We start from the raw sequence: 72,089 nt of genomic DNA, 5'->3' as shown, positions 1-72,089 counted from the left end.
TCTATATACATGTATACTGACACTGCACAATACAAAAAAAATGGAACTTAAAATTTACCTGTGACCCCTACACTAGGCTAGGCCTGTATCGTAAACTGACACAATTTTATTACCCGACTACGGCAACGCAAAAGGAGGGTTATGATTTTGACCGGTATGTTTGTGGGTATGTATGTATGTATGTATGTTCATCTGTTCCCTGATAACTTCTAAAGTACTCATTGAAATTTGACAAACGACGTGTCATTCGAATCGTCTTAATCGTCCACTGGTTATAGGCTATATGACGTCACAAAAAAATGAACACGGCGCCCTCTAGGGGTCATAAAGTCACGAACCAAAAAAATAAAAATAAGTAATGATGACGTGTTGTATATCATTTGAAAGAGCTCAATTAGCACATTTCAAATATATACATATTGTTAGCTTTTGCATCCGGCTTTGCTTGCATGCACCCGATAAAACATTAATTTATCTGGTAGGTAATTCGAACTACGAATCTACAATCGCTCTGGATTCTATCTATCCGCGTGTTACGCGACTACGGCGATACAAGAAGGATTTTTCAAAAGAAATTTGTTTGGCCGCTATATACATGGTGTTTTTTAATGACCTGCAATATTTTATAACGTGAATAGGTATAGAAGTCCAGATCAGCAAATTTTTTTACGAGATCGGGTTTGGTCCCATGGTAAAAGTTGCTTAGTAATCTTAGTATAATCACCTCGTTAAAATTCGCAGTGGTCAGGCGAAGCATACTGAAACGTACCTATGTGACGCACCGGACTCGGTCCAAAAGGCGACACTAAGAGTCGGGCGTAGCCCAACGTACGAGGCCTGATGTACGCGTTCCAAAGCCGGGTGCCTTCGGCGCCCTCATACTAAAAGAGTCGGGCGTAGCCCGACGTACGAAGCACGATGTACGCGTTCCAAAGCCGGGGGCCTTCGGCGCCCTCATACTAAAAGAGTCGGGCGTAGCCCGGCGTACGAGGCACGATGTACGCCTTCCAAAGCCGGGCGCCGAGGGCGCCCTCATACTAAAAGAGTCGGGCGTAGCCCGACGTACGAGGCTTGCTGTACGCGTTCCAAAGCCAGGCGCCGAAGGCGCCTTCATGCCAAAGGTTGTCGGGCGTAGCCCGATATATGCGACGCTCTGCGTGCATTTCTGTACTGAGGACGCCCTCGCAAAAGTAATATAAAGTGACTTCAAATATTATTGTAAGTAACGAAATCCTGACCCCAAAATTAATTAAATAAAAAATAAGTTCAAAAACTAAAAGTAAAAGTAAGCCACGATTATAAACTTTAAGGTAAAGTGGCATACGACCACGGCTATTCTCTGAATCTCTGTAAATACATATATAAAAAAATTATAACTCTTATAATTTTCCTATATGATAATTTCAGATAAGAATTCTATCTTGTTTCATACTTTTTAGAGCGCGATTTGCAGTAGTCGGGTTTTAGTTTATGAACTTATTTTTTATTACGAACGCATTCACTCAGGACCAACTTTGATATATATGTCGAATTACGATGGTCCTAAAGGCGGTGGGCGCGTGGGGGTAGTACGATAATGTATTACTTCACAGCTAAACCAGTATGCTACCATTGCTACCAGTGCATGAAATAAACATAAGGACTCGTTAACCATACTAGTGCCTACTATACTTCAGTACTAAATGCTTAAAAGAACTAATTGCTATTTTTAACTCAAGGGAGCAATATGAAAGTAAAAATAAACCATTTAAATCTTTATTCAAGTGAAACTAGGCCGGCTTCAACCCTACATATCTGACCTGAGAAGATTTAGCCCTATATGGGACCGGCAACAAACTCAGAAGGACAAATCTTTTCAAAACAAGTTAAAACAACACATAACACATCATTTCTTTATTTCACAAAAGTAAGCTTCTAATGAAACATAAGAAATCAAAATAACACTTGAAATAAAACTAAATGGTTAAAGAACGCGGGATTCTATAAGCTATCAGAATAATCCTTCAGGTATAAACCTTCAGGAACGTAGCGAGTTAGGCACGAGGTTGGCTAACGAGTACGTCCGATCTCTAGCGCGGTCCGATCAAGAAGAACTACCCCGCCTCAAAGTCAAGTTGGCAAACCTGCTCGACCAGTCTACCAACATACCGACAAAAATGCCAACTCGTGCCTACGCTCACTCGAGAGAAACCTCTCGACGTTCCAAAGCCTTCTACCTGTCATCTCAGTTCAACAACACGCCAATAGATGGCGTTACTCTCTACGCAACTTTATTTCAACAATGCGCCAATAGACGGAGTTACTCTCTACACAACTTTATTTATTTTGTTACAACCAAATAATACGTAGCTCAACATTGCTAATCGATTTTATACAGGCGTCTAAAATAATGAACTATAACGCTGCAATACGTCTTTCTGGTGTCAGGGTCCGACATATATATTTTTTTTCCTAGCCTACTTTGGTGTCCCACTGCTGGGCAAAGGCCTCCCCTCGTTTTTTCCACTCGACCCTGTCATCGGCATTTTCCGACATATATATATCCACTCAAAATTGTCCCTTGCTTCAAGAGGATGCTTTTAACAAAATGAGATGTAGCATTATGTATATTTTTTGTCTCATAATGGTACAAAAAAGTAAGTTTGAAGAATGCAGCTGATTCAATTTCACTTTTTCTTTGCAGCGACTTCGTTAAGGTGATAGGTCTATTTTCAAAGACTTTACTGAGCAGGTCATTAAGGCCCCCTTCGTTTGGCCCAAAGTCAGCAATTTTGCTATTTATATTTTTGAGACATTAGCCTTACTATGATTTTTATCGAACAAGATATCTTATAAAAGCCCTTTTACTCGATTTATTAGTCTTTAACAATGTAAAAAAAAAACAGCAGAATCGGTTAAGTCTCCTGTTTATTTAATTCGTCTCCCCGTTCGTATCTAGCTCGGAGCCGGAATTTTGTTAAATTTTTAATGCAAAAAACGTGACTCCGAACCCACAGTAATGGGTGAGTAAATATCACAGTGCTCCTTATGTATGAATAATATATATCAAGCTAGAATACCGCAAACACAGTGCTGGGAATTTTACTGACTTCTATATTTTCGGTGAATTGAAAATAGTTTAAGAAGTCGGAATCGTATCGCTGTAGTTGCCGTCATATCATCTCACTGCGGTGTTGTTTTTTTTGCATCGGGATTGAACGAGAAAAAATCTGCATCCGGAGCTACATCCTGCATAATTCATGGAAAGCTACTGCAATTTATTTTTAAAAAGAAATCCAATTCGTTTCGTTTTAGTTTCGCTGCGAGTTATATCGAGAATGGAACGTGTTGTTTCAATTTGTAAATATTGACTACACTATTGCTCGATGATTGACTGTATTAAAATATAAAGTACCTAATAACTCTTTCTTTATTCTATATCCATACTATCCATACTAATAATACCTATTAGTATTATAAATGCGAAAGTGTGTCTGTCTGATAAACCGCTGAATCGATTGGACAAAATTTGGTATGGGGATAGCTTGGACCCCGAGAAAGGACATTGGGTTGTTTTTATCAATCATCATCATCACCATTCCGCGCAGACGAAGTCGCGGGAATAAGCTATTATTCATAGTTCCCTCAATACACTTTTTTGTGACAATTTTTTTTTAATATGTAGTCTTTCGTTAGGTTTTATGGTTTGAAGAGCTCCTCATCGTGGACTAGAAATAAATACGTAATCCCAATTTGGAACAATAAAAGTATGGAATTTTCGCAATTGGCGGGTGTTTTCTGGTCCCGTCAGGTGCATAGTTAGATAAAGCGGGCTGTTCGCTGACTCAGCTCACCGCGCAGGTAATTACGCTAGTGCTAATGAATAGCGTTTGTGCCCTGCAATTTGACGCGCTTTGACGCTGTTGTGGGCTGATTAAATAGGATTAGGGAAAATACTTGTATATTACTTATGTTTATCTAGTAGGTAGCATATGTATGGTCACTTAATTATGTAAAAGACCTAACCTAAATTAGGTTATTAAGATAAAGGTATAGTATTTATTTCCAAGAATACAGGTTGCAAAGTGTGTCAGGGGTTTCCGCCTCCGCGAACTTAAGTTTACATGGGTATACCTAGTATTACCCAAGCCTGTTGGGTAGGTATTCGGCGTTTACCCGTATACATCTAGGTTTACCCAAAACCGGGTGGGTAATGTCAGAAGTGATGATGTAACACCTAGCATTACCCAGCCTGTGTTAGGCAGACCCAGATGTGTAGGTACGGGTAAACGCCGAATACAGATTAGTTGTTTAATTTTTCGGACTTTACCCAAAAGACTCGGGTAATACTAGTTATACCTACCAGGGTAAACTTGAGTTTAATTAACCGTCTAACATTACCCGTAACATATATATATATATTGACTAGAGAAGAAGGGGAGAAGAACCGCCAAACGATGTAAAACTTAATTGCTAAAATTACCGAGTACTAACTGTACTGTACTCAGTCAGCAGCAAAAGTTGCTAAGCGGGCCAAGTGTTCAAAATAATCTTGATGCGACTTTATTGTTAAGAGAATAAGAGCGTGATGTAATTTTGAACACCTCGCCCGCTTAGCAACTTTTGGTGCTGACTGTACAATTGAAACAATAACATTTACATGAAGCAACAGTTGATATTCCTGATTGCCAAATATGTATTCAGTCAATGCGAGATCTCTATTTAATGAACATTTGCGAGCAGTTTGTTAATTAATGTGAATAATAATACCCACCTACGGTAATTTACCCAGCATACTTGAAATTAAAGTAATTGCTTGATGATATACCGTAAACTGGGGTTACTTAGGCCAATCAAATTAGATCCAAAAATAGCGTTTTGAGGAATTAATTTACAGCAAGCTGAAAATCGTTTTAATACTTTCATTTGGTCCTCAATGCGTGTAATCCGAGTTTGCGCAATGTGGAGGGACGAAAATGGGGACTACCTACGTTTGTCTAGAGAAGCGGTCGCCCACTTTCATCTTCAAAGGTTAGGTGGAAGATATCTCTATTAGGGATAAGTTCGCCTTTGTACAAGTAATAAAATAAATATGTTCATCTTTAGTTTACTTGTAAGTACGTCTTTTACTCTGTTATGTCTCTTTAACGGCCTTCTAGCCTAGTCGGTAGTGACCCTGACTACGAAGCAAGAGGCCCCGGGTTCGAATCCTGGTAAGGGCATTTATTTGTGTGTTCATCACAAATATTTGTTCCTGCATGAGTTATGGATGTTTTCTATGTTAATAACAAAATTCAGCCTAAATATCAGAGCTGAAAATCAAAAATCTTTTACCATTTCAGTCTAAAAATATGATATAGGAAAAGCGTATACGAAAGGGTAGTGGTACCGTGGACTGTTCCATCAATTAAATATTTCTGAGCCATTACGCAGGTGGCGGGCATCGTAATGGAACCCATTAGAGCTCGATACAATGCTGCAAGCCGTGCAGCATTGTATGTATTTATTGCAAATTAAAAAGCACAATGTTGTTTTCAGTGGTTTTAGAGAAAAAGTCAGCTTCTTCTCAGATTTGAGATTTTTTTTCGGTAAATATCACCGTCGCGCTGACGGGGGTGGCTTTTAAAATTAGTAAGATAAGGACATAGCAGCATAGGCGTTAAATCCTGCGTAAAAATCTCAGAAATCGACATTTTCCTCCTCCAAAACTTAACCAATCATAACGAAATTTTGGAACGGAATGAGAAAGAAATTATATGTGTCTAAGTAGCATTTTAAAAACTTCCCATTGGACGTCCCTTGCCGCGTATCACCCTGACACATATTATTATATTATCAAGTAATAGAATTTAACTATGTTTGAAAGGAAATCCTCATAGAACAGGTACTTATAAAATTGCAGTCTATCGCAAAATCGTCGTTTTTATATCGGAATTTTAACACACAAGCACAATGTTTATGGAAGCTAGACTACCTATATTTGCAAGGGCAGATTCTAACCAAAACCTTAAAGGTTTAAGACGCTTGATCACCGCTTGATAGAAAAAAACCACGAAAGTATTTCTAATATCGATACCATGCATACCACAGCAATATAATAAAATTAGCATAGCCGAGGAATTTGAAAAGCCAAATTTTATACAGAAGTATAACCCGCACGATCGCTCCGTCTCAAATTCGCGCGGCCCGCCGTCCCTTCTGTTCCATTCTAATTTCCTAGCTTCACGCCCCCCTCTTAACTTAAATAACTAAGCTAACATTTCGGCTAGCATACGTACCTTTTAACTCACCCATTGTCCGGCGCACCCAGCATTACAGCACCAATTTGTAAAAGCGTAATATCACTTAGGAACAAAACGTCATAACCACCTACAGTTTTCTACAACTACAATCTCTTTTAGATGGTTAGGGCTAGCGCGGAAACTAGATGATAGACCACGCTTTTGTGCCTTAATGAACGCTGTCAGAGGAACAAACCAGAGATTAATGTGGGCTACCTTTAGTTTTCCATGTTATCTTTATGGTCGCTATTGTTTGAGCTCTGTCATGATTTCACTTAAACATTTAAACCAGTATTTAAGCGAATAGGCTGTCGTGTTATCTTACATTTCTATTTAGTACGTTTGTTTAAGGTTGAGAGAAAAGATGATCTATTAACAACAATGCTTAATCATGGCAATTTGCAGGTAATGGCTATTTCACATAGCAGTCACTAGTAGCATTACCACGACTGTCTTAGCAGTGTCAAACTGACTTCGTTTACGTCTGCGTAATAACTTACTTTCTATACCTACATCCATAGTCTAATAAAACATGGTCTTATCTTCCCAGAGTGACACAAGCCTACGTCACAATAACATTGCCACTTTATATAGCGCTATTACATCATTATTATATAGCGCTGTCGCATGATGACGTAGGCTTGTGTCAGTCACGTGGTTCGCGAGTCTCGGAAGAGAGTACCAGGCGGAGTATATTATTATACCATGACCTACATCTTCTGCGAGCGAGATGCATAGAAATTAAGTAACGCACACGCTAGCAAATATGTAAGTGTCCAACTGCTGGTACCTACTTTAGGTACATTACAAATTACACGAACTTTGAAAATGACCCGAGAAGCCGCTTCAAACTACAATTTCAACATTACTATGCGTTTCTCCAAAACGCGTTTCCTGCCTCTCACAACTAAACTGTAGCAAAAAGAATAGATAGTATAGAGGGGTCCTGTCATTGTAAATTTTGTAGTCACTGTAAATTGACTGCCATCTATCGACACACTACTAAAACTCAAAATGAAATCGTATAAAGTTATCAAAAAATGTATATATATGGATAAATGATTTTATTATTTTTATATCATTTTGATCCCTGTTCATTCACTGATATCTATGTGTTAAAATTGTTAAATATGAAACGGTGTCGTCACGCCATCTAGCCGAGGATAGGCTAAAGGCGTGTGCGCCATCTATTCGAGAATGACTATTGCTTGAATTCCGAGGCCCGTTTTTTCCTTAGACTTTATTCGTCTTATACGAAGTTACATATGTCTTTGACTGTAGAATGAACTGTCGCCCACGGTATTTCCGGACCGATACGACCTTCAAACCTTCACGAAAAGAGCGTACTCCCATCTTAAAGGCCGGCAACTCACGTGCAACCCCTGTGATGTTGTAGGTGTCCATGGGCGACGGTCATTGCTTGTCATCAGACGATACGTCTGTTCGTTTGCCTACCATATCCCGGTCCGGACCGGTCTGGCCTACTGGGTAGTGACCCTGCCTGCGAAGCCGATGGTCCTGGGTTCGAATCCCGGTAAGGGAATTTATTTGTGTGATGAACACAGATATCTGTTCCTGAGTCATGGGTGTTTTCTATGTATATAAGTATGTACTTATCTATATAAGTATGTTTATATCGCTTATGCTTATGCTTAGTTTGGGGCTAGGTCGATCTGTGTAGGATGTTCCCAATATTTATTAATTTATTTATATCATAAAAATAAATGTAAAGTCTATCTCATTTTGACATCATCATTCAGCCGTGCAGGTCGCTCATATCGTATTTATAAATTGTTTAATATTAGAGCGAGGGAGTGTTCGTGATGCGCTACGATAACGCCATATTTATATTAAAATTAATAATAAAATAAAAAATCAGTAATAAAAAATAAGGCAAACTATGCAATAAAATAGAAAGATTCAACGTAAGTACAAATAGGTATTTATTTATTAAGGTGCAGTGGGTTCAGAAAACGAAGTTTTTAAAAAGCCGTAGCTCTTTTTTGGTTCACAATACGGCTGCCATACATTCAATTAGCAATCTTGAGGGCTTTTTCTAGTGACTTCCGCGATTCGAATCCTAAGTTTTTGACTTTTGCTCGATAGAAAACGATCACGAACATAGGTCTAAAACGGACTTCAAACATTCGTAACAATTTGTGCACAAAAGATAAAAATATGAAAACTGCTTCTAATAACGCGCAATTTTATGCTTGAGCGAATTCCGCGATTACTTTTTTTTTTATTTTAACATTAAATAAATAAGTTCAAAAACATGATATCAGCGGTCCCGTGCACGCAACTTCTTTGATCAGATGCCCGCTGGGCTTGAACGAAGGCGGTCCTATCGCGGGGTGCACTAAACTGACAGTTGTGTTTTGCAATTATTTTGACATTAAATCATATACGTATACGAAAAAGTATACCAGTAGACAAATTGTATTTACAAAAATAGGGTAAATTAATTATCATCACATAGAGCTCGGGTCTCATCTTAAATTTGATTTGTTGTTGTTTACGGGGGATAATTATTGAAAAACGCAGTAAACTATCTTAAAACAATACGGTTCTAAAATCATTTAAGTAATTTGCTCCTTGAAACCCCGCTTAAAATGAAAAAAGTTTGAAGACTCATACTTACTGATTGGAGTTAATTTTCATTATGCTGGTATTACCTAATATTGCGTAATTTTAAAAACGTACCCATGTGACTTCTGTACGTCAACGTCAATGAACTGATTGTGATGACAATTTTGTGATCTTGTATTTATGTTAGAGAACTTTTGATCTTCAAATATTACCTATTAATACGGAACGATATGTAAATATTTCGTGTACTACTTGAAAATCTTGAAGCGGTACACCTATTTTGTTGCTGTGAGGTCCGCCCAGATATATAATGCGGTTACGTGCTGTTCTGCAAACCTTCATGAAATCAAGAATAAATAAACGACTATGGTCTAGCCTCAGTCCTAGTGAGTTTTTGCGGCTCGTGAGGCCGAGATATACTTGCCTACGAGGCTTACAGGCTGCGGACTGGTTTACTGGGATTGTCTATGTATCGATTGTTATCCAAATTTACTATAAAATAAAACAAAGTTTTTAGTTCAATTATATTCTGTGCATACTTATATAATTTTATTTTTTATACCTCGTCGATGACAAACAAGCATACGACCCGTCTGATGGTAAGCAGTCTCCGTAGCCTATTGATATAGCCTGCAACTCCAGAGGTGTTAGGTACATGCGCGTTGCCGTGCCTAACCCTCCGCACCCTCGTTGATAACTGGCAAGCATACTCACCGGCAGGAACAATACTATGAGTAGGATCTAGTGTTATTTGGCTGCAGATTTCTGTAAGGTTGAGCTCTGCTCTAGATCTGGAATTACATCTGCTGTGCTGTGTCCTACCACACAAAGCGAGATGTAATTCACAGTGGCCATACCTCTCTTTTGGACGTAGTTCAAGGACCAGAGGAATGTCCATATATCTTAAGTATTTTCGTACTATATAACTACACAGATTCAGATTCTGAATATATAACCGTAAGTTTACCAAAAATTTGGCGTAGCTGTACAGTCAGATGCAGAGAAAAACAATCCGCCTAAATTAAATTTCCACCCTGCCAGGACTTTATTTATTGATAAAGATAACGATATGTTTATTTGCAAAAATGTAGTGATGAACATAGGTGGACAGTAATTTTGGATGCGTAGGGGAGAGCGGGGAGAAACGCAACACTTTGTACTTTGACCTTAGTTTCTGGCTAACCGTTATTATTTTGATGAAATTAATGTAGTCATATATAACTTCATTGCATGTTCTGTAAATTAACATCTTGATTAACCTTATAATTGTGTATTTTGTATGTAAGTACTAGAGTGACTAAAAAATCGTCTGTTGTTACTTATGACCCCGTTGGCATGCAGAAAGTAACACATGTGAGTCAAAAGTAACAAGACACAGTGGGCTGTAATTAATATAATATGACATATCAAATCAAAAAAGTACTATATAAGTATGTAAATTATTATTGATCACACACTTTAATATTTGCATTTTAACTACATAAACATTAGCATTTTAAGAAAACAAATCAATATTAAGTCCTCGTTAGAAATTGTTTTTATTTCAAGTGATGAGATCAATTATTCTGTTATAAACATGTTTCATACTCAGATTCAGGTTCAGAGTTTCTTCACTCATAAATATGGCATACATCGTTTAAATCATCATTGACGCATTAAGCATGTGACCCCATATTAGATTCAATAGGTATATATTGTATGGGATGTAAATGTTACTTTTGTACCTATACGGCTTTGTTACTTTTGTACCCGACCGCATTTTTCTGAAAACATGAAAGATATCTTTGAAACGGAACGTGTTCGAGAAAATAAATTGCAATCAATCGAATCAATAATCAATATCCCTTCGGGTGGGGTGGAGTGGTGTGATGACCTCCCCGAGCGGGAGACAGGGGGAAGTTTGGGTGGGCTCCGGCCTGCCCAAAGGTCCGTCTGTCACCCCCGGTCCATCCTGGGCAACGTCACTAGCGACTGGCATTCGTGCCTCTTTCTAGTGGCGGCTAACATCCACACTGGTGTTGTCAGTAGGTGTAGGTTACTACTGACGACCTATACATAACCTACCTGTGCTAGGACCTGCACAGTAGAGCGCCGTACGCAAGGATGACGGGATCCTGGGGATTGAGCCATTGCCAACCCGCGTGGTAACACGTCTGCTTCGGCCCTAATTTCGGGCAAAACGGTAGCCCGGGCTACTAGCCACAGTCCGGGAAATGGTCAAGTGAGGAACCGTAGGTGGGCTCACGGCGAGAAGTGAGAGGGCCGCAGAGGCAGTTTCGGCTGCTGATGCGGTGGTGAAAGGCCATGCTGAGGAAGTGCGTTTAGGTGAATCGGGCGGAGGGCGTCTGACCTGGACGACCCTACGTCCCACCTTCACACATTTCCGATGTCGCGCAACTAGCCAACTTCTCACTTCTATACCCGAGTCGGTGTCCTAACGACTGAAAGCACCTTTTATATGTGTGTGTAAGCGTTCCCAAGGTGTGGGCCCTTGTAGGGTGGGAGCCGATGAGGATGAAGTTAATCGTTACGAACTATGGATACCAGGTCTAACGAAAAACCCCAAGCTGATCCAGCAGCGTCCATCGCTAATGGTGAAGCCACACAGGCGAGACAAGCTGTTCCAGTGACAGTGCGTCAGACCGAAACCCCGGCCCGTCCGCAACCCAGTTCATCTGGGGAGCAGACCGGCCCAAACCCCTTCCAGGACTGGCAGGTAGTGGACCGAAGGTCCAAGAAGCGACCCCCTGCTGGGAAGCCTCACCCTGCCAGACCTGTGAATTCTTCTTCCTCTAACCCACCCCCCCCTGTTAAATGTCAAGGTGGGGTGGCTAAGAAGAAGAAGAAAAACAAGAACCAGAGGCGTGCAGCTCGTCTAGCGCGAGAGCAGCAACTGGACAACACACCAACACCGACACACTCTGCAACCGGTGTGGGTGTGCAGGCTTCCCAGAAGCCGGCACCCAAACCGGCGCCGAACAAGCAGGTTGCTGCTGCCAGGCCTCCGCCGAAGGGAAAAGGTTCCACCCTACCCCCTAAGGCTGGAACGTCGGGCGACAGCCCTACGGGTTCGGCCGCAGATCCCTCCAAACGACGACCTGGTAAGCTCGCACGAGCCGCTGCTAAAAGGATGCGAGATGAGTCCTTCTCCCCGCAAGGAGACAACAAAAAGCAGCGACTAGTGAGCCCAAGCCAACCGTTGTCGTACGCACAAGCAGCGGCATCTGACCTGACGATCGTCATTACTGACGCGAAGTCGGGGAAGATCACCGCTGACCACTCCAACGCCATCCTCCGCGGGTTGCACCAAGCAATCGTGGAGGAGGCGAGGAGAAACCTCGTAGGAGCCAGGCCACCCAAATTCAAGGGCAAGCCCATCTTCGCTGAGGGGCAGCTGAGGGTCTTCGCAGAAGACGAATACTCGGCCGCCTGGTCTCAGCGATGTGTCCAGGCCCTAACCCTGCCAGACATCTCCCTTAAGGCGGTTCGCCAGTCGGAGATGGCAAGGAGAATTAAGTGCGGGCTCCTAATACCCAACATTAATAACTCGTCCTGGGAAGACGTCCGTCAGGCAGCTGACGGACTAAGGTATCAGAACGAATGGGCCAAGGTCGGGTCTTGGTCCATTATACAAATACTACGGCAAGACCAGGGGTGGTTTGTCGAGTTCACAATCCCCGAAGACCTCGTCCCCGCCTTCATGGAGAGGGGGAGATCCCTGAACTGTGGGGTGGGCAATGTCTACCTCAGGTTCAGGGGTCCCGGAGGCAAATACCTGGACCAGCCTCCCACCCTGCAAGGTTCCACCCTAAGGGTAACGGGAGTACAGGTCCCCAACGAACAGGCCGCGGGCACCTCCGAGCAGAGCAAGTCTGTCTCCGGGGAGAAAGTTGCCCCCCTGCCTCTACCCAAGCCGACGATACCCGAACTCTCGGAGGATGAGCTCCTTGGCACTGGTGAGGGACCAGCCGGGTCATCATCCGAGGGTGAGGACTTGTCGGCTTGGATAGTGTCGGGGTTGGCCGACATGTTCAAGGAGGGAGGGGAGATGCAAGATGCCGCCCCCACCACCGACAACATGGACACCAACTAGTGTCATCCAAGCAAACCTCCAGCACAGCGTGGCCGCTACGGCCCAACTCAGACGCTGCCTGGTAGGTTTGCCAACAGCCGTTGCCCTCCTACAAGAACCATGGGCGGGCAATGGATACATACGCGGGCTGTCCGACACGAAAGGTAAGCTCTACTACTCCACGGTACATGCCGTCCCTAGGGCATGTATCCTAACTACTAACAATATTATTGCACAACCGCTCACTGAATTCTGTTCCAGAGACCTGTGTGCGATTAAACTACAAGTTCCACTGCCAACAGGCTGTCGCGACCTAGTCCTCGCCTCGGCGTACATGCCCGGAGAGGACGAGCCACCGCCTGCCGAACTACAACGACTGGTCAGCCACTGCGAGAGATCAGGCCTCGCAATAATCATCGGGGCCGACTCCAACGCACACCACCCACTGTGGGGAATGGAGACCAGCAACAACAGAGGTAAGACACTTGTTGAATATCTTGTGACTACTAATCTAAACATTCTAAATATAGGCGCTGAACCAACATTTGTAAACAAACGATGCAGGACGATTATCGACCTGACTCTGGCTTCGGAGGAGGTCAGTGAACTAATTATGGAATGGCAAGTCTCCCAGGAGGCCTCCTGCTCAGACCATAGATGGATTCGCTTCAATCTACTAGCATCTAGAGACACACCAACCGCCCGGAGGAATCCCAGGAAAACGGACCGAGCCACTTTTAGGAAGGTCCTAGGGGAAAGCCTTGACCGGCTTCCACCGAGGGATGACCTTCGGGAACCGGCTCAGATAGAACAGCAGGTAAATATCTTAACTGATACCCTCGTAGACAGCTACCACAAGGCGTGCCCCTTAAAACCACCGGCAAAGACTGCCATAAAGGGTCACCAGTGGTGGGGCCCAGAACTGGAGAGACTCCGGGGGAAAACCAGAAGACTCTCAGAGGGCCATGAACACAACGGCTGAGGTGGACTGGGATAACTACTACGAAGCCAAGGCCAGGTACAAAAAGAGATTGCGGTACTGGAGATCCCTGTCATGGAGGAACTTCTGCAGCAGCATTGAAACACTTGACCACGCCAACCGGGTAAGGAAAACCTTAGCGCACAAGCCCACATCACAATTGGGCTCACTGCGTAAACCCGATGGCACATACACATCTAGCCCTGCAGAGACCCAACGCCTTCTCCTGGTAACTCACTTTCCAGGATGCGTAAGTCTCGCCGATGCAGATCAGCAGGACGAGGAATACAGTACAACGGACAACAACTGGCAAATGGCGCACAGAGTCGTCACCGCTGAGAAACTCAGGTGGGCCATAGACAGCTTCCATCCCTTCAAGGCGGCTGGTCCGGATGGGATCTTCCCCGCTCTCCTACAGTGGGGTCTAGGACTCATCCAGGAAACCCTGACCGACATCATGGCAGCCTGCCTAGCCTGGGGGTACGTGCCCAGGAGATGGAGAGATGTAAATGTGGTATTCATACCTAAACCAGGTAAGAACGACTACACAGCTGCCAAATCCTTTAGGCCCATCAGTCTCACATCATTCCTGCTGAAGACCTTGGAAAAACTGTGCGACAGGGACCTGAGGGACCGAGCGCTAAAGAACATACCGATGCACAACAACCAGCACGCGTACAGCTCAGGTAAATCTACGGAGTCGGCTCTACACATGGTTGTAAGCCGCATTGAGAGGGCCATCCACGGCAAAGAAATGTGCCTCGGCACTTTCATTGACATAGAGGGCGCTTTTGACAAGACTCACTTTTCCAGTATAGGGAACGCCTTGGAAAGCCACGGCGCTGAACCCGGACTAGTAAAGTGGATCATGAACATGCTAAATCAAAGGACAATAAGGTATGTAGGTGAACCGCAGGCCGTAGCGGCGGTGCGAGGATGCCCTCAAGGGGGAGTTCTGTCACCTCTGTTGTGGAACCTAGTAGTCAACAACCTCATAACCAAACTGAACGAGGAACACTTCTACACAATAGGCTACGCTGATGATCTGGCAATATTAATATCGGGTAAATTTGCCAGTACAGTATGCGACCTCACCCAGGCAGCTCTTCGGATCGTAGAACGCTGGTGTAGAGATTTTGACCTATCAGTTAACCCCACCAAAACAGAAATGGTAATGTTCACCAATAAAAGGGCACTTGGCAACTTTACCAGACCAACACTTTTCCAGACTGAGCTACAGCTGACCGATGAAGTTAAGTACTTAGGGCTAACGCTCGACAGTAAACTCAACTGGAACAATCACATCAACAAACGCATAGACAAGGCGGGAGTAGTCTTCTGGCAGTGCAGAAGGATGATTGGTAGGAGGTGGGGACTCAACCCGAAAATTACCCTTTGGCTCTATAAGACTATAATCCGCCCCCTACTCTGTTACGGTGCTCTGGTTTGGTGGCCAAGAACAAACCTAGGCAACGTACGAGACAAGCTACAAAGACTCCAGAGGCTCGCATGCTCGGCCACCACTAGCTGCACGAGGTCCACTCCGACTGCAGCCATGGAGGTCATGCTAAACCTTTCACCGCTGCACCTACACATACAACAAGAGGCCAGTCTCTCAGCGGTAAGGTTACGAACCCTCAATATATGGTCTAACACCACAGGAGCTCTTCACACAGCATGCCTGGAAAAAGTATACAGCGAATTTCCAGTGCTCATGGCGGGCACGGATCGAATTCACAAACAAGCCATCTTTGACAAAAGGTACAAAATACAATTATTTGAGGACGACAACTACGAAGGACTCAATCCCCGGGAGCTGAGAATCTTCACTGATGGGTCCAAAACAGACAGCGGATCAGGCTCTGGAACCTTTTCAGAAGACCTGAACATGTCAATTACCACTCCGCTAGGAGCCCATAACTCGGTATTCCAGGCTGAGTGCATGGGCATCATTAACGCGGCGGCTGCCATCACTGCAAGGAAGGTAGTAGGATCCTCCATCCGCATACTCTCCGACAGTAGAGCAGTCTTAATGGCCCTAAAAAGCCATATAGTCACATCCAAACTTATACACGAATGCCACGAACGACTAATGGAGGTATGTCAGAACAATAAGATCACCTTACAATGGATCAAAGGACACAGTGGATCCCGAGGTAACGACGCCGCGGACGAGCTCGCCAGACAAGGATCGGGTGCGGGGGCGATTGGCCCGGAACCGATCCTCCCGATACCGTTTAGTAAGGTACGCTCAATGCTGCTGGCACGTACAGGGAAACTACACACAGAACACTGGCTAAACCAAACTGGATGCAGACAGGCCAAGCAAGCCATGCCGAGCATGAACGGTAAGCTCACAAGGGCGCTCCTTCAACTAGGAAAGGTTCGACTGAGTATGGTAACCAGTGTCATAACAGGTCATGGACTTTTTAACAAACATCTTTTTATAACAGGTGTCACAGACAGTCCCCTATGCCGTGGATGCATGGAGGAAGAAGAAACAGCCTCTCACGTGGTGTTGGAATGCAGCGGATTGGCCCCATACAGGGCAAAACATCTCGGATCCCCGAGTGACCTCCCCGAGGTCCTACTCAACATCAAAGGTCTGATAGGATTCCTCGAGGAGCTGGGCTGGCAAGACTAGTCCACCCCCTATCACGCAAAATAGGCGCAAGACGTCGAGTTGCTGGTATTACGGTTTTATCTGCAACTACGATATCCTTAACTCGAGGATCGTTTGACACATTTGTCAACCATTCTTTATTCGGACTCATATTAGAACTCGCTCCCGAATCCACGTAGAAATCAGACGCGCTGAATTGCGCACTCAAAAATACTGCACTAAATGCGTTTGATTGCTTCCGTTTTTCAGTTTTATTGATCATTTTACATTGATTTCTGTAATGACCCGCCTGGTGACATAAATGACAAATAATGTTTTTCTTGTTCGACGACTTGACATTGACATTTCGTGCCATAGACTCATTTTTATTAGTGTTGCCAGGTTTCTTCTGAAAACCTTTTACTGCAAACGCTCCGCTTGACTGCGGTTCACTCGATTCCATATCGAGCAGTTTCGACTTAATGACATCTGCGTCGATAGAAATACCTGAGTGTTCGATCGCCATTATCATTGGCGAAAACTTGTCCGGCAATCCTGCCAACAGTAACGATCCAATCCATTGTTCGTTTATGTCAAATCCCGTACCTTTTAACCGCTGTGATGTTTCAACAACTTGAGTTACGTATGACGTCATTGAATCACAATTCTCCAGCCTAATTGATATTAAATTACGAAGAAGGGTAATTTTTCTGGAAAAACCTCGATCATCAAACATCGATTTTAACTTGTCCCATAATTCCTTCGTGGTCTTCGTACTTTTAATATGGACGTATAAGGTCGGGTCGATTGTTAAAACTAGCTTCGCTCTGGCTTTTGCATCCAACGTCTCAGCTGCTGCAGTCGCTGCCGCCGTAGTTGGTTTACTTTCGTCGATTAAGACTTTTGTTTGCTCTTGCTGTAAAACTTGATTTAGATGTAAGTCATTTGGATGTAACTACTGCTTTTTTAAATGGTTTTTTGGATGAGACAGTGTATATGAATCAGCCTGTTACCCCTGACTGCAGTGATGATAATAATAATAAAGTTTTAAAATTGAAAAGGGCTATCTATGGGCTCAAGCAGTCGTCTAGGGCTTGGTATCAAAGAGTAGAGGAGTACTTGCATAGTCTTGGCTATAAGAAATCTAAATTTGAGCCATGTTTGTTTACTAAGTTTGAAGGTGATACTAAAATTATCATAGCTCTGTTTGTTGATGACTTTTTTGTTTTCTCCAACAGTAAACCAGCTACTAATCAATTAGTACAGGAGCTAAGTGTTAATTTTAAGATCAAAAACTTAGGCCAGTTAAAACAATGTTTAGGCATGAGGGTCAAGGTCAAAAATGGTATGATAACAGTAGATCAGGAACAGTATGTAACTGAATTGCTTCATAGATTTAATATGACTGACAGTAAGTTAGCGGAAACTCCTATGGAAGTTAATCTACAGTGTGAAAAATCAGAAAATGTATGTAAAGATAAGAAATATCCTTACCAGCAATTGTTAGGTAGTTTAATGTACCTATCAGTTTTGACCCGACCTGATATTTCATATAGTGTAAGTTATTTAAGCCAATTTAATAATTGTCACAATGAAAATCATTGGAAACATGCTAAAAGAATTTTGAAGTACTTACATAAAACAAAAAATTATGGTCTTGTGTATAAAAAGGACAATTCATCTCTGGAATGTTTTGTAGATGCTGACTGGGGGTCAGATGTCAATGACCGAAGGTCATATTCTGGGTTTTGTTTTACATTGTCAAATAGTGTAATATCCTATGAATGTAGAAAACAAAGAACTGTGTCACTTTCTAGTACTGAATCAGAATTTGTAGCCATGTCAGAAGCGTGTAAGGAAGCTATCTATTTAAAAAATCTCATTACAGAAATTTTAGGTAGCTGTGATACCATTGTTTTGTATAACGATAACCAGAGTGCACAAAAACTGGCTGCAAATCCTATTTTACACAGGAGGTCAAAACATATCGACATACGTTGTCATTTTGTCCGAGAGGCTGCGGCAAATAATATTGTTAAAATTAAATATATGCCCACAGCTGAAATGCCAGCAGATGTTTTAACAAAAAGTTTGACTTCTGTTAAACATCATAAATTTGTTAAATTATTAGGCATTACGGCTGTATAATAAATATAAGTTTATTTTTTGATTTTGTTAGGTGGTGGTGTTAAAATTGTAACAAAATCATCATGTATTATATACTAGTGCTGCCATCTGTTAGTGGCTAAGCAAAACCTTGTACCTCGGTTAACGGTATATTTAAAAATAAAATTAGTCTGTTTGCAACTGTCAACACGAGTTTTATTATCAACTATGAGGAAAAAAAGTCTTAGTGTTGACACAATCTGATGCTTAAACAGATTATTTAAGCTAAAAAAATAATGTGCAAGAAAGTTTAAAAATAGTGTGCTAGAACAGAAAATTGTTACTTTGATCCCTCCTAGCAGGGAAGAAAAGTGCCACTTTGAACCCTCCTAGCAGGTAAGAAAAGGCCCTTTTTCGAATTGCTGATGTGAAAATGTAATTGTGATTTGTGTCTACGCCTATAATAAAAATAATATGTATAATAATTCAGACTATTATACACGTCCCACTGCTGGGCACAGGCTTCCTCTCATGCGCGAGAGGGCTTGGGCTAGTGTCTATACCTAGTTGTGGTAAACTCCGCTGAAGAGTGTTCTGTCTCCAGCCTGAAGGACGAACAGCAAGGGATGGTCGGCACGGATCTCGTATATTTTCGGGTTGACCACGAGACTTGTTGCAAGAGCTACGAACGCTGGAATAAAATTAGGTATTATTTTTTTTATTTTTTTAAGCGGGAGTACCTATTTCCCGTCAGACTCAAATTTTATGTAGCTACTTAAAGGGGCCCACTGATTAACAGTCCGCCGGACGGTATCGGCCTGTCATTTAGAACAAAATTTTGACAGTTCCGAACAACTGACAGGCCGCTACCGTCCGGCGGACTGTTAATCAGTGGGCCCCTTAAAGTATGACTCACGCTAAATCGGGCCGGGGCCGGGCCGGAGCTTCCGGCGCTTCGTTTTCAATGGAAAGCACTACGTGATCACCGATCAGCCATCATAGAAAATGATATGTCGGACACCTCGGCCTGGGTCCAGCCCGGTCTAGCGTGCGCCACCCTTAAATTAGATATTAGGTCATTACCTATGAAATTGGCGTTTTGTTCGGAGAATTTCAACGAAACACGAATTTCCATACAATTAATTTTGCGGATATTTTTTTGATGGCTAATTCAAACCAAACAAAATTTTTCCAGTAATTTTTGACACCTTTAAGGTATGTTTTCAATATCTCCATTTCTTGAAAATTGGTACCATTAGAAAAATATAAGTAATTTATTACTCGAACCGACAGCACATGAAAAGACCTATTTTCAAGGCTTAATTCTGAACACTTAACAATAAAAAATAACAATTAATTGCTGTCAAGCAGTTTGGCGAAATCATATTGTAGTTTTATTGTAATTGTGTATGTACTTTTGTAAAAAAAAAAAAAACTAGGATCAGACTTATATCTATGAACAAAAACGCCAATTTCATAGATAACTTTACCTAATATAAAGTTTAACGGGTCACTCTGTAAATTTAAGTAGAATTTCGCTCGAAATATTTCGAGGATACACGTAAACGGATCGAGCGAAATTCTATTTAAATTACGGGCTTGAACCCCACTAGAGCTTTATAATTAAAATCTATTATTGTTTATGTTTACTTAGATGTAAAGTCGAATAGCGCTCGGCATATATTTTTCACATCACCTAATCAGAAAATGGATTTTTCTTCCCTGCTAGGAGGGAACAAAGTGGCACTTTTCTGTTCAACGACATTTCATTGCCAGTACAAGATATTAATATAATTAACTATGAACATCGTATGTACAGCCTGGCAAAAAAGAGTAGAAATTAAAAAGTGGCAACACTGTAGTGTCAACACTAATTTTTTTTTTTTTTCCTCATAGTTGATGTGAACAGGAGTATGTGTCAGACGGTACCTATCAAAATTATTTCGTCTTGGGCGTTAACACTTGAATCCCTCATTACGCTCAGGATTCTACTTTAGGATCCCTCACTACGATCGGGATTCTATTGTAGAATCCATCGCTTCATTCAGGATTCAATGTCCGCCCTTGACGGAAATATATCATTTTGACCCCTTGTAACACAAACTAAAGTACTATTGATCTGATTCGAGGATCTGCCCACTTCGCCCGAAACAAATCAATTTTGGCTTTCTATCAGAGAAATGTCCTTATGCACATGAAGCATAAGGGCCCTTTTCTAATAGAAAGCCACAATTTTGTCGAGCTATATTTCACTTTATTACGCGAAGGACTCGTTTATAAATTTAATATGAACCTTTTGAAAACTAAAAACGCAAAGGCGTCGTGCTATCAAGTAATTTTGTATTGGCTTACTTCTGGCATCAGTAGATGTGTGTGTCTGTGTGTGCATATGATGTTTAATGGATTTAAACGTTGGTAACTAGGTATAGATAACGATTTAGTGTAGTAACAAAAGTAGCAGACTAATTTTATTAACATTTTAACGGGAAGTGGTTAAAATATAAAATACCAATTAATAGTTCAAGATGGTATCCTAAATTAAATTTTATTGCATGTGTTAATTCAAACTAACTGTACTTGCGGCTTCCTTTTTGATTATTTCAAATAGATGACAATTTTTAGTCATCACTAATTCAGAACCTACCTTTTTGTACCTATGTCAAAATCTTGGGATTTTCTCGGGTTTTCGAGGGGTCTAAGGGTAAGTGTGCACCCAAATATTCTCAACGATGAAGGAACTTTTTTCGTAGAGTATTCATATGAAAATACTTATAATAGAGATATCCAGCTGTTTTTAACCATCTTTTCATTTGGGCGCCCGGCGTATTTAAGATTACTTCAGATGTGACCGTGCGTAGGTGCTTTTGAGTGGCGCGCAGTTAAAAATGGTTTATTCAACCAAAATTGTAATTTATTGCCGTTCCCTGTCTTTTAGAGGGTTAGCCAGAGTATGAACGGTATCGACATTACCTTAGTTTTCTAAAAAAACTTTAAGATTGTTCGTTATAATAATAATGAAACTTAAAAACATACGGTAATAAAACACGATATGAATAATTACGGATTCAGATTTATTTATTTTGTTCAGACGTAATCTACGATTAGTTTCTTGTGCGGCGCTAGATGCTCTTAAATACTATTGTAGGCACTATGTACTGCTCATATTTCTTCGCCAGGACTCTGAAATGGAACATGTCATAATTAGTGCATCTATTTGATCTATTGTTATACATATATTAACAAACCAAACATTGCAGTGGTGGAGTAAAAAGTTCTTAGTGGAAATAAAATTCTTTTAACGCATCTCTACATTAATTAAAACCAAAATATTACTTTGCTAATCCGCGAAAAGATGACGTGACGTGCTAGTCAATCAGTGCTAACCCGTTATACTTACTTGCGTATTTTGTACATGCAATTAATGTTACTACCCTCCCACCGCAAAAATAAACATCTCTACAGCCAAATTAGTACCAACACACAACAAAACAAAAACGAAGTCTTGAACCAGCAATAATAAAAAAAATTTTTTTTTGAACTAGGCATAGGCGACTGCGAGGCGTTTGAGTGTTAAAATTTTGCCCGAAGTGGTGAATTTATAATTTTTGTCTTAAATTTTCTGTATAGTATTAAATTGACAAATATTTATCAACTTCTTACTTTTAGCATCTGCACAATTCCGTTACGGTCCAATTTTCGTTACGTCTAAATGGAAGTGTATTACATATAGGGTCCACACAGCCATATTTATATGCCACAACATAAATGTATATATGCTGATTAATTTTCGGGCTACTATTATTTTCGTAATTTGAAAAGAAAACTCAAGGAAATCACTAGAATTAAGTTTTATGGGTAAAAGGTAATGTTAATGGTAATGGGGTTACGTGCCTAGTTGACGAACACTCCAGTGAAAAGTGGGGTGCTCCCTGTCTTCAAGAGGAACAGGTAGGGATGGTCGGCCTTAAACTCATTCTCCGGTGGAGGAGGGTATGCGGCAGCAGTTAGTCCAACAAACGCTGAAAATAACATTTATTAATAATGCAAAATGTATAAATACTTACACAAACAAATCTGTATATGTTTTAGGTACGGTCAAAGAATTTAATTCCCTACCCATTTTGTACTTTGTCATGGTGACAGTAGTATGAGGTCTCTAGCGACTTTCATATTGATTGTCACTTTGACAAAGTACGAAAAGAGTCGGAAATTAAATTCTTTGACTTGAACAAATCTGTGTTTAGATATATAATTTAGAGATTCTGACAGATAAAAATAAAAGATTGAATGTGTACACAAAATTATGGAATATTATGAAGATTGTAACAAATATAAATCAAGAAAGCAGCAATTTAGCTACAGAATCGATAGGCAAAAAAATTATAAATACGTACACAAAAGGAAGATAAAGAACATCCACAGGATAAATTATTCGAATACATAACTTTTAGAAATCTCCATATCAATAAAATGTGTTTTATGTTTATTTGAGGAAAAAGCGTGTGTAATAAATAGTCCCTAATTCATAACCGATATCAGGTTACTTTTAGAATTTAGAAATATGAAAATAGAACTTAACTACTTAATTTGGTATGTTTTATAGTTAGTTTTAGTGGGTTTACCACTGCATGTTTGTAATGAAAAAAACAGTTGCGCAACAGTTAATTTATTTATCAAATTAGTTAGGTTGTTCAACATTTCTATGGTCCGCAACTATCCACCGCAGTCCGCAGTGAATGCATTCGTCGGTGGTTGGGCCCTAAAAAATAAAAACACTATTAGTGCGTTTATAAAATAGGGTAGGTATGGTTTTATTGAAATATTTAATAGTACATACCTATATTAATACGTATTAATTTTCTTTGCAAAACGGAAAGTGAGTCAGTGGTCCTGATTGCTAAGGAACCTTATTTTTTAATTATCTAAAAACTCATGAGAAGAAAGGACTTTTTATAGGACTGCTTCTTCTTAAAAAAAATGCCTTAAGTTATAGATGTTGCAAATTATAAAAGAGAAGCAATGATGCAACATTAATTATATCGAATGTGGGCTGTAACACGAGCAAATAATTAAAACATTGATTGTGTACTCCTCAAACGGTGACACTTTGGTTCAAAAACTTTTAAAAGTTATGAAGTCTTTCTTTAGACTTCCTATTTTTCATACAAATTTAATATTATCTTCAATGTACGCCATTATCATTGTGATTGACGTTGCTTTTGACGCCTTAATCATAACAAAGTTAACAATACATTGCATCTTAGAATAAACTTTAAAGTGTACTAAAAATCAAAACTCAAGTTATGTATTAAAATTCGCACATATAGTAGTATACCCTATAATGGACACGGAACCAGTAATGGGACAAAAAACACAATTCCTCTAAAATAAGTATATAAAAGTAGTTTATAAACACTGGATATATTTTTATCATAAATAAGAGTCCTAGAGCTGATTATGTTTGAATTTTTATTAAATTCGGTTATTTTTTAAGAAATGTGCGTCAACCCAAAAGTTGTCGTGCCACTGAAAAAAAATATCACTAAAAATTCTTAACAACTTCGCTAAGAGAGGTGAGTTAATTTATAAAATTTTAATTAATTAATAATTGATGAAAACTAGAATAATAAATATTAAGTAATAAATAAATATTAAGGACATTAAATTTTTACACAAATTGACTAAGCCCCACGGTAAGCTCAAGAAAGCTTGTGTTGTGGGTACTCAGACAACGATATATATAATATATAAATACTTAAATACATAGAAAACAACCATGACTCAGGAACAAATATCTGTATCATCATACAAATAAATGCCCTTACCAGGATTCGAACCCGGGACCATCGGCTTCATAGGCAGGGTCACTACCCACTAGGCCAGACCGGTCGTCGAATGTGTTATGTTAATTGCATTTACCATGAGATAAGGTATACAACACACTATGTTGTGACTCCACAGATGTAAAAAATAGTGGTATTTGGCCCAATCCCATTATAGGAGCTGTAAAACTGCATACCTCCTATGATGGGACAATAGACATAATGATGCTTGCCATGCCATAATTTCATGTTTTAAACAATACAGAAGTAAAATGTAGTTACGAAATATGTCAACCAGGAGGTATTCTCGGACTTAGGATAAATTAATATCGTTTTTCCAAACTGTTATTTAACTTGCCTTGTTAGTTAGTGTGGGTCAAATCTTGGTAGCTGAATTTGACCCACTTTTCGATTTCCGATTCAGTTGAAATTTTGTGTAAGTACGTAATTAAGTATGCAAATCGGATGATAATGCAATATTATGATAACATGGACTTGATCTGATGATGGAGACAGGAGGTGGCCATGGGAACTTTATCGCAATAAACCCTAACTAATTGTGTTTGGGTATATTAGAATTGTCTCGATGAATCTAATACAATAATAATTGGCTGTGGAAAGAAAAATACATTCAGCGATAAAAGCTTATACCAAAAATTGATTTTTTTGCCATAACTTATTCCCCATTTCAATATTTTATACTGATAGAGCAATGTCCATTATAGGGGGCCCATTACTGGATCCACGTCCATTACCGGGGGCCCATTACTGGAGCTTTGGTGTCCATGACTGGAGAAAAAAAGCATAGTTTTAATTTGTTAATTATGTGGAAAGTCATTGCAGTATCTTTGATACAACACGCCTAAAACAAGAAAGGCGGATAGGACTTTCATCTTTTAACACGCTAAGCGGAAGACCATTTACATGTACAAGGGAAATATCATAAATACTCCAAATTTCCTCTTAAATGTCCCATGACTGGTGCTGTTACTATACAGATTATTTTTTTGCTCGTATTACAGGCCGTACCCGACATAGCCTAACACTTACCTAGTTGGCAAAAACTCCACCAAAGAGTACGCTATCTCCTGCCTTCAGGTTGAAGAAGAAAGGATGGTCAGCAATAAATTCCGGCACTGTCGGTGGAGGCCAACTTGCTGCCATGGGAACGAGGAACGCTGAAATCTAAAGCACTTGTTAATAATTTGCTAGAACATAGCCATATAAAATGAAGAATTAGGGAAGCAATACGTAGTGAAAAAACTACCACCACAAAACGAAAGGAATTAGAAATAGAATACCAGAAACTTTAAAAGGCGATTCACACACTGATAATAAATAATTTAAGGCATGAGATATATCGTCCCATTTTTACGACGTCAATATGTGTATGGCTTTGAAAGTTCTAAGACTAAAATCATAGTGAATTAAGCTGAGGAAAACTCATCCATGTAAAAACAGCAATCAAATACTCACATCGTTATTAAAATATATCTACTAAGGTATTAGTATTAAAATATTAATACTAATTACAAATGGCATATTAAGCAATTAATTAACATTGTTACTAATTACAAATTGCATAATCTATAACAATAACATGACATAAACTATAACATGACATAATTTTGTTAAGTGACCTCAATTTATGCTTAGTAATAAGAAATGGTCTTTACATTGATTGTTTTTTTTTATTTGTATTCTCGGAAAACAAATTAATTTAATTTATAAAGTCCTATGATTGAGTTAGACAAAGCGCCTCCCATATAACCATTCCAGTCGCAGAATCACAAAGTGGTAACTAAATGTCAGATGTGTCGTAACAGAGTCCACACAATGTGTCTAGAATTGTTTCGAAACAAAGTGTCGTCGCCGTGTCTACACTTTTCCGTAACAAGGTGTCGACACATTTGTGTGCACTTTGCGTGCGGTTTGCGACTAAATCTGACAGCAAATTTGTGACAGCAAATGTCAATATAAAATACCTCTTGAAAACCAAGGTTTGTCAAACTACTATTAGTGTCTCGTGTGCTCGTAATTCTAGTAAGTCATCATGGGCAATGCAAATGATAATAATCGACCGAAACCATATAAACACCCAACACCCGTCAACCTTTTACAGAAAAGTTTTTAAAGAAATTCAATAAGCTACTTAGGTCAGGCAACGAATGCTCCAAAAGTTGTAGAGGGAAATGCTCGGAACACAATTTTTGACTCCGTAACTCGGTTTGACAAGTTAGGAGGTGAACATATCAAAAGTCCCCGGCCGTAGCCCTTGAGCGGGGGGGAGAGAGGGGGCTTTGAAGGTCCCATTTTCCCGTTTTTCGATTATATCTCGGAAACTATTCATCTCAGCGACATGGCCACTTGTACAAAATGAAAGTTAATTTAATTTGTTACAAGTTTATTCAGTCAATTTTTTCGATATGTTGAATAGTTTTTGAGATATCCGCTCTTGAAAGTTTATTTAGGGCTCTCAATTTTATCTTGATATATCTATATCAGTGAAGGTGCTAGGCCGTGTTTGGTATCGTTTTCGTATAAATCTGGGGTGCTGAATCCATTTAAGATATCACATTGACACCATTCCACAAAATAAAAATAAATCTTTTTAGGGTTCCGTACCTCAAAAGGAAAAAACGGAACCCTTATAGGATCACTCGTGCGTCTGTATGTATGTCCGTCTGAATACACAAAATAGTTCTTTACCTATAGATGACAGGAAAACCTATTAGAAATGTGCAGTCAAGCGCGAGTCGGACTTAATGTACGGAACCCTTAATACGCGAGTCCGACTCGCACTTGGCCGGTTTTTTTGAAACTCCTCTTGACGCTTAACCGCTGAACCGATTTCGTTGAAATTTGGTATAGAAATAGTTTGCGTCCCGGAACAGGACGTAAGATAGATCTTATAACCAAAATCATCTTTTGAAGGTGTGAAATGTGGCGTGGAAATTTGTACGGGAAATCAATAACCGCTGAACCGATTTATATGAAATTTGGGATGGTCTACATCTTTGATTTAGTTAAAAATGATGAAAAAACATGACTTCAAACCTAAACTTAAACAGTATTAACTTCAAGAAGTCAATTCTGAATTCCCCCCTACACCTCATTTCACACCTTTAAAGGATGATTTTTGAGATAACTTATTATATTCTGTCTCGGGACTCAAAATATATGTGTACCAAATTTAAATTAAAACTGTTCAGCAGTTTAAGCGTGAAGAGGCGTTTAAAAGAAAGTATTTTAATAAGTTTGTATGTTTTTACTTCGGAATGGTGTCAATGTGATACCTTAACTAAATTTGGTACTGCGAATTTATACGAAAACGATACCAAACATGGCCTTGTAGCTTTACTGTTGTAGAAGTCAAAATAAAATTGAGAGCCCTAAATTCTTATTACTTGGCCAAACTTGTGTAGAAGGAAAAGGTAAAATAAAAGTCTTCGGCAGGAATATAAGACATAAATATATTTTTTTTGCGTTACTATTTCATTCATCAAATATAAACATACCTTGATTATACTATTCTAGTGAGATCCTCATAGATAAACAAAAACATTTACTTAAAAAATTACAAGGTCGAAATGTCACGGAACTTGAGAGAGTAATATGTGAAAAATATAAACTTTTATGACAAAAAAATCTGGACATAATTTAAGAATCACCCAATTGCGTCGAGGAATCATCTGTATTTTTGCTTGTTTCATTACCTCCTCGCTTCTTTTTTGTCCTTTGTATTCTGTAGCAATTTGTTAGATCTGAAAATAAAGATAACTTGCGTCGTCACGGATGTCGATTTATAGGTTTTAGGGAGTGCAGAATTCGAAAACGATGATCATTTTATAATCCAAGATGGCGGCTACGTATTTTATCATAAAAGTGGAATCCAAAATAGTCATCATTTTCGAAATCTGCGCCCCCTAAAACCTATAAAACGACATCCATGACGACTTTTATGACATAGTGCATGGCCGCCATCTTGGAATCCAAAATAGTCATCATTTTCGAAATCTGCGCCCCCTAAAACCTATAAAACGATATCCATGACGACTTTTATGACATAGTGCATTGCCGCCATTTTTAAATTGAAAATGATATCATTTTCGAAATCTGCGCCCCTCAAAACCTATAAAACGACACCCATGACGACTTTTATGACATAGGGCATGGCCGCCATTTTGGATTCCAAAATGGTCATCATTTTCGAAAGCGGGGCCCCCTAAAACCTATAAAACGACATACATGACGACTTTTATGACATAGTGCATGGCCGCCATCTTGGAATCCAAAATGGTCATCATTTTCGAAATCTGCGCCCCCTAAAACCTATAAAACGACACCCATGACGACTTTTATGACATAGTGCATGGCCGCCATTTTGGAATCGAAAATGGTTATCATTTTCTAAATCTGCGCCCCCCAAAACCTATAAAACGACACCCATGACGACTTTTATGACATAGTGCATGGCCGCCATTTTGGATTTCAAAATGGTCATCATTTTCTAAATCGGGGCCCCCTAAAACCTATAAAACGACATCCATGACGACTTTTATGACATAGTGCATGGCCGCCATCTTGGAATCCAAAATGGTTATCATTTTCGAAATCTGCGCCCCCTAAAACCTATAAAACGACACCCATGACGACTTTTATGGCATAGTGCATGGCCGCCATTTTGGATTCCAAAATGGTCATCATTTTCAAAATTGGGGCCCCCTAAAACGTATAAAACGACATCCATGACGACTTTTATGACACAGTGCATGGCCGCCATTTCGGTTTCCAAAATGGTCATTATTTTCGAAATCGGCACTCCCTAAAACCTATATATCGACACCCATCTCGACTTTTATGACAAAGTGTTTTGCTACCATCTGCATGCAAGACATTTCTATTATTTTTACGTACAAAAATGGCCCCCTGTCAACTTTCAATCGAGATTTAATCGATAATTTATTCGATTAATATTCAGATTAATTCAATTTCAATCTATGTTAGGTCGACTAAACTAATCGCAATTAAAATTTGAGAATTAACTTTTTTTATTCCATTAATTAGTCGAATAAACAGTTAATCGATTAATGCCCATCTCTGACCACGGCATTTTTACACTTTGAGAATATCTGAAAACAAATCAACACAAGGAGCCATTTTGCAAATCCAGTAACATACCAGTAACTTTGTTATTACTTTTGACAGCGCGTGTCATGTGTCAACACAGAGTCGACACAAAGTTGAAACATTGCAACTACTTTGTGACTGCAATATTTCTCAGCCTTAAACCATATTTATACATCATAATTAACAAGTTTCGTAGTATGTAAAGCGTTATTTCTGTTATTTAAGTATAGTATACGCATCGAAGTACTAAAAATGCTTCAAATAATATAGTTATGAACACAGGCACTGAGAAGTAAACAATTTCATTTCCGGCTAAACTAAAACAATGTGGTGGCGCGTTGATTATATTACACTTAGTTTATCAAATCACTCGAGCAGTTTAATTCCCCATAATAATTTAAGTCATATTGTAATATAAATGCAAACAATATATAATTACGTCTTGTAATCCGTTTTAGAGATGGCGTATTAATGTCACTTATTTTTATTTAAGTATTTTTCCATCTGACAGTTTCCATTTGACAGGAACAAAATGAACGAATGAACGAATGATTTTGGCATAAAGTAGTCGCAAACCCGAAACAATGTGTGCACACGGCGACCACACTTTATGTCACTTTGTGTCATGTGTCGACCCTTCCCCATTTCTGGTAACTGTGTCGACACGGCGACGACTCTGCGACTGGAATTGTGACCGAAACAGACGGTGTCGACACAAGATGTGTCAACACCGCGTCGTAACGGCGACTGGAAATGGTTGTATGGGCTGAAACGATCACACAAGCAAACTTTGTACAAATAGCAATATTAGCACTCACACACACACACATAACAGAACAATTAAGTTGAAGAAATAGTTGAAGTTAAAAAAAAGTTTAAGTATCTTATGAAAACAACAAACCTGTAGACACACCACTGCAACGTAATAGCTTTGACGTGTTTAAACTTATTTAAAACTAAAACAGATTAAAAATAAAGTGCATGGCATTTTCTACCATTCTAGTTACTGCAAGTTAAATAATCATAGTAGGTACATACCTACATCCTAGGGCTCACTTTGTTATTTCAGAGGTTTTTTTTCGTAAGCACCTATCTTCTAAAAAGTCCTAGGTTGTGGAACATTCGAATTCGATGAAAGTGCTACCTAATACTCATGGATAGGTTAGCGGAGATGAAGAAAGTATGTAGGTACTTAGGTTTTAATTCACATGCATCAAAATGCACGTTGACAAGTTTTTTTATTTAGCCTATTAGTGTGTCCACTGCTGGGCAAAGGCCTCCCCTCTTTCCCGCCACTTGGTTCTGTCTAATGCACACTCCCGCCACTCCACACATAAAACGTATCGATGTCGTCCCGCCATCTCCGTTTGGGTCTTCCTCTACCCCGATATCAAGTGGCTAATTTGGCCCAGCGTTCTGGGTGCATGCGGCAGATGTGCCTGCCCAGTCCCATTTCAGCTTAACGGAGTCCCCACGGTGCTTATGCCCACATCCACAATGCCAATTTTGGAACGCAGTTGACAACGTTATCGTTACTGGATATGAGCACATATTTTAGTGTTGTGATATAAGAATATGTACCAACAGGCAACAGATAAGATTAAACACTTCGCCCTTTGAACCAGCTGCTTATCATTTTTGGGAAATACATTGATATGCGTATTTTGATTTTAATAACAGGTTGGTTTAATAATATGGATCTGATTTATCAGATCTCTGAAACTGATAGATCAGATCCATAAACTAATCCAGATCTAATCCATAACTTGTTCTTAAAATCAGAATACGTGCCTGAAATTTAACCCCTCGTATGCTTAAACACACGGATCCGTGCGTGGGAATTATAATCTATTGTTTTCAATGATCAAAATTGACATGTAGCATACGAGGGGTTAAGTGTCCAACTATTACGCTTAGTTTCGAGACTTTTGCGTCTAGACTCAGTACTCTTGGCAATGCTAATGTAAGGCCGTGTCTTACTTCACATAAATCTTAGCGGGCAACTTGGCGTGGCTGGAAATTGTAAATATTGGTTCCGTTTCAGTCTATAAATTATGGCATATAAGATAAGAGCAACATACTGAGAAGAAAGTATTTTATGTTTACTCAATAGAAAAGTATTCAAAAGTAATGAAATGGGTCTATGTTGACTCTGTTTATGCAAGTTTCTACATAATGTTATCCGTTTTGCGTTTAAATGAGGTAAACGTACTAGTGCTCGACATGCTAATGCCCAATTGATTACACCTTGTTGTCACCTCTATTGACAATGACTTAAGTTTCAAGATGACATGTACTGGGACCGCGTCGAGCACCAGTACGTTTACCTTATTGTTTCTTCTTTCATTGGCAGTTGGCTGTATAAAGGTGACATTCGAATGGCAGCAGCTGTATAGTAGTAGCAGCTGCATCAGTAGATGACGCTGTCACTGTGTAATTAATTTCATTGGTAATATGATTGACGGATTGGACGTTCTATTCGCGGTAGTAATGCGACAGCGACAAAGCGTCGTTGCCGCAGCAGTAATGCAGCAGTATTTGCCATTCGAATGTCACCTTAACCATTGATGTGACTGAAATAAAATGACAAGAGAAATTTTGAAATTTTATTTATTATTTTATAAATACATTTGTTCTGTATTTGTATGACCATGCGGCCGCATCTGCTCACCGATGTCCCTGAAATTATAAACATTTTTTTACTCAAATTTGTAGAAGATAAGAAGGTACAAGCACTTAACTATTTTAACAAGGTATAAAAGTCAAGTGGGCATAACACATTTTTAACCGAGCATGCAAATAGTTAATGCAATATAATACCAACTAACAAACAATATGTAGGTATACGGTATATTAGTAAATAGTACCTAAATCAAACAACAATTTACTACTAAACACAATGCCCATCTCTATTGTACCTATATTATATAGTACATGGAAAAGGGGGTATGTAAATACCCTTTCGGTTTTGTAAATAGAACTTGAAAATAGACACTTTTCCATTTCCATTTTGTATTCAAACTAGTTGGTTTACTCTTCCGTGTTTCGAACTCATCTTTGAAAGCAAAGCTATCCGGAGTGAGCAAATATGTAGTTTAACCACTAGTTTAATTGAAATGTGCAAGTGCATTCCCTATGTGTGGAGCGCGTTGAATGTGAATAAAGCAATTAATGATGTGGTTATTACCCTTAACAGAAATATAATCATGAAAGCGTTCAGAAACCGATTTGATTTAGTTTAAAAATCGATGATCAATGTTTTCCCGTGATTCAAAGTAACCCCCGTTTACAGTACAGTTATTCTAGATCATACTTGTTATACACATTTCAAAGTTGGTTAATATTAAAGTATATTTAATTTATAATGAGAAAGCGCTTACCTACTCACCAATATAAATTCACACTTAGCCTTTCAGCCTTTGTACAAATATTAGCGTTTTGCGTCTACATGTAATAAGCGCCCGTTTTCGTAGTGTTTTAAAAAATTCAGGTCAAATAGGGTAAAAAGTTTGTTCTTAAATTTAAAAGCAAATAGAACTATTGACGTTATGATAATGACCGAATTCTTAAATTTTTTGCTAATAATGGCAAATGACATTCAAATTTGAGAGTCCGAAGGGTAAGATATTTTATTTTATTTTGCAGCAATCAAAATACTTGAGCAAAGTTATCTTTGTGATGACTGTATCGTTTTCGTTTTCAACTCGGAAAAAAGATTTTGGATGCTTTTTCAGTTTTACCCCAAATGACCTTAAATTTAACCCAATCCCCAACTACAATATAACTTAGGCAAAATTAAAAGTACCTAATTATGGTAAACGCCACTGAACAAGGCGCTTTCTCCCGACTTAAGAGTGAAGATGAATGGATGGTCAGCCTTGAAGTAGATATCAGGCGTTACGTATGCGCTCAGGTACGTTACACCGAAATCTGAAAAAGGCAAATGCGTCCATCACGATAAGGCAGGTGTCCGACTGCTGGCGATCTGTCAGCAAAATGGGGCAGTCCAGAAAATTATCGAGTACGTGACGATATTTTTTTGACACTTCTGAGCCTCTACCATCAGTTTTAACATTGACATAACGCTCACGTCTACGTAATTTACTTTCTGTACATCTCGCTTGCACTATTGCTCGCATATGCGAGTACGAGCGAGATGCATAGAAAGTAAGTTACGTAAACGTGAGCGTTATGTCAATGTCAAAACTGGTGGTAGCCGTACTGTTGTAGCTAATACGCCAAAATTTGGCACGAAAACGTATGATAACTAAGCTTTATTTTCAATGGTAAGTAGCTGCCATAATCGTCGCGTCCCTGACAAAGTGGACCTCTGTGGAATGCTGCAAATAGCGAGTAGCGTCGGGAGACTGCATCCTGATTGCGTGTCTCCTCTTAAAAATCTTACAGTGATTGTTTAGCGTAGTACAGCGATTAGATACCTAATGTTACACTGTATATTTTTATTCTTCTCGCGCGGACGGTCGCTACTCGCATTATCGCTGCTAGTCGGACAACTGCCTTAAGTTAAAAGATAAAAGTTAAACGAATAACTACATACATTGAATAAATGCGTAGTTTTATGCCAAGTTTCTAGATACCCCTCTTGTTGCACATATATTATTTAAGGGGTAAGGAAATAATGATAAAAACATTTTTTTTATATTAAATTCAACTTTATTTCTTGTTCATCAGTGAGAATCTTAAAAATAGTTCGCAAGGTAGAAGTGGTTAGCAAAACAAAAATACTTAGTAACTAACAAACTATTTAGGGTAGGTAGTTATAGTTAAGACACTGAAAAATATAATATCCTACTTACCCCTCTAAAAAGCAATCAAAGAGTCTAAGTACTTAAAACATAGAACAAAACTATTTTTATTGTAGAATATTTTAATCACTATTATCTATCATTTTTTTATAAACACTGGTATGACATTAAATTCAGAAAGTAACGACTCCGTTAAAAAGTGTGCGGGCTCCTTGCCTAAGATGGAAAATAAATGGACGGTCGGCGTCAAAGTACAGCTCTTGGACTTGGACTAGGGCAAACGACTCCGCCACGAGAAACGCTGAAATAGAAAAGTTTTTGCCTGACTTTTGATATTTCCAAACACTAACACTAACTATACCGTCACCAGTACCTTGAGTTTTAAGCGGCCTTAAGCGCTAGCGACTGCGTCAACTCAAACGCAGTGCATCTCGCTTGCACCAATGTCAGTACGAGAGAGATGCATTGTGATGTGAGTTAGTTTACGCAGTCGCTAACAAATTTAACAGTGACACACTCATGATAAGGATACTGGTCAAAACCTCAAAACAAATGTGTGAATTTGTCAATAACTTGTAGTAGCCATGAATTGAGTGAGCGTATAATGGTTAGCTAATTATTTCTTAATGCTAAAAGTAAGGTCATTATTTGCTAATCCAGTTTGAAAAGAAACGGCAAATAAATGCAAACAATTTATTTATCAATTATGCTCGATCAAATCTTATCTTATCTTTATCAATACACAACACATTTTTAAATGTTATTAAACTTCTGAATACCGTTGAATAAAATGTTATTAGCTTTCAATTCAAAATAAAATGGTCTGTCTACAATAAAATACTGTTCCAGCGGCGGAACAGCAGCCATTGGGGGTCGAATGATAAATTCTGAAAATAGGGAAAAACATGTTTAAGTAAGAAATAATATTTAGAATCTACTTAGGATGCAACAACTGTATAGAGTTTTTTGATAATAGGAATCATTTTTTGACAAAGATTATAAAAAAGCTTTATAATTCTGATATCATAATATTAAATTTATTAAAACCTAATAAGTACAGATTAAAACCTAATAAGTACAGACGTGGGCGGATGTCGGATGATGTAATTATTTTAAATTCACTAGCATAAATCCCTTACATTGATAACAGCGCCACCTATGGGCTGCATTGAGAACTACGTACTTTATTGGATGCGTATTGATTATCGATCTTTTATCGACAAGCCATCTAGGTTTCGAGTAAGTACATTGGAAATCATATAGATGGCGCTGTTAACTCGGATCACGAGTTAACAGAATTAAACGACAAATAAATGCAAGCAATGTTTATTTATCAATAATGCTCGAACAACAATGTTTTTCAAACGTTATCAAACTTCTGAATGCCGTTGAATAACGTATAAGTAGCTTTTAATTCAAAATAAAATGGTCTGTCTACAACAAAATACTGTTCCAGCGGTGGTACAGCAGGCACTGGGGGTCGAATATAAAATTCTGAAAATAGAGAAAACATAATTAAGAAAAAATATATGAAAAATAACAAATCTACTTAGGGGCTGTCCATAAATTACGTCATAGATTTTTGACGATTTAGGACCCCCCCTCCCTAAAATCATCCAGAATCATGCTCCAAATGACCCCGTTTCCTCCTACGTCATGCTACCATCATCCGATTTCCAGACCCCCGCCCCCTAATTTGAAATGACGTAATTTATGAATAGCCCTTTAGCATGCAACCACGTAGAGTTTATTGATAATTTGAAATTATTTTTGACAAAGATTATAAAGAAGCATCATCATCATCATCAGCTAGATATCATAATATCATTGAAAAATTAAATATATGGCCACAACCAAGCATAAAATGTTTGTTACATAATTATACATCGGTAATTGGCAGACTTTATTTAAAATGTATCCATTTCCATAAAAATATTAAAGTTAGCCCATCTCTTACCCCAGTAAGAGAAACACTTGTAGGGAACCCTCATACTGTTTTTCTTACCCCCCTTAAGTCACACCAAACATGCAAAACGTGCAGAAAACAAAAGATCAAACCTGTTTGGAATATGTTCACGAAAAAACTTATTCCATCATTATGCGGCACTGTAAAATTGTTTCTCATATTATATCATAACAGTTATTTCATAGCGGTATGACAGTCTCAAACTGATCATCTATCTAGATCAGGGCTCTCCAAACCCCGGCCCGCGGGCCAAATCCGGCCCGCGAAGCGTTTCAATCCGGCCTGCCGACAGCGTTCCAATCCGGCCCGCGGGAGCCAGGCTCCAGGGGTTCAAGCCCTAACAGCAGCAACCAGACCCCTTCCCCCCCCCTCGGCGGGTGGTCCGCGCGAAAGTACTGAGGCGCAATATGGCCCTCAGGTAAAAAAGTTTGGAGACCCCTGATCTAGAAGATAAGATAATCTTTATTGGTACAATACAGGATCTAGATTGATATAGTCGCAATGAAAGTGGTGTTATATTTACATCGACATCAATGTGCGTAATGGCCTTGTACTTTAATGACTTCTGCCTGTCGTTTTAGAACAACCGCAAGCGATTGTGAAAGTAACATCATTCATTTAATTTTGATATAATTATTACAACCAGCAGCACACGCGTCATACTGCCCGATTCGAACTTTAATATACGTAAAATATTACGACTACATACGATATGGATTAGATATGTCAGTGTCAAAAGTGACGTATCTTCAAACAAAAACGCCAGTTTTGACACTGATATATCTAATCTATATCGTATCTTGTCGTAATATTTGACGTATCTTAAAGTTAGAATCGGGCCGTTAGTCTCTGCCCTAAATTGAGCTTATTATTATTTATTTAACGTTCTATAAGATTAAATAGGTAAATATTCTTATCGAAATAGGTATTTCAATACTAATAAATACATGCTAATAATGCTTGCGAGTGTACAAATGATTGCTAGTGTAGTTTTTTAATCTATCTCAGTTTCACATTGTGTACTTGTATTAATCTTGATTGTAGGTACGAGTTTATCCTACTAAGTTTTATTTTTAATAACTTCTACCTCATTCTGGGGCCATAATACCGCCACCTGTCTACTACTTGCCTTGTAGGTAGGTACGGAAGGATATACTAAATTAAAATAAAAACATTAAACAACGAAATTTTTATTCCTCTGTAATCCAGAGACAAAATAATAATCTATACAGGGAATTTATTATATTATTTAAATGTCTGAATACCATTGAATAAAGTGTACGTAGATTTTAATGCAAAATAAAATGGTCTGTCTACTGCAAAATTCTTAACCGGCGGCGGTAGGAGAGCTGAACCATACCCTACAAATTCTGAAAATAGAGAAAATAATACGTTAACAATTTATTAATTAAGGATACATATAATTATCATATCGGTACATTTACAATATTCACTGTAATCAATTTCTGTCCAGTGTCCGTTTGTATGTAAGTATTGTCAGATATTACGAAAATAATTATTTTGTGGAAATATTTATACCTTACTAGAGGAAAAGCAGAGAGAAATATTACTAGACATATAATATTATTGAAAATAAGAAGATTAATTGAAGTAAAGTCAAAATAGTAGTTACAAAAGTGGCACGAAACGCAATCAAACTTCATATCACCATTATTTACTTTGTATTAGAATAAATCAGTCAGTAAATCTATGAGTAGGTAGTTACAGCTGGGTTTCCATTTTTGGCCACTTTTATAGAACACCATTACACCATCTCTTCCCCACCACGTATATAGTCACCAATGATGACATTCGACAGTTACTCAACCTATTACCGAATTTTCAACTAAAAAAATACCAAGTTCAAACTGGTTTTTTTAAATATTGCGTCTCTCACGGTTATTATACATGGTGTGGCAGTTTTCATTAAGCAAAGCAAATTCTCTCTCTAAGCTCCCTGGCCACTATTTTTGATATATCCCAAACAAAAAGTCCGTGCAGCATGCAAACGTGCAAATTTAGAATCAATAATGTGAAAAGCTAACCTGTTTGTATTGCGATAACCTGAAGGCGATCAGTCTAGTGTACGATACTTTGCGTAACTCATAAATTAAATTGTATTGCAGTCGTCAAATCAATAGAAACACGCAAAATCAAAAATGTTATCCCTTTTTGATGTTTCATAAAGAGATTTGATTTCCGATTTCTGGAGTTGTTATACGAATTTAATTTATATAAAAGCAAATATATCAATTTCTTGACCAATCTCTAAATATGTATTGAGATACAATAAATAAATAAATAATAATAAATAAATATTATAGGACATTTTACACAGATTGCTCATTTGCTAAGTCCCACAGTAAGCTCAAGAACGCTTGTGTTGTGGGTACTCAGACAACGATATATATAATATAGAAATACTTAAATACATAGAAAACAACCATGACTCAGGAACAAATATCCGTGTCATCACACGAATAAATGCCCTTACTGGGATTCGAACCCAGGACCATTGGCTTCACAGGCAGGGTCACTACCCACTAGGCCAAACCGGTCATCGAAGATATCATTGTTACTAATGATATTCAAAGTTCGCAGTGTTTGCACTAGGCTTTTGTGCTGCTTTCTAAAATAACATGCAGTAGGGAGCACATCAAAAAACTTTAGCTAATAAGTTGGGTAATAAGTATTCATACTTGGTACAGTTACGCATAATACCCTTCACTGTAATTTCACCTTCAGGTCCCACTTGTCAATTTTCGTAGAAACATTTCTATTATTATTCACTCAAAATAATAGAGATGCCACGCCGAACCGTTGCTCGTTGATTCACTTAACCACTGTTACCCGTTTAAGCAATTACATATAAACGCAATTTGACGTTTATTTGAATTGTAGGGCCACTCCACACTACTAGCGTCTTTTGAGCGTCGGCGTCTAGTCAGCTATGGAAAATAGCGTCGCTGCGCAGTTCCGCAAACGATGCGTCAAGCAGCCATAGAATTGACTAGACGACAACGCTCGGGAGACGCTAGTGTGGGCCTTATTAAGCATACGAAAGCACACCATTTATGAATCGATTTCTTTTTTAATTCTAAGTAGATATAAAATATTTCAATAATGTGTTGTGATATCAGTACGGCTACCATCAGTTTGGCATTGACATAAACGCTATCGTGAACGTAATTTACTTTCTATATATCTCTTTCGCGCTAATATGCCAGTACGAGCGAGATGCATCGAAAGTAAATTACGTTCACGATAGCGTTTATGTCAATGCCAAACTGATGGTAGCCGTACAGATGTATTGGATAGCTTCGTGAACGGGGTAAGTTTGAAAATAACAAATATCTAATAAACTAGAAGCATTTATGCTATAGCAACAGTAAGCAAGATGCCTTGATCAGCGTTGCAGTAGCGTGCCGCCAAAGTCATAGTCTAATAAAACATGGTCTTCCATTCCCAGAGTGACACGGGCCTACGTCACAACAACATGGCCGCTATATATAGCGCTATCGCATATTATCATATAGCGCTGTCGCATGATGACGTAGGTCCGTGTCAGTTAGGTGACCTAGAAAAGACGGGAATGGAGTACCAGGCGGAGTATATTATTATACCATGGCCAAAGTATGAAGTGCTTACTAGTTTAAATAGTAGATATTAGTGATTTTCAAAACTGATTGGAAAACCAACGTAATAAGATATGATAAAACATTTTTTTGTATAAATATCAAATTGAACTACGAGATTAAAAGTAACTAACATGAACAACCTACTATGTCTAGTAGTGATGTAAAACTACTTAATGTTTTAATTTAGCTAGTTTTAATAAATACGTATAAAATGGCGATGGCGGGATAACTTGAACTCCTTTTGAGAGGCTGAAGTTGGCTTCAAAGAAGTGTAAGAATGAAGCTTGTCCCGGCAGTCAATAACAGTGAAAATGGGCTAATGTTCATATTGAAAAGATAATGCACGTGCAAGATACAATAATGTATAAGACCCTAATTTTGAATTTTGTACTTAGGATTGGAAGGAGCCGTTGAACAAAGCAGTGGAGCCGGCGTTAAGGAAGAACAAAAACGGTCGGTCTGCCTTAAACCATTTTTCTGGTTTTAGCATCATTACATATATTCCGAACTCTGTAATACAAAAGTTAAATGTATCAGTTAGTAATAATAATTTTAAGTTGTTTGCACTAAAGATCAATGCTTTTAACAAAGATCATAAATTAATAAAAATCATCATCATCATCATCATCCCGTATCAGTCCACTGCTGGACATAGGCCTAGTAAAAATCATAAATTAGAAAAAAAAATAAGAATTCCAAAATTCGTAGTTGTCTAGTTCCGTTTGCGATTTGCACTGTACTAGTCTACTACAGACTAGTACAGTTAGTAGTGTTGTACAGGTCAAAACGAGGATCTAGCAGACCGCCGATTCTATCACTAAAATAAAATGGATAACTGTGTGTTTCCAGTTATTCTTATGACTTCGACTATTATGTATGTATGTATAAAATAAAATAAATAAAATAAAATAAATAAAATAAAATAATATAAAGTGTATTATATTCGCATAGACAAATTCCTTAAGTTATACATTTTTCGCGTAAGGAACTCTTGTGCATTAGCCAATTAAGTGATATTCAACTCCTTATAGGTTAATATTATTTATTTATATATCTTAGCTACCCGAAATAACACTAGTGATGATACAGATACTACAACTACTATCTAATTCTACAGCTATAGTCTTTTACAGTATTGAGGTTTGTACCGAAGCTCGAAAGGCGCCGGTAAAAATACCCAGCGCTCTGATTCTTATGAAGTAAATGAAAGGCGAGTCCGCCACAAAATATTGTTCAGAACCTGCACTCAGCATTACTAGACCATATTCTGTAATACAAAATGATTTCGCTTAAGGTTTTTACCTCAAAAGGAAAAAACGGAACCCTTATAGGATCACACGTGCGTTTTGCTGTCTGTCCGTCTGTCACAGCCTATTTTCTCGGAAAATACTGGACTAACTAAGTTTAATTTTGGCATACATATTATATAAATTAGTGACCCAAGGACGGATATATAACGTAAACAAATGAATTTTAAACATGCACACACACACACACCTTTGGGGGGTAAATGAGAAAGTTAAAAATAAAGTTTTTCAAACTAAATCGTGTTTTATATCATATGAAAAAGCTCATTTTGAGAATTTCAAATTCAATATATTTTTTTTATAATTTTAAAATAAATTGGTTAGAAGTTATTTAATAAAATTGACAATATATGACCTCCTCCTCCCTCCTCCCTTTATCTCCGAAGCTACTGGGTCTAAAATTTTGAATAAAATACACAAAATAGTTTTTTACCTATAGATGACAGGAAAACCTGTTAGAAATGTGCAGTCAATCGTGAGTCGGATTTAATGTACGGAACCTTGAAACGCGAGTCCGACTCGCACTTGGCCGGTTTTTGATACAAACTTTTATCGCTGACTGTACTTTTCTTTCAACATGCAACTTATACTCATCGAATTCTAACAAACCCAAACACAATTAGGTTGCGTTGTTTTACCACAGAGTTCCTATGGCCACCTCTTGTGTCTATCAACAGATCAGCTCGATAGTAACATAATATTGCATGGGAGCAAACATTTCTCTGCTGCGTTACCGTATAAAATTTAACTTTTATCTGATCAAGTTGTTAATTTTAATGCCCGTGTAAACAAAAAAATTAAAAAATCAACATGGTTTTCGAATAGTCGGTTCTTCTTTGCCAGGGAGTCTAGGGACACGAAATCAGTGTTCTAAAAGTTGATTCACCCAATTGTATAAGTAATATTACGAAAATCGGCAGTATTTATGAAACCAAGGTAGAACCAATAAATTATTAGTTCTTTTTCATGTTATGTTTATGTCCCAATGGCATGATACTCGTAAGCCAGCGCCAGCTATCCGCGCATGCATTAAAATTACGCCAGTAATGTAATTGTGTACTTAGGACTGGAAGGAGCCGTTTAATAACATGCTGGAGCCGACGTTAAGGAAGAACAAGAACGGTCGGTCTGCCATAAACAAGTATGTTGTCCGTATCATCATTGTTCTATTTACGGTGAATTCTGTAATACAATAAATACATACTTACATATAATTATAATATATTATTCCCGATATTTAAACAAACCATTGATCGTTAAACCTAAAATATTGATTTCGTACTAGTTTTTGTAACAATACCATAGGTAAGTACTTTCATGAGTAAGATCCTGTGAAACTTACATTAATGTTGTTGTTGTTATGTTTATAGCGTGTCAGGCAGCGTCAAAGACACTGATTATAGTGTACATTGACAATAATATTTAATTTGTATGAAAAAGACACCACGCTGCGCTTTAAAACCCGCATTGCTGACGTTGGCGAGAAAACCGCTAGGCTCAAATGGGACTGGGCCGGTCACGTCTACCGCATGCATCCGGAGAGGTGGGCTAGCTTAGCCACCAAGTGGATGCCGATGATGTAGATGCCGATAGAGGGACGTGGCCGCGGTAGGCCCAAATGGAGATGGCGAGATGACCTGGACAGCTTCCTGAACAACTGACCGGAGGAAGCACCAAATCGGGAGTCGTGGAAATTAAGGGGAGAGGCCTTTGCCCAGCAGTGGCACAACACTTTGCACACAGTGACAATGACACTCAAATAGGCTAGGGAAAAAAATGAAAAGGAGAAAATCTACAGATTTCATAATTTTTGAAAGTTGTTAATCAAAAGTTATATCGTTTGAGGAATAGGTACAATATAATGTTTTAGTTATTGGCTCGTGTTACAGGAAACAATGCTTATAACAATGATTCAGGGTCATAAATTAGAAAAAAAATCCCTAATTCCTAGTTTTCTAGTTCCGTTTGCGATTTCCACTACTATGTGTTTTCAGTTATTCTTCTGACTACGATTATTATGTATCAAGTGTATTGTATTCGCAATGACAAGGAACTTGTCAGTCCTTAAGTTATAATTTCGCGCAAGGAACTCATGTGCATTAGCCAATTAAGTGATATTCAACTACTTATAGGTTAATATTATTTATTCATATATCTTAGCTACCCGAAATAATACTAGTGATGATACAGATACTACAACTACTATCTAATTCTACAGCTATAGTCTTTTACAGTATAGAGGTTTGTACCGAAGCTCGAAAGGCGCCGGTAAAAATATCCAGCGCTCTGATTCTTATGAAGTAAATGAAAGGCGAGTCCGCCACAAAATATTGTTCAGAACGTGCACTCAGCATTACTACACCGTATTCTGTAATACAAAATGATTTCGCTTAATGTTTTAAAAAATAAAGGCAATTTTTTTTTATTTTAGGTTGAAATTTTCATATGCCATAAAATATATTTATGGGAGTACCTATATTTTAACATTATTGGGACTTGGTACCTTGGTTGGTAAGTACTATTGGTACCTTGGTTGGTAAGTACTATTGGTACCTTGGTTGGTAAGTACTATTTCTTCAGTTATTAGTATGTTTATTGCTTTCATAGGTAAGACAGATTTATGTTTTTACAAGAGATGATAAAGAGAAACAGTTTTCATAGTAAATGTATATAATATTGTAATATTGTGAAAATCGGAAGTATTTATGAAACCAAGGTAGATTTATTTATCGATTTACGAACTTTAAGGAAGAAAGAACGTGTCATAAACGTCAACGTCAATAAAATTTATTTTCATTATTTTACTTCATTATATACGTATTTCCTTTGATATATATTTATAAATTTGCTAAAATACTATTCGATAATGGTTCTGTGTAGTAAATGTAGCACGGTGACCCACAGAAATTTTCTGGATTGTTGTTCCTGCCACTCCAGGTACTGCCTAGACTGTCTAGAAGAAATGGGCGTAAGTTTTAAACGGTTTACCCTTATGACCATAGAAAATAAAAGTAACTGGAAATGCCGTCACTGTAACCAAAATTATGGAAAGACGAATATCGTTACTAAAACCAAGAAGTCAATTACTCCTATACCGAATCCCAGTACTTCCAACGCTCCTTCTGTTCCTATCTACGAAGCAGATAACTCCATGTTTGGAAACATCACAACACGGCGAGAGCGGTCTCCAAATGTACTAAATACTAGTGTGCAGTATTGCAATGAGACTTTCCGCGACGACATTCTTTACTTTGAAAGTATTCGATCTATTGTACGCCAGGAAATTGAAGAATCATTTAATGAACGTCTAATAGATAAAATTTGCAAGAGGGTGTCAGATGAATTAATCCCGACACTTATTAATAAGATTACTGCCGTACTACACAACAATGTTACAGGACTAAGTGAGCACAATGCTCCCATTGCAACTGCCGGTCCCGTCGCTACATCTGCCCCTACCTACACCTCCACCCCTGCTGCTCCCGTCGCTACATCTGCCCCTACCTACACCTCCACCCCTGCTGCTCCCGTCGCTACATCTGCACCTGCCTACACCTCCACCCCTGCTGCTCCCGTCGCTACATCTGCACCTGCCTACACCTCCACCCCTGCTGCTCCCGTCGCCGCTTCTGCTACCACCACCGCAACTACCAATACTTATCCATCCTACGCCGCTGCCGCCGCCGCTGTAACCACCACCACAGCACCAGCTTCTCCTATCCTACTACCAGTCCAGCCCGTTATTCGCTCCAGTCCCAAGGCAAGAACAAACAACGATTCCAAACCTAACAAAAACAAAGACAATCAAGTGTCTACTACTCCTGCCGCACCGCTTAAGGTACCACCATCAACATCTCGCGAAACAAATCCAACCCAAAATGGCCTATCAGAAATTAACGACCATAGAAAGTCACTAAAGGGAATCACACGGGGCTGTGCTACCACTTGCATTTCTCAACTCCAAGCGTCTGAATGGATGAGACAAATTCACCTATATTATGTGAAGTTGGGAACCCCCGATGATGTAGTTAAAAATCATTTAAAAGTTATTACAGGTTATGATTGTGACACATTTAAAGTTGAATGTCTTAAATCCCGCGGTCAATATGCTTCATTTAAGCTTACTGTGCCATCGAGTCTGTTAGATAGAATTATGATCCCTGATAACTGGCCAAAAGACGTATGTGTCAAACCTTGGAATCAGCCCTTTCGACAAAATTACGCAGACAAAAACAATACATAACAAAAACCGCTTTACTAGAATACAAATAATATACCAAAATGTTAGGGGACTACGTAGCCGAACCTCGCTCTTTTATAGAAATGCCCTCGCAAGTGCCTGTGACATATTTGCGCTCACTGAAACATTTCTAACTAGCTCGATACAAGATGCTGAGCTCTTCCCGTCGAACTACACCGTGTTCCGTAAGGATAGAGCAGGCGACGCGGGATGGGGAGGAGTTCTACTAGCAGTGAAAGATATTTACAAACCTCAGTTAGTAATGCAAATTGATGGCTTGACACCAGACATGGAGATATTATTTGTTATACTTCATATTAAAAATAATAAAATTCTTATATGTGTAGCATACCTACCGCCAAATTATAATAGAGATCAGTATCTTCGCGTACTAACGTGTATTGAGAATGCAATTTGTACATTTTCTACCATAAAATCAATTATTATTGGCGATTTCAACCTCTCCTCATGCACAAAAACTGTAGTTGACCAATTTAACTGTTTCACCGAATTTTGCAAACTTAGGCAATTAAACAAAATTTGTAACGAATATGGAGGCATTTTGGATTTAGTTTTAACTAGTCTCAGTGACGTGTGCGTGGGTAGCGATGTCGAGCCGTTGATACCAATAGATCCATATCACCCACCTTTAGGAGTGACTGTCACCCTGCCAAGAGGACAGACAAGACGGACCACATTATCTTCACCGTCACGTAGTGTTGAACATAGTGATGCTCCGACCGGATGGAATTTTTTTAAAGCTGATTTCCCTGCCTTGTATACAGAACTAGAGTCTATTGACTGGTCTGATGTTCTTAATTCAAATAACATTGATTCTGCGGTAGACGTTTTTTACAAAAAACTCTACGGCGTTTTCAATGTTACTGTGCCCAAACGTTTACCCAAAACTAAAGTATATACATATCCATCGTGGTACACACCGGAAATCAAAAAATATATCGAACTAAAATACTATCACTTAAAGAAATTTAAATCATTAGGCCTACAATTTAACCTCGAAATGTTTAAATACTACAGGTCTCTCGTAAAGGAGTTAATTAACAAATCTTATAAAAAATATCTTCATGATATTGAATGTAATATAAGTAAAAACCCTCAAGAATTTTGGAAATATGTAAAAAGTAAACAACAGAATAGAAACATAATATCTGAATACATATATAAAGGTAAAACAGTCGTTGATCAAGAAGCAGTCGATGCTTTTGCGTCCTTCTTCAGCTCCGTATTCCAGCCTGAAGCTCCGCAACTAGATCCCAAAAAAGCGGAACTGGAGGCTGGTAACAACAATGAATCTATGATTGCTATCCCAACTATCAGTATTTCAGAAATCAGAGCCGCTATTCGGAAACTCAAACCTAAGTCGTCAGCTGGGCCTGATGGTATACCCCCGTTTCTAGTCAAGGACTGTGTATGCTTGTTAGAACACTCGTTACTTCACATATACAATCTATCACTCAAGCTGGGCGTATATCCATCCCAATGGAAGGTCTCAAGAGTGACCCCAATTCCTAAGATAAGTAAGTCCTCCGATATCACAAACTTCAGGCCCATTGCTGTATTGTCCGTGTTTGGAAAAGTGTTTGAGACCATTCTAAACCACTGCTTACTTAATCAGATAAATCGTAAATTAGTAGATTGTCAACATGGATTCCGCGCTTCTCGATCCACTACTACCAACCACATTTGCTTCTTTGATAGCGTTTTGCGCCAAATGGATACTGCACGACAAGTTGATGTTGTTTATTTCGACTTCAAGAAAGCTTTCGACTTAGTTGACAACGATACTCTCCTATGCAAACTGTCAGCCTTAGGTTTCACCCCTCAACTTCTTGTTTTCTTCTCTGACTACCTCAGGAATCGCACACAATATGTCCAATTAAATTCTTACCAATCTGAAAGGTATTACACTCGTTCCGGGGTTAGTCAAGGTAGCACTCTGGGGCCTACTCTTTTCTTAATCATGGTCAATGATCTGCCAAGTAATATATCAGGCGTGGAATCACTATTTTATGCGGATGATCTTAAAATAATTCAACCGGTCGTAAATCCATCCGACTGTACGGTACTCCAACAAACAATCAACATGGTTGACAGCTGGAGTAAAACAAACCGCTTGTACCTAAATGAATCTAAGTGCAAAGTAATAAGTTTTAGCCGGTCTGTAGATTATATCCTCCAGACATATACTCTTACTAACATTCCCATTGACCGAGTAACAGAAATAAAGGATCTAGGGTTAACACTCGACACTAAGCTAAACATGCACTCACACATTATAAATATTTGCAAAAGTGCCTACAAAATTTTAGGGTTCATTATTAGAACGACTTCTGAATTTCGTGACCCTAAAATCGCAATAATTATTTATAATGCCTATGTTCGCAGCAAGCTTGAGTACAATTCTATCGCATGGGACCCTCGGGAAGCAAAATATACCATAATGGTCGAGCGCGTCCAACGTAAATTTGCTAGACATCTTTACAAAAGGTATTACGGATACTACCCATACTTATTTCCGTCATCCTTTGTATTGGGAATGGTAGGGTTAGAGTCTCTCGAGCTAAGGCGTAAGCAAACGCTTGCCTTACACTATTGTCTGCTTTTAAGAAATCGTATTGACAACCCATCCGTTCTGGAGCGTATGCGTATTTTTACCCCAGACAACTACATAGCTGCAGTAGGGCGTAGCGCACGTAGAGCCAGAAACCTTTTTGCATATCCAAATGTTCGCACCTATCACGGTTCAAACGCACCCACGTACCGAGCAATAGAATTACTAAATAACTTCATAGCTACAGTCCAAAACGCAGACATATTCGCAGACAAGTGGCCGTCCCTACAACGTAGTATCAGGATTTTTTTAAACTCTACCTATGTTATTTAATATCAGATTCTTTTTTTTATCTCTATGTAACTTAGTAATACATAATATGTATGTTCAATTATAAAGATAAGTGTGTAATACAATAAGTGTACCTACTAATTTTATGATACTGACTGATACTGACAACATATATGTACCTAATTAACAGTATAAGTGCCTTGGCTTGAGCTGTAAACTTATACATAGTGTTTGAATAAAGAATAAAGAATAAAGAATAAAGAATAAAGAACCAATAAATTATTAGTTTTTTTTCATGTTGTGATTCTGTCCCAATGGCATGATACTCGTAAGCACTTGCAGATCACGTGCCTACGGATGTGCAAAGTTGCGGAAGGTTTCCAAAAAGTTCAAAAAATTCTCGGAAATTACAGGAAACATAGGGATCTCTCATTTTGGAAATGGAAAATTTCAGTTCCCACACAAAAATATCAGAACCAGAAATTTTACCATGTGGAAATGTCGCAATTTTGGAAAGATTCCGACGACACATTAGGTAGTGATGACAGGGCTATAACCGCAAAAACCGAAGTTCCCGAATTGCGGGTATCTTTGTCACTCTGCCTCAATGGGGGTAAAACAGAAAGATGCCCGCAATTTGCGAACTTCGGTTTTCGCGGTAGGCCCCTAGGACTCCGATGCCAGCGGGCATGCATTAATTTTTTTCCAGTATGTAATTGTGTACTTAGGACTGGAAGGAGCCGTTGAATAACGTGCTGGAGCCGGCGTTAAGGAAGAACAAGAACGGTCGGTCTGCCATAAACAAGTATGTTTCCGGTATCATCATTATTCTATCTACGGTGAACACTGTAATAAATTTATATAAAAGCCTTCAACATCTCAAACAAATTTCCATAAGGTCTCATTTAGACGATGCGAGTTTCACTACAATGCGGGTTTTGATCGGTCGGTTGAATTTGACGTAACCGACAATCCGCAATGTAACTAAAATCGCATGCGAGTTCGCGCGCCGTCTAAATCAGCCTTAATTTTCAAATAAGAACAAAGTTGCATTTGTTTTGTTTTGTTAGATTTTAAAACTATACGGATTCATTAATGATAGAAGGGTTTTTCATTGTTTTTCTGATCCTAAATGACCAATTTTACGTGTATTCTGATCCACTAGAATTCACTAGATGAAATTACACAAATAAATTTATTCTCATAGTATGCTCAATCAGGTTGTTGTAGGTAGTAGATGATGATATACACACACACACACACACAGAGAGAGAGAGAGACAAATATACATTACATCCCAATGACATGATACGCGTACTTTTATACCAATGATATTTTAGGGTCATTCTCTGAGAATATGTCTACGGCTGTGTGACTTGTGTGTACTCTTTTCATGCAATATTTTGTATGGGTCGCGGCCATTAGACCTCATACATATTTTTTGAGAATGACCTTTTAAAGGGCCCACAGATTACCAGTTCGCCGGACGATATTAGCCTGTCAGTTGTCCGGAGTTGTCAAATTTTGCGTTACTGACAGGCTGATATCGTCCGGCGAACTGGTAATCAGTGGGCCCCCTTAGATACTTTCGTGCCCTTCATTCGTGCATGCATTCTGTGTCAGTAAATTTGTACTTAGGACTGGAAGAGGCCGCTGAATAAAGTGCTGGAACCGACGTTAAGAACGAATACGAACGGCCGGTCTGCCGTAAAAAAGAATTCCTGTACCGCCATCGCGTAACTTATTCCGAATTCTGTAATACAAGATACATATATTTTCTTTATTTTAGTTAAGTCAAGTCACGGTTGTTTAGTATTTATTTGCAGTTTTCATATAATAAATTGTTTAAAATCTATTTGACTTGATTTTGGCAAATAAAGTTTTAAAAAGTACTATTTCGTACCTATTACTGCTAAATTAATTTAAGAGGGCACCTAAAATATTTCACAATTTTTTTATTTCATATTTATTATTGTCTATTGCCTCAATCAATTTGTTTTGTGTAAAAGCGTTTTTACTGTTCATTTTCATTTTTTAATGCCAGTTATAGAAAAGTGTGCTAAACCATACATCATTGTTATTATAACATTAAAAATCTTCTATAATTAAATTAGTTTTTAGTTAGAGGATCAAAAATGAAAGAAAATCTCAATATAGTTCACAAAACATTGTAATAAAATTATAAAATTAGGCCAGTACAATCATAACGAATTACTTATAATTGAGGTAGTATAAAATTATCATGCATTATACTTATATCAATGCTAACTAAATAAGTTAATTCAATTAATATAAACTCCGTTGAAAAGCTCGTTAGAAAGACTGTATAAAGAGAAGAAGAAAGGATGGTCTGCGTTAAACTCTTTTGGTTCAACGTAGTAGAATTTGCCTGATCGGGTTACTTCTTGGAATGCTGAAAGGAGAAAAAGTTTTTTTTACCAATATGGATATTATTATCACACTTGGTTAATTTTGGTAAAAAATAAATTACGGGAGGTATAAAAAGAAAATAATATGGAAGTAGAAAAAAAATCCTTTCACCAAAAAAATATATATATATTATGAGATGACGAACAACCACAAAAAAGTATAACTGTAGAAGGAAAGCCAATAGAATATGTGGACAACTATGTATACTTAGGAAAAATTATTTCGTTTGACCCCAATAGCAACATAAACGAGGTGGACAGGAGGATAAACATAGCCTGGAGAAAATAATGGTCACATAAAGACATCCTAAAAGGAAATTATAGCCTCAATATATAAAAAATATAGTTATGGATTCCTGCATCCACCTCAGTTTAACCTACGGATGCCAGACATGGGTCTTCACCGAAATAAAAATTATTAAAATTTAAGAAAAAAAATTATCCTGCCAACATTCAATGGAAAGAGAGGCTGATGCTGGCGGCTACCTCGCTCAACGTATCAGCATTGCGATACAGCGAGGAAATGCCGCCAGCATCCCTGGCACAATGCCTCAAGGGCTTATTTTAGATTTAAGCTAGTTATTTATTTCTTTTACTAATACCACTGTATATATCTTATTTGTAAATAAATGTATTTTCCTATTGAAAGAAGCCTATTGAAACTAAGAAGAATAAACAAAGTAAGAAAGTTTAGTTTAAGACAAAAATTGAGGTGGGCTGGACATTTGGCTAGATACAAAGTGGTGGACTATTCAAGGAAAGGCCCACTGGAAAGACCAAATGGAAAGGCCCACTAGGCAAACGAAACTCAGGAAAACAAAGAAAAATATGGGATGACAACATCATAGCAGTCGCAGGAAAGACTTGGGAGAATAATGCTACAGACAAAGAGAAATGGAAAAAGATGGAGGAGGCTTTTACCCTTAAGGGTTAAGGGATCACACATCGTGAAAATATAACAAAAAAATAGTCAATTTTAGAACGGATGTTCGAGAAATAAAGCTTATATAATAATAATAATGTGATATTTCATTGAAATAGAGTCATTTTTTGAGAATATGTCAACGGTTGTGTGTACTCTTTTCATACAATATTTTGAATTGGTCGTGGCAATTAGATCTCATACATATTTTTTTAATATGACCTTTAAGATACATTCGTGCCCGTCATTCGTGCATGCATTCTGTGTCAATATATAATTTGTACTTAGGACTGGAAGAGGCCGCTGAATAAAGTGCTGGAACCGACGTTAAGGACGAATACGAACGACCGGTCTGCCGTAAAAAAGTATTCCTGTACCGCCATCGCGTAAAATATTCCGAATTCTGTAATACAAGATACATAGGAAAACAACTTTTTGGTGACAACATATTTTCTTTATTTTAGTCAAGTCAAGTCAAGTCACGGTTGTTTATTATTTATTTGCAGTTTTCATTATAATTTCTACCAGCCCATAAATTGTTTATAAATTATTTGAGTTGATTTTGACAAATAAAGTTTTAAAATGTACTATTTCGTGCCTATATTTTACTTATTACTGCTAAATTAATTTAAGAGGGCACAAAAAAGTATTTGACCATTTTTTTATTTCTATAAATAATATTTATTATTGTCTATTGCATTAAATTTGTTTCCTGTAAAAGCGTTACTTTATTTTTTCATGCCAGATGCCAGATACTGGTAAAATGTGCTCAACCATACAACATTTTTTTTATAGCATAAGAAATTTTCAATAATTAATTTAGTTTTTAGTTAGAGGATCAAAAATGAAAGAAAATCTCAATATGTTTCATAAAACATTGTAATAAAATTATAAAATTAGGCAGGTACAGTCATAACGAATTACTTATAACTTATAATTGAGGTAGTATAAAATTATCATGTATACTTATATTAACGCTAAAAATATATAAGCTAATTCAATTAATATAAGCTCCGTTGAAAAGCTCGTTAGAGTTACTGTTTAAAAAGAAGAGGAAAGGATGGTCTGCGTTAAACTCTTTTGGTTCAACGTAGTAGAATTTGCCTGATCGGCTTACGACTTGGAATGCTGAAAGGAGAAAAAGAAAATGTTTTTATCAAAATGCATATATAGTGGGTCAAGCAAATCTTGTCAGTAGCAATGTAAAGCATACTAAAGCGGGGCAACACTCAAAGAGCAGTATTGCGCTAAGAAAAGCAGCAATGTACATTGAACCAAAACATTTTGTTTCTGCGCGCCCTACGTACTGCAATTCAAATTGTCACTCGCGGTTTATTGAAATTTTTTGATCTTAATCAAAATGATTAACAAATTTGAAGATCTCAAAATAAAATTAGAAGTGGACTATCCCGTTAAACAAGAATGTGTGAATAAAATCACTGTTTTCGCAGGTAGATGTCCTACTGGATTTTAATATTTTATTAGATTTCTCAGTTGGCACTGTATAAGGCATTGTAGGCACCTTAGCTTTGCTTAAGGTCATGCACAATCTTATTTAATATATTGGTATTTAATGTTGACAGCAGAAATATTTCTAGAAATAGAAACGATTCAGAATGTAAACAAACAAGATTATGACTGTCATTGACGATCCACATTCCACAGATAAAACACAGATGACACGCGATTTTCGAATTATTCGAACACAGTGTTGGTAACCCGAGATTTTTCAAATTTGCCGCCGTTTGCTACTGACAAGATTTGCTTGACCCACTATAATAATCACACTTGGTTAATTTTGAAAAAAAAAAAAAGATATTTAGGGAGGTTTGAAAAATAATAATATTGAAGTATAGAAAAAACACGTTCTTACGGCAAAAAAAGAAAAATATTTTTTACGAATATAATTTAAGTACCTATTAGTAATCTGATTTACGATGCGACTGATGCGACTCCTATTTCAAGTATAATAAGATGATACATAATTTAAGTAAAATGTTTAATGAACTGCATTACTTTAAAATCAATGTTATTAAAATTAATAAAACAAATTAAGGTTTGTTTAATTTTTACCAAGAGAAAATTTGTAGGACACTAGTAGTCATAACTATGTATGCAAGCTAATTATTATATTTAATTATGCAAATACAATTTTACATTGTTATCGGTGTAATAAAGAAATGATTAGCTATTTTGCATGATTTGTTGGCTTTAAAAAAGTATTAGTTACCTATTTATTTATCTGTTAATAATTACTTTATTTTATTACATTTTTTTTTATTGTATTTTGAATTAAATGAATAACTACGTGTTAATCGTTATTATTAACGCGTTTGGTAGTTTATTTTTATTAAACAAAATTAATTATCAGTTTTATGGGATTGATATAATAAATGATGGAAAAATATGTAAGGAAATTATCAAAATCAAAATAGAGTTAGAATAGTGTTATTTTAAGCGTCAAACTTCAAAATTATGACGAATAAATAACACTTGCACTGCGTGTGCTATCAAAATCGTTGTAGATTTATTTTGATCTAACTCTATTGTAATATTTCACTGAAACATAAAACTATTATATTTATAGCTTTGAATCGGACTAGTTTTGTAAGAACAAAGTTGTATAAGTTGAATTATCGAGAAGATGGATTTGCATTTGTAGTGGTTGTATGCTGATAGTACAAGAAAATAGAAAATTCAAATATAGAATGCCTGTAAACAAACAATACTACTACATATGCAATTCCACGCTCTCGATGATTCAACTATATAGGTAGTTATTTAATTAGTTACATGACATCGCCCGTTATTTTGGTTTAAAAACCAGTTTAGGTATGAATATTGATATAATCGCTCACACACTGATTGATGCGCACGAAATGCACAGCGAGTCATGTCAAGGTCGTATCATAACAATAACAAAACTTTAACAAATTGTAAAGTCGTACAGTTATACTTAGAAACTCTAGCAATATACTTGCACTGGCACAGTGTAAACCCTTCTCATAATCTTGATCTCGCTTAGGTAATATTAGTTGTATAATCTTTACAAAACAAACACAAAAATGTAGGAATTGTCGATACGTTAATAACAAAAAAATCTAGACACACACACACATACACATACACCCGACACTCGTCGACGTATTAAAAACTTAAAAACTATGTAGTTTTCAAGCAGGGTGCAAATTCTGTATAAAACACATCTAATTGAGGTAAAATTCTTGACTTGATGTATAAAGATCGACAAGAATTTTGTCTTAATTTTATGGTGCTTTAAAACGTAACGAGATTAAGTCTACTAAACGACGAGTCGTTGATATGTAAGGATAAATAGAAGAAATACTCCGTTGTCAAAGAGAAGTCCCAACACAACTGGCTGCGAATCTCAGTAGGTACCTATAACCAGTTTCTTTTTTCATACAAGGAAATATCGCAATGACCAGTCGTGCTCTGACAAAAAACTAAATAACATCTAAGATTTCCCTGTGCTAGAATCCAAATACGAAGAAATCCCGTAATAAAAAAAAATATCCACCAAATCCACAAAACAACACACACGCACACACTACGAGTATAAAATATCGCTATAAATATATATAGTAATTTGCCTGAAAAACGGACAAATAGTTTGTTTCACTAAAAAAAGCAAAAACAGAACGCGTGTGATTCACCAAGACTTTTACAATGTATGTACATATTAGATAACGAGTATCAGATGTCATAAATTAGAAAACTTACCATTAGCTGCAGCTGCCTCGGCGCCCTCCTCGTTGACTTCGATGAAAGCCTTCTGGATGGCATCACTGACGTACAGACCGCTCTCGTTCTTCAAGAGATTGTCCAGCTTGGCTTTTGAGGGGTCGAAAAGGCTGGTAATGCCAATCTGAAATAATAAGATAAAAATAAATAAACATATATACCTATAGAATAATTAACAATCCTATCAAAATCAAAACCAAAAATGTTAAATCTAGACATTTTTATACCTTCATAACGAAAGAAAAGTGGTCTCATACCATTGTCAAAAATAAAAGGTGATCAAAATGTAGATCACTTCACAAGAATTGGCGTTACATTCGTATTTGATACAAAGCGTGGAGCATGAATGATTGAAAGATAATTACCTTTGACAGAACTTTTTTCAGGTCGATAGTAGTTTCAATCTTGAACTTAGGGAGGTACACGTTGACTTCTACTTCGCGCATCTCAGCCACAGCCTTGTCCAAGGCAGTCGGGTCCTTCAGTTTCTCCTGCAAAGCTGCCAGACCGTCGATTTCGTTAGGGAGGACGATAAGGAAAGATGCCTCCTTTCCTTCATATGGCAGTTCCAAGAGCTAAAAGCAAAATAAAGGGGTTTAAAACGCAGCAAAATTCAATTAAGGTCTGGTCCATTAAAATTTAATGTTATCGCTAAATCACGGCCAGTTACACCTCTTATATGGGAGCTATGTAAAGGAACTATATAAAAAAAATGTTCTTCAAGGTCATGATTAGCTGGCCTAACTCGAGCCCAAATCGTCTCCAACTGCTGCGTATAAAAATAGGAGTTTATAACAGGGGGAAGCATTTAGGATGCAGCGTATAAAATAAATAAAATGAAAGATATATTTAAAGATATCAGTTACCTTAGCATCGAGCTCTTTACTCTCGGCATATTTGAAGTCGTCTTTCTTGTACATCGTCGGCACTTTCACTGTCTTGTCTTTAGTTACATGGAAATCACGATCAGTAGTGATTTTACTATCGAATTTCTTTTCCCATGAACCCTGTAAGATTAATAAAATATATAAAGTAATTTTAAAGTTTTTTAGTGGTGTGCCTAGAAGTCGCCAGACATCAAGTTAGCCATCATAAACAAAATTATCGGATATAGTCTGCTAATTCAGTCACCAAGACTAAACAAGTGAGACAAAAAAATTAGCGTGGAACGTTGACTTTCCTTATTTTTTAATATTGTGGATTTTATAGTGACGATTACAAGAATGCAGTATTACTATTATTGAAAAACGTGTTATTTACCTTGAAGTACAAAGCGTTGACGAGGACGGCACGAGTGTCCGCTCCCAGGGAGTTCGGGTCGACCAAGTCCTTGATTTTGTGGTTCGTTTGATCCTCCACCTGAACAAAGACAAATCTAATTGAAAAAGTAAAAAAGAGACGATTGACGAAAATAACCCAGTTGGAACTAATATTTTACATTAAACGTCTTTATGTAAATGTACGCTTTCAGAGCAATCCCTGATCATCACATTGGATTTTTTATGATTGTTCAAAAGTAATTTATCATATCACTGAGCGATAGTGTCCAAGTGGTAAGGCGTGTAGCTTCCAATCTGGATGTCGTGGGTTCGAACCCCAACTCAAACGAATGTGTTTCTTAGAACATAACGTATTTACTTATTTAATTTGATATATAATTACCAGGTCATCAATTATAGAAAACATCATTAAGAAACCAGACTAATTTCAATCAGCCCTTCTTCGACCTGATCGAAAGGTAGCTCCTATCGTAGGAACCAGCACGTGGGCTAAATTCTAACGATTTGACCCTGGGCTCCTGTAAGATGCAACTGGGATAGCTTAATGGTGAAGAAAAAGATTACATCGCCCATTCTTACCCATGAGTTGATTTCCTGAGCAGCAGGCACATTTTTCGTAAAGTCAATATTCTTGAATTCCGAACCGAAGACGCTCTTTGAGAGGGCTGCAAAGTCTTCCTTCACTTCAGCATTTGGGGGAATGTATATTTTGTTGGCTTGCTTCAGTGTTACTCCTTTTACTGCTCGGAGTTGAGCGGTCACCTTGGGGAACACTTCTTTGGTCTGAAAATAAAATAAATGTGTAGTAGCATCCTTGGAATTTAAAGAGGTCGAAGTGAACTATGTAATATTATGATGCTCATATTTTATGACAAGCGTTAACTCGCATTTGATCGAGCGTAATATATGAATGGCCTTGATCGGACGCTCATCGGCCCGCTGCCCGCTTGCGTCGAGTCAGCGGTATAAGAAAGGAATGAATTTCCAAATGAATATTCGATGCGTAGCAAGCGCAAAGAATTATAAAATAATTCACAGTGCCATAGTGCAAACCAAGAGCAAATGGAATCCTCATATATTCCTCGGTAAGTCGGTTGTAAAGTAAAATATGAGAGTAGTTACCACATTGTCGTTGGGAAGGCCGATGGCCTTGAGGAGCTGGTCATGGGACTCGCCGACGGAGGCCATGGCGAGTTGAGCCAGCGGCTGCATGACAGAGAACGCGGACATCACCACGCTCTTGCCAGCCTGCTCTTTTACCACCTCCTGCAGAAAGAACGGTTGCTTATATTAGGTCCTTACCTATGAAATTGGCGTTTTTGTTCATAGATATAAGTCTGATCCTAGTTTTTTTTTTTTTTACAAAAGTACATACACAATTACAATAAAACTACAGTGCACTCAATAAACAACGATTTTACATACAATTAATTGTTATTTTTTATTGTTAAGTGTTCAGAATTAAGCCATGAAAATAGGTCTTTTCATGTGCTGTCGGTTCGAGTATTAAAATTACTTATATTTTTCTAATGGTACCAATTTTCAAGAAATGGAGATATTGAAAACATACCTTAAAGGTGTCAAAAATTACTGGAAAAATTTTGTTTGGTTTGAATTAGCCATCAAAAAAATATCCGCTAAATTAATTGTATGGAAATTCGTGTTTCGTTGAAATTCTCCGAACAAAACGCCAATTTCATAGGTAATGACCTAATATTTAGAGAAGGCGTAAAGCCAGGAAATTAGAAGGGAACACAAGATATGGCCATCGTACGGGTTTTAAGGTTTTTCCTCAATAACTGAAGGTATACTTCTGTTTCATATTTGCTCCTCACGTCCCTCGGCTATATTATAGGCATTTTATACTTGAATTATACTGCTCTGTTATTCAGGGTAACGATATACAAATTAAATTGTCTGGAAGAGATCGCTTTTTAGCGATAAGACCGCATGTTGTTTACCTCTGCTTGTATTTCTGTTTTCTTTTGTATTGTCTTCTTTTATTGAGGTGTGCAATAAAGAGTATTTGTATTGTATTTTATTGTAAAATTAAATGAAAATTAGATAGGTTTTGTGTGAATTTCCTCATGTTATTTGCCTTTGAATAAACATGTAAAAATTCAATATAAAAACCACAATTTTGTATTATCTCCCTCTTAAACAGTGTATCTTTCTCATGAATTGCCATTCTTAAAAATGTTTAAGTACTTATCTGAAGATATTTCAATTGGTTGGCTCAGTCAACCACGTCTTTGTATCAATATCTAATAGTGACAGTTGCCTTTGAATCTTCGCCCTTTATATAACCATCTCGCCGCGTTTTCATAAATAAATTGCTTATTCCTGTGTTTACCTCTACCTCCTACACCCACACTCTTTACAGTTTAATGACTATATATAATTCTTTAAGCACTCACCGAGAACATGTTGGCGGTAAAAACGTTGTTTCCATCGTTGAGGATCTTCTCCTCACCACTGGCTGAAGCCATGGCCACGGCGGCTGCAACTGCAAAAGGAAGGTAAAGTCATAAACAAATAACACATAAATTAATATACTCGTCAGACAGTACTTCCTATCGTGTGAAGGTCACACATCAATCACGCTTAGGAATGTACTGAAGATATACCTACTGAAACAATTTTTGTTCCATTGAAACCTTCTCTGTATAACGAACTACCTAGTACCTACTTCTTTCCTTTATTACTCTTGTGCTAAACTTTGTCCTCAGGAGTAGGAGTGATCAATTTAGTCTAACGTCTGGAGTAATCTTTATATGACCCAGTTGATACTGCAGGCTTGTAAAGTGAGTCAAAGAAACTCTGAGACAATTGTAGAAAGAGAATGCCTTCACTACAAAGAAGCTTACAAATATGACACAGTCCTGGTGACCAACTCATTTATAGCTCGGGCATTATCAATATTAAATACAAGAATTTTCAACACTTAAAACAAAAATGTTACAAAGTGATTCTTATCACTGTTTCACCGTACATAATTTTTAATGGCATAGCAATATGATACATGCATAGACTGACTGGCCACTTGACAATATGCAGGATCAGAGGTAGGTAGTTAAAAGTAAGGATTTGGCTGATTTCGATGACTTGATATTTGCAATATGCAAAACGGAGGACAAAATAAACTACTTACATATAATTAAATACAATATTTTTGATAAAGAAGCACAAACAACAATTAAAGAAGAATCACAATGTCACATGTGAGTAGAGGTTAAAAAACAGGCGGTCTTATCGCTAAAGTGCAATTTTTTTAAGACAACCTATGGATAGAGATAAGAAAACTACTAAGGTACCTATAATATATTGCGCTGTCATCAGAGACCTGAGACACATAGTTTTTTGTTTGTTAACATTTTAAGAATATTTAAGTTTCATAATTTATGAAATGAAAACTGTTTGCACTAGTTTGCAAGAATGTGGCAATAACAAACGTTTAATTGACCATTTAGACCATAAGAAAATGGATTAATAATATTTATAACGACAAGATGACTCGATTGATTTACGATTTCCCTAAGCTACATTTAAAAAACCACAAATCGCCTTCAAAAATGCATAAACATTACAAGGTACTAAAACAATACTACCTACGCAATAACCCAGTAACGCGAAGTATTGGTTCCGCTGTTTACGACCACTTCGATTTCAACGTTCGGTTTTACCAATGACATGTTTTAAAGTTATGTCGCTTAAGTAATGTGCAGTTTTATTTTATTTTGAATGACGCTGTTGTTTATAATATAACAATGTGCAAGTCTTTGTAATCGTCTGGCGAGGAAACATTAAATCGAACACTGCTTATTGTATTATGCGCGGTTAAGTTAAGAACTAAAATAAACTAAATTGTTGATTGTGAAAATGTTTATTGCAAGGTGGATAAAATATTTAAAGACGTCTCACCTACAGCGAGCTGTAAAATTTCATGGACATATTATAAATGAACATATTCATAAAATGTCCATGAATTTAGCGGAAGGCTGTATCAAACCTTAGTGCTGAATTTGATCTGATTGGCAAAATACCTTCGCTATCTCTTATAGAGATATGTTTATCTTTGTACCTTTCAGGAAAATTCAAATGAAAGTTATTTACTACTACATCTGATACTGATCTTATTTACTACTATTAGGTACCTATTAATTATTGAATTTTATTTGAGTCAAAACATTTCCCTATCTTAAACAATATACTGAAGGTACAGAAAAAGTCAGTTGTGTGCAGTTAGGTACATCTGAACACGTCCTCTAACGCCCTGACAATAGAGGCGTGTTCAGATATTTGTGAGCGCCTTGGCCGCTCCGATATATCTGATGGCGACTGTACATGGTTATTAGCACGCAAAATAGGCGTGATACATAATGTGAGGTGGACAAAGGCTTACACAATGGAATAGTCTTGACATTCAATTTCTGAGCAGAATCGATAACCACGGTTAATGATTTCCATTACCTGCATTATTGACGGTTTGACAATGAATCGTAAATGTGGAAAAATATCAACCACCTCCGACAATCGTAAATGCATTAACCTAGTCTTAGTTTATTACATTATTGATGTTCTAAAGGTCTTAACAATAATATATGCATATAAAATCATAAGTACAAAAGTAGGTTACTTAATAAAAATACTGTGGTCAAACGACTAAAACTAGTTAAAGAATATAATGATATTAATGATTATGTAGATGATTAAAATGTTAAATTAAATATGTAATGGTACTAGATCTTCTCTGGCACACTGGTTTCTAAAAACAAGTTTTTAATAGTTTTATCTTTTTATAAAATGGATTTTTAATATGTGGTTCATAAAGTAGGTACACTAGGCAGAATTCAGAAGATCAATTACAATTTTCTGGACAGTAGGTAACTATATAAAATGTTCTTATTGAATAAATTAGTCAGGACGAGGCTATTTGCTACTTAAAATTGGTATATGTCGGGTAAAACCGAATGCGTCATTCTTTGATAAATTACTGGGGTCCGATTCAGATTTAACAAAACTTGCTATGGTTTTGATCATGACGATCGTCTTGGTGATTGGCGTGCATTTCACAAACGGTTTTCACTTCGTTTCGCATGCACTAATCAGTGTGAGCTACCTTTAAAGGGGCCCACTGATTCCCAGTTCGTCGGCCGATATTAGCCTGTCAGGTAAACGCACAATTTGACAGCTCCGAACAACTGACAGGCTGATATCATCCGGCGAACTGGTAATCAGTGGGCTCCGTAAGGTCCTATCAAAACAAGATCAAAACCGTAAACAAATTGTTAAATCTGAATGAATTAAAATCCATAGCACATATACGTTACATGAGCAAATGCAACAGCAGGATAACATGAACAATAAGCTTGGTTATTGGTTATTAGGAAGGTTAGAAGAAGGTTAGAAAAACAAGTTAAAATTATGAATTAAAATATAGGTATATACTCGTATTATATTACTGTCGACGTGAGGAATACTCGCATTTGCAGGCGCCAGTGTTAAATTTAAACGGACGACCATGGGCGTAATTCAGTTACCACAAAATTTGTATGGCCCTGTACAACGCACGTCGACGTCTTTGTTAGATAATATCTAAACCTTTTTTAATGCTAATACAACTATCCTACGATTATATCACTTAGTTTCCATAGCAACCAGCCGGTAAAAAAAGATAAACAAGAACTAAATTAGCATCACGCTCTTCGAAATAATAATTGCTTCGCGTCTTAAATTCCAACCAACCAGAAATAAACTCAAAACCAATACAAACAAAGTCTCAATTGCTTTACCAAGTTGACTTAACAAGTCAAAGAAGCGAAATAAAAACGTATTTTAAATATAAATAGAGTCTTGTTTGCAATGTCGTTGACACTTGAAGTGACCAGACGAGCAAAACTTGTTAGCCAGTGTCAAGGGTAGATCGTAAGTGATAGGCAAATTGAAGAATGTTTTGTTTAGCCTGCATGGAATACCGACTAACATAGAAATGTATTCGCCATGTCGTAATGACATTTAGAGACATATCGACACGAGAAAAAGATTTCGAAACATACCCATTATTATTATAAAAAGGTCGATGAACTTTGTTTACAAAAGGCTTAAATAGAAAATTGAAGTAGATATTTGGTACCACATCCCATCCCATCTCATCCCACTTGCGATATGACTATGATATCTGTGTAAAATAGGTTTAAGTACCTACATTTTATCTACTAGGTTAAATACGTGTTTGGGGATTTAAACGTCTTAAAATCATGTTTCAAAGAGTAACTCGGGAGAAAGTAACCATGGCAACGAGTAAAATTAGTTGATTCGCCCTTATAATGGGGGTTTTTAACAAGAATGATATAGACGGAGTCGCGGGCAGATGCTAGTCATTACTTCCTAAACGATGACATGTGTAAGCATGTCGCACTTAACTCCCGTTTTCCTAACGATGTAAAATGTTTATCAAACAAATAGGCAGGGAATCCCAGACCATAATAGCGTGCTTAGGCGCGCTGATTGTATATAGATACAATGACATCACCACATTCAGTATGCTTATGCTCGTAAGATGTCCAGATTTAAAAAATAATAAGAGTATTGAAACTACTAATGGATATACGCTCTATTTGTACATTGAATAGGACAGATATCGAGCAATGAGTGATCTTATGAGCTGTTTGTTGAAAAGTTAAAAACCTATTTAATTGATTAAGGAATTATTTACGGTTAGGGAATTCTACAGTAAATTAAACATTAAATGATTTTTCATAAACATTGACATTCGTAATTAAATGAGTTTTAATAAGTCGAGATTTTATTTGAATACCCTCTCATGTGCCGTATTGATTTAGATATTCATCATAGCGACAGAAATATGAAATTTCTCACTATTTCTTTGTGTCTTTGTAAGAACAAAGAAGCGACGACGCTGTTTGAATTAAAGTGAGGAAAAAGGAAATACAATACTTTTTGTAACGCCACTTATCTAATTCGTTACATATGTTCTTAGAACAAACCCAGGCAAACGGGGATCCCTTTAGTACTAACAATTGTTGAAATGGTTTAAGTATATCACGAACGGGCAGGATTTACGTTATTCAAGTACAGTCGCCATCAGATATATCAGAGCGGCCAGGGTGCTCACAAATATCTGAACAAGCCTCTATTGCCAAGGCGTTAGAGTGTGTGTTCAGATATTTTAGAGCAATTGCCAAGGCGTTAGAGTATGTGTTCAGATATTTTAGAGCACTCCGACAGCTCCGATATATCTGATGGCGACTGTACAGCTGCATGACTGTTACGATATTACTGCTGCGGCGTCAATGCATGTACAGATCTGCAGATACATCTGTTAATCTTGTCAAAAACGAGTCACGTTCGCTGCCGCAATACTTTTGCGATTATGACGTTAATTCCGTCACTCATTCACTATCAAGGAAATTGACAGTGTGTCCTGGGTCAGTCAATAAAACGTTTAACGCATTTAATTTCACCAAACACGATGTAGGTATTATGGTAGTTGGGTAAATTCTTTTCGTTGTCTTTCTGACCACTATGTCACGCTTGTATTTTTGTCTTTTATCAAATAAATAAAAAGTCTGGTGCTACTGCATATCTTTCTAGCTGTAGATAACTAAAAACGAAATTTCAGCCCGTCCGAAAAGCTCCACTCCGTCACATGTTTTGGGGACAAAAAACAAGACAACGAAAATAATTTTGACCCAGTTATATTCCTTTCCATATAGAGCAATCTATCAAGCACGTAATTATAACCTATTATTAGAACGTGGTATAAATAAAAGTTCTTATAGCAAACTGTACTACTATTATTCCTTGTAATGTAAGTGTGTGTTATGTGAGTACACTTTATTGTACGAAAAGAAAGGAGTATAATGGTTACATCATATATTATAAAACATAAATGTGTAGTACAAAGGCAAACTTATCCCTAAGAAGGATTCCTGTCTGACGGAGCAGAAAACAACAAGAAATTGTTGATCCACCCAGCTGCAGTTGACATTCGAACGTCACCTTTACTGTATTCTACGTAAATCTTAATTGCTTTCAGTACATTCACGGTTCTCAAATCGATTTTGAGGTATAAGACCGACCTTGTAGTACCTTCACATAGCATTTGTGCGATAAGAGATTCATTTAGGCGTAACATGACTGTTCCTACATCGTGCCTAATAATAAATTTGATTAGTATTTAATTGATTATTTTCGTGTTTTAATGGGTGTATCGAATTAGGGAGGTATTCTTTGCAAAGCATTAAAACGATTTGGTTGTTGTTATGTGATGTAGATAAAACCTGCCAAGGGCGAATCAGACTAATGGCCGTATTCAAACAATGCTTCTAAGAGATCACTACGGTATGAAAACTGTGACGATATGTCAGCTGTCAGTGTCAAAAGTGACATTTTTTCAAAAATGTCACTTACAGATGACCAGAATTCGACGACCGGTTTGGCCTAGTGGGTAGACTGTGAAGCCGATGGTCCTGGGTTCGAATCCCGGTAAGGGCATTTATTTGTGTGATGAACACAGATATTTGTTCCTGAGTCATGGGTGTTTTTTATGTATTTAAGTATTTATAAATATGTATATATGTATTTATATATCGTTGTCTAAGTACCCACAACACAAACCTTATTGAGCTTACTGTGGGACTTAGTCAATTTGTGTAATAATGTCCTGTAATATCGTACCAAAGTCACCTCTTAGAAGCATTGTTAGTATTTAAAATCCGATAATCCCGGGGTAGGAATATATTTATATAGGAAAGGCTCCCTATATTCTTCAAAAATAGATAAGAAAGTTCATACCTACTATTTTGACTTGTTTCCTCGTGTTGGCTGGCAGGACGTTTAAGTGATGATTTAAAATGGGATGTTTATTAAATAAATAGCATTCATTTGTATTCGATTTCTAATGGTTTACAGCTAGTATTTTTCTCGCTATTGTTAAAAAATATTTATTTATTCGGTAGCAGGGGTTTGTTTAACCCCAGGGTAAAGAGTGCTTTGAACGCTCATGGGTCCACTTTATGAACCAATGGCCACGCCCGTATCTTAATTTTTGAATATTTTGTTTCTTCGGGTAGGTCGAAATCAATATTAAACAGCAAATGTGCCCCCCCATGAAAGAAAAAACTATTAAAATATTTAGTTGTACCTCCCTAATAAACATCTAATTGTCACTCTCCAAGGATCTTAATAAATCAACTAATTAAAATAGATTTTAAGATGCCTATAACAATATTTTTAAAACCGGAACGCAAGTACTACGAACGCTAATAGTATACTTGCAAATAATTATTTCGCGCTAATTACATTTATTTTAATGATTCAAGTATTTAGCTACAGATGTAGTGCATAATTGTTTTACATCGTATTTTTTCCGAATTTACGATAGGTAACATTTTATAGGTACCTACCTACAATGGTATTAAAAAAACCCATAGCTACTAAATTATATGCAGATTTTTCGCGTACTTTGTGAAAAGAGTATGTATAATAGGAGCAATGGAAACATTTAAAGTCCTAATTAACATCATCTACTATTCACATAATAGATAAATATCGACCGTATTTACCGTCTTTAAATAAACTTATCTTTATTTAAAGTAGGTACTTAGGTAATGTTAGGTCACACGTGTTATCTACCCACGAAAATATTACTAGAATCCATTGGCCATACCACGTTTTAAAATGAAACACATTCAACACACACACAAGGGTCGTACAATAAGTTCTTGTTAGGTTAAGAGACACGGGCGAAAAACACACATTTGTTGTCTAAAAATTATACTAACGCGAAGTAGTCTACAAGACGATAAGATCACTTACAAACATGATTTGGGGACAAGCTTGAAATATAATATTGTTTGTAGTAGGTAGTTATAGAAAAAACTTACACAGATGGGTCAAAATTATTTTCGTTGTTTTATTTCTGACCACTCTGTCACGCCTCTATTTTTGTCTTTTATATTTGTTGTCTTAAAATTATACTAACGCGAAGTAGTCTACAAGACGATAAGATCACTTACAAACATGATTTGGGGACAAGCTTGAAATATAATATTGTTTGTAGTAGGTAGTTATAGAAAAACCTTACACAGATGGGTCAAAATTATTTTCGTTGTTTTATTTCTGACCACTCTGTCACGCCTCTATTTTTGTCTTTTATATTTGTTGTCTTAAAATTATACTAACTCGAAGTAGTCTACAAGACGATAAGATCACTTACAAACATGATTTGGGGACAAGCTTGAAATATAATATTGTTTGTAGTAGGTAGTTATAGAAAAAACTTACACAGATGGGTCAAAATTATTTTCGTTGTTTTATTTCTGACCACTCCGTCACGCTTCTATTATGTCTTTTATAAAGTAAATAAAAAAGTTGAGTGGTATTGCATGTCTTTCTCCCTGTAGATTATAATTATTTGAGAAAAATTAAAAACAAAATTTCACCCTATACAAAAAGCTCCACTCCGTCACATTTTTTGGGGACAAAAAGCAAGACAAAAAAAGAATTTTTACCCAGGTATCTAACTTTTTGCTGTCCGGAAAATGCATAGACCTGTTGCTGTAATCATGTTTATTTTATTCTGGCATTTTAATCTTAGTTCAACCAAATGTATAAAAAAGTAGGTATGCCTTAAAAAAGAAACCGTTGATTTAAATGTGTTTAAATGTGTTATACTAAAATAAAAATATGATGACATCCTAATTGGAGAAGCGTTGCGGGTCAAGAAGATAGTTTATAAAAACAGATTGATTTATTTAAACGAATAATGAATACCTATGTGTATAATCTATCACGTTTATAAATTATTGAAGCTACAAAAGCCGGTAAGACAATAAAGTTATCCACATAGACAATATTATTATAGCATTTACAAAACACATTTCCTACTATATCACACATCATACCTTTAAACATATAATTAAAATAAACAAAAAAAAAACTTACAGAATATAAGAGTATTCATGTTGCTATCCAGTGTTGCTTGTGCGCCCACCGAACATAAACTAAACCGGTCGGCCAATACAATTCTTATATGAAGCTCACCTTCTGACCAAGTGACCACTACAACCGTCGAAACCAAAAGGGCACAAACTCGAACTATTTCACTAGGACTTACTACCTTTTTCTACCACTCGCTTAAGCGTACAAACATCATAATATCAGCTACTGCACTGTGTATTAATTAACTTATGAACCCGTAAATTGTCTTGGAGTTCCCCATATGGTCGTGTTTTGTTTTGAATCATATCATACTTTCTAATGGTCTAGTTTATGAGGAAAATGGTTTTAAACTTGACGATTAGCAATGTGATAATTACGCGTATTTGAATAACGAATACACGGAATAAAAATAGAATTTTGGTTATTTCAGTTTTGTGGGCTAAACTATATTATAATGGCGTTATTCATAAACGCATTGCAAGCCTGAATTAGCTATGACTCGTTTGTTTATAATTTTGACTTATGTATTTATAAGAAAGGGATAAAACATAATAATTTAACTAATTCAGACTCGTTAAGTTTTATGAATAACCGGGTAACACATTTACAAATGAGAGTATTTATTTAATAGTTACCTATTATCAAAGAGAATACTGTGTATAGAGGGTTATTGTCATAGTAAGTTTTGTAGTATATTAGTAGTATTTGGTATGGTATTTTATTTTCCCACAATTCGGGTAAAATGCATCCAAGTAAGTCGTCTCAGATGTATGCGGCAGACATATCAAGCCTATATCATATCAAAAATAAACTTTTGAATTTGGCAGTTCCTAATAGTCATCCTGGTATCTTTGCCTTCTATATTCAGTTAAAAAGAGTAAGACAGTGAATAATAATTGGATGTTTAAGTAAATAAATCATTATCTTATGTAATTTTGGACACAAGTGAACACTCTATTAATTTAAGTTACGTCATACTCGTAGGATGAGCAGTTAATCTTGGCCTCATATTATCGGTTTTTCAATAAAAAATATTGTCTTGTTCTTTGAAGACAATACAACGTCAATAAGAACACAATGTATAGGTAATATTGACGAGGGAAAAACTTTAAAAATATAATTTACTCGGAATAGATCACTGATGTGTTTTCAATTCAAGGAATAACGGGTTTCAGGAAGAACACTATCGTTTGATTATTATCAGTGAATACACATTGTTTTAATAACTAAAAAAACCGGGCAAGTGCGAGTCGGACTCGCGCACGAAGGGTTCCGTACCATAATGCAAAAAAAAAAACAAAATAAAAGCAAAAAAAAAACGGTCACCCATCCAAATACTGACCACTCCCGACGTTGCTTAACTTTGGTCAAAAATCACGTTTGTTGTATGGGAGCCCCATTTAAATCTTTATTTTATTCTGTTTTTAGTATTTGTTGTTATAGCGGCAACAGAAATACATCATCTGTGAAAATTTCAACTGTCTAGCTATCACGGTTCGTGAGATACAGCCTGGTGACAGACGGACGGACGGACGGACGGACGGACGGACGGACGGACAGCGAAGTCTTAGTAATAGAGTCCCGTTTTACCCTTTGGGTACGGAACCCTAAAAAAGCCTTAATAAGAAAAAACCATGAAAAAAAAAATATTCTCTGTTCTACTCTATTATCTGTTCTTCCATTTATAGATTTTCTATGAATAGATTACCGTCAATTCGTCACAAACAATAACAATAGTAGTTAGATACTTAAGTGTCATTAGTTAAATGATTTTGAATAAAAACTTACCTGTTTCTAATGAACTTGCACGATATAAAGATAATTCTGGTTCAATTTTATCACCTCATGAATAACAATCACAAAAAATTTACTTTGTGTAACTAGATCTGGGTTAATACAAAGCTTAAACTACCCGACTAAACAAATACGACAAAAAATTTAACAAGGTTTTTAAATGTAGAACTTTAAATACACACGCCTTATTTAAGTAATAGAATATAATTATGGTATAGACAACAATGATTTAGTTATTTGCTGCTCCAGTGATACAATGAGATTCTAATCTTCTGAGACGCTCTTCTAATATAAGGTGTGTGTAGGTAGACTCACTTTTTTACACCGTACGGCCACAGAATAATTAATAGTACTACCGTACAGAAAGGAAACTTCCTACAAAAACGAAGTTTGACAGCGGTTCAGGGTCGAATCATGCTGTCCCTTTCTAATATATGGCACTATCCCTTTCGGCTATTTAGGGTTGTCAAAAATCAAGTGATTATCTTATCTGTGGTCGTGCACGCAAAAGGAAGTCAAGTGGTGCCAACCCTAATAATTGCTCGGAGCAATGCTGAGCCGAGCGGAGCCGAGTTTGACCGAAGTCAGGAGTTTCGCACCCCTGGTACGGCGTACAATCCTAGTGTCTGTAGGTAGATAGCAAACATTGGGGATCGTGTAAAATGTGTTCACAGAAACACACAATAAATAAAAGCTGTTATTTAATTTTAATTTATTTATAATGTACTTTGACGATGCAAAAGAGATTGTAAAATCCTACTTGATTAAATGAGATTCTATTATATTCTATTTTATTCTAATAGAACTTAGGTATCGATGCATTTACCGTATATTAGAAGTTTCATTATGGTCGGAATTAGGTCGGAATAAGGACCCAGTTTCGGGTAGTGACCCTGCCTGTGAAGCCGATGGTCCTCTGGGTTCGAATCTCGGTAAAGGGGCCCACTGATCAACAGTCAGCCGGACGGTATCGGCCTGTCAGTTAGAACAAAATTTTGACAGTTTCGAACAACTGACAGGCCGATACCGTCCGGCGGACTGCTAATCAGTGGGCCCCTTAAGGGCATTTATTTGTGTGATGAACACAAATATTTGTTCCTGAGTCATGGGTGTTTTCTATGTATATAAGTATGTATATCGTCGCCTAGCACCCATAGTACAAGCTTTTGCTTAGTTTGGGGCTAGGTTGATCTGTGTAAGATTTCCTCTAATATTAATTAAGTAATTATATCATAGTCTTGGACGGTTACACTGATAATGATAGAGAATGTTATTCCTCTCACATCGAATATGACTGATCCTTCATGTCTTCAGGTTGGTTTGATTGTTTTACGAATATATCGTATTTTTATTACGTACTTACATTTCTAAGCGTCACTTGCACCAGTTACACCATCCCACTCACCCGGGGTCAACCGGTTAAACCTGGAGTTACCATGGTTACCAGTACAATTTGACACTGGGTAAACGGTTTAACCGCTTAACCTCAGGTTAGTGGATTGGTGCAAGTGGCCCTAAATAAATTAATGTACTTCCAAAAAAAAAGCTATTCCATATAAAAATTAACTGTCACAGGGACCATCATGTGAGGTCAGAGGTACAGATAAAATATAAAGATAGACTGACACTGACATTGATGTTTTTGTAAATCCTATAGGTATTCTATCTTGCTGACCGTGACCTTGACTTTGACCTGTCCTTATCAATACCAATTAAATTACTTAAGTTTTTTATCATGTGCTCTAATTGGAGGTATCTGTGTGGCTTGGCTACCACCAGTTTGGAATAAACGCTATCGAGAACGTAACTTACTTTCTTTGCATCTCGCTCGTACTCGCATATTAGTGCGAGCGGGATGTATAGAAAGTAAACTACGTAGACGTTAGCGTATAATGTCATTTTTGACACTCGGCCACAGAATAAATAATAGTAAGTACTAGGTACAGAAGACTCACTCTAACAAAACGCGTCTGTTACGATCAGGACAGGTATGGCCGCTAGGTAGCAACAGCGCCACGCGCGGCTTATGGCCACAGAATAAAAAATAGTACTACCGTACAGAAAATTCACTCCTTCACAAAAGTCAGATTTAGGTATAAAATTATACCTATACTCGCCGCCTGCAACAAAATTGAAATTTATAACCGCGCACGAACGGTGAATCTTCTTTACGCGAGCGCCACGTGACACGACTATCGTGAGATCGAGCGGCAGCCCACTGCCATACGCCTGCCCTGCCCGGGAGGCCCGCCGGCCAAATGTACCTAAACTGCGTAGTGACACCCCCCTGTTATGGCTAGCCACCAGAATTGGTGTGGAACGGATGTACTTTTAGCTACCTGTAGCAAAGCGACGAAATCGCGGAGTGAGCCACGCCTGACTCGGCCTGATGCGAACTTTAAGTTACGACAAAAAATTGCTAAATTATACGACATCGGATACGTCAGTGTCAACAAAAATTCACTTTTGACACTAATATATCCGATCCATATCGTATTTTTAGCAAATTTACCAGTTCGCCGGACGTTATCAGCCTGTCAGTTAAACCAGGGGTGCGAAACTCCTGAGTCCTGACATCGGCCAAACTCGGCTCCGCT

At 37.4% G+C, this 72,089-nt stretch overlaps 2 protein-coding genes across 20 annotated transcripts; one reads left to right on the top strand and one right to left on the bottom strand.

Moving 5' to 3' along the window:
- The first annotated feature begins 11,148 nt into the window (after window positions 1-11,148).
- LOC134793794 (uncharacterized) lies at window positions 11,149-13,849 on the top strand. Its single transcript, XM_063765467.1, has 2 exons — window positions 11,149-13,085; window positions 13,224-13,849. The coding sequence occupies exon 1, from the start codon at window positions 11,386-11,388 to the stop codon at window positions 12,940-12,942; it is 1,557 nt and encodes a 518-aa protein (XP_063621537.1). The 5' UTR covers window positions 11,149-11,385; the 3' UTR covers window positions 12,943-13,085; window positions 13,224-13,849.
- Window positions 13,850-19,165: 5,316 nt separating this feature from the next.
- LOC134793832 (alaserpin-like) lies at window positions 19,166-67,821 on the bottom strand. 19 transcript variants are annotated; one of them, XM_063765552.1, is made up of 10 exons: window positions 67,702-67,821; window positions 59,151-59,239; window positions 57,856-57,999; window positions 57,313-57,516; window positions 56,714-56,812; window positions 56,320-56,460; window positions 55,819-56,028; window positions 55,433-55,577; window positions 49,975-50,093; window positions 35,637-35,820 (listed from the first exon to the last, which is right to left on the bottom strand). In XM_063765552.1, the coding sequence occupies exons 1-9, from the start codon at window positions 67,718-67,720 to the stop codon at window positions 49,975-49,977; spliced, it is 1,170 nt and encodes a 389-aa protein (XP_063621622.1). In that variant the 5' UTR covers window positions 67,721-67,821; the 3' UTR covers window positions 35,637-35,820. The 19 variants fall into 19 exon arrangements, with proteins under 19 accessions (XP_063621609.1, XP_063621610.1, XP_063621607.1 ...); XM_063765544.1 differs by lacking the exon at window positions 49,975-50,093 and adding an exon at window positions 49,065-49,186; XM_063765546.1 differs by lacking the exon at window positions 49,975-50,093 and adding an exon at window positions 42,298-42,419.
- Between the last annotated feature and the right edge of the window lie 4,268 nt (window positions 67,822-72,089).

This window comes from Cydia splendana, chromosome 9, assembly GCF_910591565.1.
Source record: "Cydia splendana chromosome 9, ilCydSple1.2, whole genome shotgun sequence".
Taxonomy (NCBI): domain Eukaryota; kingdom Metazoa; phylum Arthropoda; class Insecta; order Lepidoptera; family Tortricidae; genus Cydia; species Cydia splendana.
The sequence above is the reverse complement of the archived record's forward strand: the minus strand, read 5'-3'. Positions and strand labels throughout refer to the sequence as shown.

Bases quoted from the DNA above. Each gene is read 5' to 3' on its own strand.
- LOC134793794 (XM_063765467.1), top strand. From the start codon at position 11,386: ATGGATACCAGGTCTAACGAAAAACCCCAAGCTGATCCAGCAGCGTCC.
- LOC134793832 (XM_063765534.1), bottom strand. The intron at 58,000-59,150 runs GTGAGTGCTTAA...TTCTTTCTGCAG, and splicing joins TTACCGCCAACATGTTCTCG to GAGGTGGTAAAAGAGCAGGC. The intron at 35,214-55,432 runs GTAAGTTTTCTA...CCCTATTTTCAG, and splicing joins CGAGGCAGCTGCAGCTAATG to AATTTATCATTCGACCCCCA.